The following is a 70212-nucleotide window of genomic DNA, read 5'->3' on the forward strand; positions in this document are numbered from 1 at the left end:
GGAGGATCCATCTTATCAAATGAGGCTTGGTATCCTTCTTAGAAAGAAAGTACTTTAACATTGTACTTTAACATCGCATGATCAATGTAAATGATGATCTTGGATTTGATCAAGTAGGACATAAATTTGTCTAAAGCGAACGCTATGGCTAAGAGTTCCTTCTCCGTAGTAGGGTAGTTCACTTGGGCAGAATTTAGAGTTCTACTCGCATAGTGAATCACGTAGGGCTTCTTCTCTTTTCTATGGCCTAACACCACTCCAATAACATAATAAGATACATCACTCATAATCTCAAAAGGAATAATCCAATCGCGTGGTTGCATGATAGGAGCGGTAGTCAACAAGACTTTGATCTCATTTGAACCATTTGTACAACTTGGAGCTTGAGGAGTGTCTGTACTCGTCTTCGAGGTGACTAAATTCCTTTATGAATCATCTGTAAAATCCGGTATATCCTAGGAAGGATTACACATCTCGTATGCTTTTGGGAGGTGGTAGGTTAGAGATAAGATTGATTTTGGCCTTGTCCACCTCAATTCCTTTGGATGAAATTATATGTCCAAGAACAATTCCCTTGGGAACCATAAAATGACATTCCTCCCAATTCAAAATTAAATTCTTTTCTTTGCATCGCTTCAGCACATTTTTTAGATTTTCCAGACACTCGCTGAAGGATGGACCAAAAACAGAGAAGTTGTTCATGAAAACCTCTAAATATTACCCTACTATGTCAGAAAATATACTCAACATGCATCGCTGAAAGGTGACAGAGCATTACACAGCCCAAATGGTATTCTTCAGTAAGCAAAGGTGCTAAAGGGACCTGTGAATGTTTTCTTTTCTTTATCTTCAAGGGAGATCTCTATCTGATTGTAGCCCAAATATCCATTAAGGAAACAGTAGTAAGAGCGACCAGCTAGCCTTTCCAAAATTTGATCAATGAAGGACAAAGGAAAGTGGTCCTTTCTTTTGACGATATTCAATTTTTTGTAGTCAATGCACATTCACCAACCGGTAGTGACTTTAGTTGGCACGAGTTCATTATCAGCATTAGCAACGATGGTAATTCCAGACTTCTTAGGAACCACCTGAGTTGGACCCATCCATTGACTGTCGGATATAGGGTATATGATACCCACATCCAACAACTTAAGAACCTCAGCCTTAACCACTTCTTTCATGTTTGGATTTAATCTACGTTGTGGTTACCAAGAGATCTTCGCATTATCCTCTAGATGAATGTGGTAAGTACAAATCAAAGGGTCAATTCCCTTGAGGTCCACAATCGACCATCCAAGGGCTCCTTTGTGCTCAATGAGGGTAGAGATGAGCATACTCTCTTGTTCTTACTCAAGGTAGGAAGAAATCACCACTGGGTATATCTCATCTTGACTTAAATAGACATATTCAAGATTAGAGGGCAAAGGTTTTAGGTCAAGCTTTGGGGCTTTGAGGCTAGACGGTAGAGGCACTACATCGGTTTGGAGTAATTTTTCAAATTACGGCCTCCACCGGTTAACTTCAAGTACGGCATAGCATCAAGCAAAGCATCCATCTCTCTAATTATGTCATCATCTAAATCGGGGAGTGGGCTAAGCATGTCTCTAAAGTATCGAGTATAGAGTCAAAACTGCTCTATCTTCTATGAAAGAACCGATCATGTTAATATTGTCATCATCCTCTAACTTTTCGCCCATATTAAAAAAGATGTCAAGCTCCAATGTCATATTTCTGAAAGATAGATTCATAATTCCATTCCTATAATTAATGATGGCATTTGATGTAGCAAGGAATGGGCGACCAAGAATGACGGATATCTGAGTGCTGACATCCACGATGGGTTGAGTATCCAAGATAATAAAATCTACTGGATAGTAGAATTTATCAATCTGGACCAACACATCCTCAATCATCCCTCTCGGTACACGGACTGAGCGATCGGCTAGTTAAAAGGTGGTTTGGGTGAGTTTTAATTTACCTAAACCCAATTGTTCGCAAACTGAGAAAGGGATCAAGTTAACACTCGCCCCCAAGTCAAGAAGTGCATGCTCAATCTGGTAATTCCCAATTAAACAAGTGATGGTTGGGCTACTGGGATCTTATTATTTTTATGGCACATCTTGCTTGATGATGGCACTCACTTTTTCTATCAAAAATATTTTCTTTGTATGTTTTAACATCTTTTGGTAGTGCATAGATCTTTCAGAAATTTGGCATATGAAGGGATTTGTTTAACGTCATCCAGTAGAGTGATGTTGACCTTCACTTGTTTAAGCACCTCTACAATATCCTAACAGTTAATTAAAGGTTTTGGTACAATCAACTGTTGGGAAAATGGCCTAATCGGCTTACTTTGAGGTTCTAGTTCTAACCCATGTGGGCCAATGCTAGGTCTATCATTCGAATCTTCTTCCGGATCCTTAAACTTTTTGGCCCTTACTGGAATAGATTTGTCAATTGTCTTTCCACTCCTAAGAGTGGTGATTGACTTGGCTTGCTTCGTTTGATTTAAAGAGCTTGGTTCACTAATTTTAAATTGTGGTTTTGATTGGGGAGGGGTTGGGCTGAAAGCATCCCTTTCTCCCCACTCGCTAAGTGTGACTCAATCCTATGAATGGACGATGAAAACATTCCCATTGTTATTTTAAGATCCTGGAATGCTTGCACCATATTCTGGTTGAATAACTCTTGATTTTGCATAAATTTTTGAACCGTATCTTCTTAAGGCCTCTTTTGATTTAAGAATTGCGTAAAGGCCTCTTGAGGATTAGCCATTTGTCCATTCCTCCAACTGAAATTTGGATGGTTCCTCCAGCTGGAGTTTTGTGTGTTTGAGGTGGGTCCTTTGAAAGGTCGTTGGTAGTTGTTTACAGCATTTGATCACTCATTCAATATCTCTTAAAAAGCAGAAATTGTTGGGCAATTTTCAGTGGTATGTATGTTGCAAGCACAAATACCACAAACAACTTCCATAGCCTTGTCGGATTTGATAGGTATAGCCTTCTTAAGTTTCATGGCATCAATTTTCTTAGTGAGATTGGCTACTTTAGAATTTATATCATCTTCCTCTTTAAAAATATATATTCCTCCCCTTTCCTTCGATTGAGTATGCTTAGAAGTGGTGGGTATTGGAGAGGTGTCCCATTATTGTGCATTTTCTGCCAATTGATCAAGGTAATCCCACACATCATCGGCCTCCTTATTCATGAATTCACCATTACACATCATCTCTACAAACTGGCACATTAGTGAAGTTAATCCATTATAGAAAAAGCTTATTGATCACCATATCTCGTAGCCATGATGTGGACATGAATTCATGAGCTCCTTAAACCTTTCCCAGCATTGGAAGAAGGTATCTTCCTCTTTCTCGGCAAAGTTCATGATTGCCTTCCTTAAAGTGTTACTTTTATGAATCGGAAAAAACTTTTTTAGAAATTCCTGAGCCATCTCGACCCATGTGCCAATGGATCTTGGCTTTAAGGAGTGAATCCATGTCTTAGCCTTCTCCTTCAATGAGAAGGGAAACAATTTTACTCGCATTGTGTCCTCAGACACGTTTAGAAAGTGTAATGTGGCGACTATCTCATCTAACTCTTTGATGTGCAAGTATGGACTTTCATAATCTAGTCCATGGAATTTAGGAAGGAGTTGTATCACTCCAGGTTTTAAATCCACGTTTCCTACATTAAGTGGAAAGATCATGCAGGAAGGTGTATTAACCTCCACTGGTTGTAAATAATCTCGTAGAGTATGAGGCGGGGGTGCATTATGCACCTCATTTAAATCTTGGATTTCCTTAACTGGAGGTTGAGGTTAATTTGCAGCCATCACTTCAATTGACTCTGAGGATCTCAAGTGGTGTCTAACCCTGTGATGGATAGGCAACCCTTCAACTAATCCTCCTTTACTCAAAAGACGTAGAGTGTTGTCATAGACCCACTTGGGCATGAAATACTCTCAGCCCTCAAATAACTAAAAATTAAACCTACGAAAAAGAAAACTAGAAAAAATAAAATAAATAAGAAATCTAGAAAAAAGAAGAAGAGAGAATTGGAAAGAGGTTACCGGATTGGAGTTGCTATGTTAGGATCCTACAAAACAGAAAACAATGTTAGTTTCTAAAAATAATTTCAAAAAATCCTAACCTAAAAGCATAGAAAAAAAAATTAATCCTAATCTTAACCTATTTCTAATATTAATTAATTCCAGAAAGATGTAGCTGTAGTCCCCGACAACGCACAACCCCAAGTGTAGGGTCACGATGTAGTAATAACTCGGTGAGACCGAGGTCGAATCCATAAGGACTAAACTTGTACGTATTCTGAAAATAACTAAAACTAGAAAAAGATCTAAATTGAAATCTAAATAATTGAGAGTAATGGTGAATAATGTTAATTAAAGCTTATAAATTTAAAGGTGGGAACCGGGGTGCCAAGGATCCACTTATAGCTATTAAGATGCCACCTTACTTGATTCAATAAACACAATTGGAATTGGAGTCCTATCCTATCCAATTGGAAGATAAAGTAATTTAATCAAATCTAAACTTTTCATTGACCTAATTCTCAATGGAGAAGAATTGTAATAATTGGAAGAGATTCCATCACCCTACTATGCCTAGGAGACAATGGTGAATAACAGGATTTACCAATCTCACAATTTCAAAACAGGAAAAGAATATATTCAAAGCTATCACAACATCTATTGTAATTTAAGTCACAATAAATCATAGAAAACTGAAAATATTCCTTTAATATCACACTAGAAATCAATGACGTTCAATAAGAGAAAGAATCAAAGCAAGAAAATCATCCCAACATGCTACAAGCTTCACCTCTTAGCCATAGCTAAGAAGTTTAGCCAACCATAGACATGATTGGATCTAAAACCCTAAAAGAAAGCATTACAAATAAATTAAGAAAGAAGAAAAACTCTTTGGTGGCTCCTCCACCCTTGTGTTATGCTCCTTGAGACCTTTCCAAACCCTAAAAGATGCTTTGGAGCATCTATGAAGTCCTATTTATAGTTGTGGAACTCCAACTTTCGCATCGAGTTAGAAAAATCTAGAAACCGCCTCAAATTTACACACTCTATGCAGTTTACCAAAACAGACTTCACTCTGCGTAGTTTTTCAAAATAGACTTCACTTTACGCAGTTTCTCACTTACTTCGATGTCATCAAAGTGTGTTCGATGTCATCGAACAATTAAGTTTAGCATCTCCTGAATTCTACACTTTGCAAACTCGATTTTCTTCATTCTTCAGTTGATTTTCTTAGATCTTGGACTCTTGAAATTTTCATTCTTGGTCACCAAAGATCCTTTATTCCCTTAGTAATTCTTGAGCATTAAATTATATGCTTTTAACATCCTTTTCACCTTATGTTCTTGAAATCACCTCGTAAGAAACCATACATAAATAAATCGATTAAACACTATCATGTTCATAAAACCAAGGCATAAATAGGAGAAAATATGCAATATTTCACACTCAATAATACCAGCCCAGATCATTGGGGTTGCCATTATCCATGTACAAGTACATGAGCTCATCTACGGTCAGCCTGCCAGTTGAGGTGAAAATTCCCTCACTGCGTATAATGTTAGAAAGTGAAGTTGAATAGGGAGAATGGGTACAAGCTTGTTGTGATCAATTACATCTAGCAGATGAAAAGCATATGCAAGCTCTATGCCATTCCCAGACTTACCATGTAACTAGAGTTGTACACGAGTCGAGCTTTGCACAGCTCGGTTCGGCCAGTAGCTAACCCCAGCTTGAACTCGACTTGGCTCGGTCCTTGAGCCTATCTTGCTAGCTCGGTTTGGTCAGCAACTTAGGTCGGTTCGAGCCGAGTTCGATCATGTTTGGCATTTTCTCAAACATGTAAAATGCATCTTCAATTTCTCACAAAAATGTAAAACACTAACAATATTTGAAGGTATTTCATCAAACACCTAGAGAGTAGCATCAAAATCAAACACCCGGGTGAGCAACATCACAATCAAATAGCCGACATATCCATTCCTTCCTCACCAACACTTCGTTGAGTCATTTTATCAAACACTTGGCGAGCATCATTCATATCAAAATAACTGAGTCACCGAGCTAATTCGATCCAAGTCGATTTGAGTTGAGGTTCAATCTAAGTCGAGCCAAGATTGTGTAAGCTCGAACTCGGCTCAAAAATTTTTCGAACTCCAAAAACCAGCTTGACTCAGTTTGAATCCAATTTCGAGCCAAGGCAAGTAGAGCTTTTTCGAGTCGAATCGAGCGAGTTGATTGAGCTAACTCGACTCATGTACAACTTTACATGTAACACCCTATAACTTTTCAATACTCCACTATTGAAAGTTCTCGAGTGTTACCATGAATTTTAATTTAGTACATATATGTGTATGTCATCAATTTAGCTTATCCTAATATTAAATCTATTCTCTAACTTGAATCTGACTAATTGTAACATTCAAATGTTACCATTTTAGCTTAAGTTAACCATGTTGTTTGATATATGTATTTTCCCTTAATTAATAAGAATTTTAGCTTTTTGGAGCATGTCTGTTGAGTGTCAAATATTGCATATTTCCCCCTGTTTATATCTTAGTTTTATGAACATGATAATGCTTAATGGGTATATTTTATACATGTTTGTATTGTGAGGTGAATCTGAGAGCTTGTATTGAAAAGAAAGTTAAAAGCATGAATTTTAATGCTTAAGAATCACCAAGGCATGAGATGGATCTCAGGAGACCAAGATTGAAGAATTCACATGCCAAAGATCCAACGAAACCAAGTGATGAATGAAGAGAATCAAATATTTGAAGTGAAGAAAAGGAATCTTGAAAATTGTCCTGAAAACAGATTCCGGGACCAGAAAAACATAGTTCTGAAAAACTGCCAAAATAGACTTCGATTCTATCAAAGACACTTAGATGCATCGAAGGTTCAATCGAAGGAACTTAGATGCATCGAAAGTGCATGCAATCGAGAATTTCAGGATTTTCAAGCCAAACTCGTTGGACAATTCTAGACAAGTTTCGATTCCATCGAAGGTACTTTTAGATGCATCGAAGCTTCCATTGAAGGCCCTTTGATGACATCGAAAGATTACGCAGATTTTACATGGACTGTGTAAGTTTGAGGCGATTTCTAGATTTTTCCAACAGGGTGCGAAAGTTGGAGTTGAAAAACTATAAATAGGGGTCCCTAGGATGTTCCTAGGCATCTTCTAGGGTTTGAGGAGTGGATCAAAAGGGTGGAGCCACCGTCTAGGAGTTTTTCTCCTTCTTCCTTATTTGTTTTCGTGTTTTATTTAAGAGATTTTGATTTAATCATGTCTATGGTTAACTAAACCTCTTAGCTGGGGCTAAAAGGTGAAGCTTGTAGCATGATTAAGATGTTTATCTTTCTTTGATTATTATTTATATTGAACCTCATTAATTTCTAGTTGATTTTAGGGAATATTTTCAGTTTTCTATGGTTTGTTGTGACTCAAATTACAATAGATGCTGTGATAGCTTTGAATATCTTCTTTTCCTATTTGGGTTGTGGGATTGGTAAATCCTGTTGTTTGTCATCGTCTCCTAGGCATGATTAAGTGACGGAGCCCTTCTACATCTTCCCAATTCTCCTCCATTGAGAATTAGGTCAATGAAAGTTTAGATTTGATTTAAATTGTAATATCTTCCAATTGGATAGGATATGACTCCAATTCCAATTGCGTTCCTTAAATCAAGTAAGGAAACATCCTGATAACTATAAGTGGATCCTTGGCACCTTAGTTCGCACTTTCAAATTCACAAGTTTTAATAGACAATAGTCACAATTACTCTTCCAATTATTCATATTTAGTTTTAGAACTTCTTCTAGTTTTGATTCTAGTTACTTTCAGAAATGTACGAGATTAATCCCTATGGATTCGACCTCGGTCCTACCGACATTATTACTACATCGCGACCCTACACTTGGGGTTGTGACCAATAACTCTTTATTTGTAATGCTTTAGATATCAGTTCTTTTGTAAGAATTTCTTAGAAACATGCCTATTACCATGTAGAGTTATTGGATTTCCCAAAACTCAGAGTAGCAATAATTATGAAAATGTCATTAACCTAGACCCTTGAATTGTAGATCACATGGTTCTCATGATCCATTTTATGTGACATTTTTCCACATAACTATCTATAATAAAATAACCATACATATCAAATTTCAGTTCTTAGATTTGTAAAAGTGGGCCAATTGACAAATCAACCCTTTAACCATTGATTTTGGTGTCCATCAAGTGAGAAAAGCTCGTGGGTAGTTGTAGTAAGATATTTCCCTTCATATGAAAGACTTGAATTGTCCATCATATGGACTTAGTGTGAAATGTGAGAACCCCACCTTGGTAGGATTTTCTTAGGGGTGAAATTAGTCATTTTAAGCTTATTAACTCTTTCTAAATTTGGACCTTATGATTGACCAACTTTACACCTTCAATCACAACTCAAATTTGGATCACACTTTGGCCTCATACAAATACGAGATCATATAAAATTTAAATCCTGATCTATAATCTTACACCACTGAATGATGATCACCTTGAAGCCAATTCCTTCATTTTGGTGTGACAAGTGAAATGTTAGATTTAAGCCTTTTCCACCATTGATCAACTATCAAAATTTACCTAATCATTTGGCTATATTGACTACACATTTTTCTCAAAATTGGGCCTTGATCATTAAGCATAGACCGTTCATTGAGATCAAGTCTGTTTTGGCACCTACTAAGAGAATTTTCAAGATAAGTCAATTTAAATTTCGAATCACCAAGAAAATCATGTATCTTGGCTCTATTTGATGACCTCGATATCATGAATGAAATAGATTTGGTGCAAGTGATATGATGAAGGACTCATAACTAGTGACTTGTATATATTTATCATAGACGTATCTCATGCCTACTCCATCACAAAAAAGCGGGGCGTGCGCCCCTCCACTAAAAAACCCATGCATACCACCTTCTCACATCCAAGGAAGAGAGAGAGAGAGAGAGAGAGAGAGAGAGAGAGAGAGAGAGAACTTATGTTGCACGCAAATCTAGCAAGAAAGAGGGAGGGGAGAGAGAGAGAGAGAGAGAGAGAGAGAGAGAGAGATCCAAGCCTACACGTTCATCCATCTCTTCCTTCTCCACACGTGTGGTGTCCACCTCTTGCTCAGGCGATGTCGTGGTTCGTGTAGAATCTCTCGTACATCAAGATCTACCTAGGGTTGACATCTAAGACTAACGTAAGGGATTCTTTTAAAATTACACCAATTTAAGTTGAATTTATACGTATTTCTCTTATTTTTGAGTTAATATTGTATAATTTGATTTTTAATGTGGTTTCTATGTTGATAAGTTACTGAATTATTATGAATTATTTATCCATGTTGGAATTATATTTGAGATATGATTTTAATCATGTTGGACATATTTTATGAGTTAGATCACAAAACTATGCCTTAAATTGTGAAATTATACGTGTTCGGGTCTTAAACAGTGCATAGTTTGCGCAACTAACAGACTGGATGGTTATATCAGCAAACTTTATGATTTTATTGATATTAATTTAACCTAAAATTCATATTTTAAACCTTAGGACAACGAGATTCACTTTTAGAGTAATTTGGACTTATCGGGTGACCTGTCTGACCCAAAATCGCAATGTTTTGCCTACGAATTCATTTTCAAGTGTGTATATTATATTATACCGTATTAGGGTTTATTTTATTGTAATTTCAAATTAATTAGTCTATAAAAACAATGTGCCTCTTTATATTGAGTTGGCTTGTGCTCCCCTCTCTTATTTTGTTGAGTTAGCTTATTGCTACTCTTCTCTTCTCTTTTGTTGAATTAGCTTATCGCTACTCTTCTCTTTTATTGAGTTTATCTATTGCTGCTATTTCTCATTTATTAGGTTAACCTTGTTCTACCTCCCTTATTTTATAGCTTGGGCTCGTGTCTTAGAATTCTAAAACTTTCATACTTCAACTTATTTCTCTATTAATGCAAGTAATGTGTTGCATGTCTCACAACTAGTGACTTGTACGTATTTATCATGGACATAATGCACTCTGGGTACTTATCCTCTTGGTCGATGTATAAATGCATGGATTTGGGTAGTGGTACACAAATCGATGTATGTAATTCACAATAGGTATTACATCACCTTTCAGAATTGGATGTCGCAATTAGTTGTTATATGAACAAATCGTGTTACATAATTCATTCGATCCATGTGTTGTACCATCTCAAGGTGTTTATTTAAATCCATGTTAGTGTTAGACATGCCAACGTATCTCCGTAGTTATGAGATGCAAAGCGAGCCGGATCTTTATGAATTATATTCCACAATGTGATGGTCACTATGTATGATGAGTCACACACACTTTGCTAGGCATGTATCAATGTAGATTGATGGCGCATATCGATACCATTCGTAGTGGTAGAGTACGAGATGTATCGGAACCCTTACATTGTTATTTTAAGAAATTACTTGAATTGTGTTAATTTTCAAGGATAACCATCACTATGAGTAGGGCATTGACTATCTCCAACCATATAGATGTTACAGGTGATGCACAGGTTGAAGATATGGGTGATGCATGATCTCCCTGTGAACGAGTACGAATGACGTGAGATTATGTTGTTAATGATTTCATTTTAGTTTAGCTTTATTTAAGTTTCATTATGCGAATTTAGATATTTGTATAAGCTCCCACCTGAGTGAGCATTAAATGATTAGTTGAACTTTTGTATTTAAAATGGAATAAGATTTATAATATGTTTGGTTTATTCTTGTGATTGGGTACCTTCGTGAATGCAAGTGAATATGATCTACATGAGAAAGTACAATTTTGAAGTATTCAATTATTATATTATTAATACCCGAAATTCTGGGGCACGAGTGTAAACTCGTGCTGTGAAAATTCGAGGTGTTACCAGAAGTGGATTGCACAAGCATACAACAAGTAGGTCCGTACAAGAACCAAGTATAGGGTTGTGATGTAATAATAAACTCGGTGAGACCGAGGTCAAATCCCAAGGGACTGATACTTGTACATTACCTGAAACTAGATAGAAATAGAACTAGCTTAAGATGAAATCTAAATCAAATATAAATTGATGAATAATGGTGAGAGATTAATGTAGAACTTAAGGAATTCAGAGGAAGGAAACTAGGGATTCAGAGGATCCACTTATAGAGATCAAGGAGATCTTATGCCTGCATCAAGAATCATGGAAATTAAACTGAACTTCCTTTGATATAGTCGTCAAAAAGTGATAGGTACATGAATTAGAATGGATTCCATCACCAAACCATGCCCAGGAAACAAAGTTAACAACAGAATTAAACTAATCACCAACCAATCAATAGTGCATGAAGGTTAGGAAGGGTACCATCGTCCTACCATGCCCAGGAGACGATGGTGAACAACAGGGCTTCCTGACGTCATAACATCAAAAGGGAAAAAGGAAATATTCAAAGCCATTGCAGACCCATTGTAATTTCAGTCACAGTAGACCATTAAAGACTAAAAACATTCCTTTCATAATCAACTAAAAAACAAATTCAGTTCATGCATTCACATTAAAAGCATAAAGTAGTCTCCCATCTCGCTACAGGCTTCACCTCTTAACCCTAGCTAAGCGGTTTAGCCACACATGAATGGGCTAAAATAAACAAATAAACAAGAGAAAGAGAAAAAAACACAGCAAAGAAAGTAAAGTAAAGAAAAAAACTACTCTCTTCTTGCTCACGGCCGCTCATGTTCCAACCCAAAACCTCCTCCTAGAATTGAATGCCTCTCTCCCTCACTCTCTCTTCCTTTTGTAGTTGTGAGGGTCGGCTGAAAAAAACTTCATGCGTAAGTTTTCTTACGCAGGCGTAATTGATAAGGGTCGAATATTGCATATCAGACCCTAATTAGTGCATGATTTTACGTATATGATAATGCTTAACGGAGTATTTTAATTATATTTTTGTTGTAGGATGAAATCAAGAGCGTTGATGGAAAAAGAGTACTACAAGCATGGATTTGATGTTCCAAAGTCACCAGAGCAAGGGACGCACTCCAGAGAACTAAGATTGAAGAATTCACATGCCAGGGATCCGAGGAAATCAAGCCGTTCACATTAAAAAGGCCCGAAAAAGGTCCAGAATGCAAGATCACATGGTTTTCGCAATCCGATTGACTCAAAACTCCATATATGGGATGGGGATCATAAATAAACCGTACATATTAAATTTCAACCATTGGATATCTCGAGAAGTGGGCCAACGGACAGATCAGCCTATTAATCTCCAATTTTAGGCCCGCCTACAATCTGGATATACTTCAAAGTTGACTTAGACGGTTTAAATAAGATGAGCAATAGGATAGACGGATTGGATTTCTCGAAAGCATCACAGTGGACCCCATATGTATAGCGTGTGTACATAGTGCACATGTGCACTGCTTGAGCACCGAACAGACCTAAGTCGGTCAGCGCTGCTGACCCGACTTCTTTTTCAAAAACGGAAATCTCCGTTTCTGGCGCGTGTAACGGACGGAAAGTCCGTTTTTACGGACCGCTGTGGGCCCCACCGGTGGCACGTACGTCTGATCCAAGCCGTTCATCGTGTAGAAGGGTTCATGAGCTACAAAACCATGTTTACAGTTTGTGCCCATACGTGCACACGTGTGAGCTACAGAGGTCACAAGCGGGCTGCCCTGTAACGTTCAAAAAGATCTCAGCATGATTCCTTCTCTGAGCCGTGTCAATGGACGTTCAAAACCATCCATCTTTAAACAAAATCTCGTCCTCTATCCAATGTACGGGGTAGATTTTCCTGAAAATGCTTATGTGGGGCCCACCGAGCATCGCAGCGGAAGGAAGCCGCATACCCTATTTTCACGCGCCGGACGCTGTCCGACTTTTGCAGCAGTTGTGGCCCACCTCTACGGCTCGTATGATCAATCCAAGCCGTCCATCATGTAGACAACTTGGAAACGTCCTAAGGGACGATATTTATTTGGTAATTGAGCAAGAAAAGATGTGTGGGTTTTGCATATGAACTCGGCAGCGAAAGGGAGTCCGCACGCGGCGGCTGCTGCGACAGCGTTTCCACCGCCTACACTGCTATAAGAAAGAGGAAAGAAAGCTCGTTTTAGGGAGGACAGATTCAGGAAGAAAGCAAGAGAGAGAGAGCTCGTTTTGGGGAGAGAAGAAAGTAAAAGAGAGAAGATAGGGGAATCGGCGGCTGGACGTGGAGCTGAGAAAAGAGATAGAGAGGAAGAAAGAAGGGAGAGATTGGAAGGATGTTTTTCTTTTATCATCTATATTTTTCCTTCTTTCCAGTTGATTCCATGAGTAGCTAAATTTCTTAGCTAGGGCTGAGATGAAGCCCCTAACTTGAATAACCCTTGTTATGTGTTGATTTCGTTTTGATTTAATTGATGTGTTTCTTTCTCTAGTGTGCTTAATTGGAAGTTCTGTACTTCTCCATTCTAAGAGCTCAACCAAAGTCTAGTTATGGACGTTGTTTGGATTACTATTCTAGGTCTTGTGTCTGACCATGAACAGGTTCCTATAGAGGAAGAAACAAGAATCTACATCTCTTCATGCCTGATGGAAAGATGTGATCCATATGCTTTAAGGAATTATACATTCTGTGTGCCCGACCAAGGACATAGAATGCGCTTTATTTATTTTGATATCAATCTGGATTAGGGTGAATCAACAGGTAAAACAAGGTTTATAATAATTAGGGGTGGATTCGAAAGTCCTAGTCCTCTCCTTGATTGAACTTTCCTTATTATTCTCGGTTATTTTTCCATTGATTTTTATTTAGTTTACTTAATTAATATCGCAAATATTTGTTGGATTAGTTAAGAAGAGTCTTTAATTTTGAATTGTGACAACCAGTCCTCGTAGGAACGATCTCGTAATACGTACCATATTTACATCTGATTCGTATACTTGCGAGTTTAAAATCATTTAAATCAAGTTGGTTTAAATAAAACATCAGTTATAGGCTAGGGACTGTTTTGGTCCAATTGGATTTAGGATTCTCTCTTATCATAATTCATAGTCTTAGGTTTTTACTACCTTTAGGTTAATTTTTTTTTTTTTTTTAGAAACTAACCTATTTCCTGTTTTGTAGGGTCTTGACATAAACTTCTAATTTGGTAATCTCTTTCTAAATTCTCTACTTTTTCTAATTTCTATTTTTAGAATTAGGGTTTTATTTTTTTAGAAAATTTTTATTTCTAGGTTTTCTTTTCTAGAAATTTTCTATTTTCTAATTTTAGATTTTGATTCTTTTTTCAAGTAACTTTCTATTTTCTAGTTTTAGAAATTTTTTCCCTTTTTAGAAACTAACTTAGTTTTTTATTTCTAAGATTAGAAACTTTCTTTTTTAGAAATTAACCGTTGCTTAGGATTTTTTTTCTAGCATTATTTTAGGAAATTTAATTTATTTTTATTTTTTTTTATGTTTACAGGAATTGAGGAAGGAAGCTGTTAAATAAGATTGTCTTCAAAAGGAGGAGCTCTCAAATCTTCAGACATTCATCATTGCCTTTTCCGAGTTCTTCCTTCCAGTTCTCATTTACATAGCTTTCTCTTGTTTTTAGGAATTCATAATTTTTATTTTTATTTCTCTTAGCTTGCATCTTAGTTTAGTTTTCTTTCTTATATTGATAACATAGTTTATGCTAGGACGTAGATCTCTGAACATAGAACTAGCACCTTTTGATCCTGAAATAGAAAGAACCTTTCGTAGAAAATTTAGAAACATCTTATTTGAAATGGCGGAAGAGAATGGAACTAAAGCTCTTAGAGATTATTCAGCTCCTGTCCAATTCAATGCGCCTTCATGTATAGTGTTACCTGCCACCACGGCAGCACACTTTGAACTTAAACCTGGAGTCATACAATTGTTGCCCTCCTTTTATGGTTCAGATAAGGAGGATCCATATCATCATGTGAAAGAATTCTTAGACATTTGCTCCACCTTTAAGTTCCAAAACTTTTCAGACGATTCGATCCGTTTGCGCCTCTTTCCTTTTTCTTTGAAGGATAAGGCGAAAGCATGGTTGAATTCTCTAGGAGTTGGGTCTATCACTACATGGGACCAACTGTCTAAGAAGTTCTTAAACAAATTCTTCCCGGTTCACAAAACTAATGCTCTCCGTAGAGAAATTACGAATTTCACACAAAAAGAGGGTGAGCACTTTCATGAATGTTGGGAAAGATGGAAGGATTTACTTCTTAAATGTCCACACCATGGTTTTGAAAAGTGGCAACAGGTTCAATACTTCTATGACGGTCTGACACCCCAAAACTGTCGCATGGTTGGCGCCACCGGTGGAGGGTCATTCATGACCAAAAGTGATGTCGAAGCTTGGAATTTCTTTGAAACCTTGTGTGAAAACTCCCAGCAATGGGACTATTCAAATAGAGGTGAAAGAGGTCCTCAACCACTGAAGAAAGGGGGTATATATGAGGTAGGAGTCACGCCAGATCTTTATGCCAAAATTGATAACCTGACAAAGAAAGTGGATGCTTTAATGTTAAATAATGGACCTCCACAAACAACTCAGGTCGAGTCATGTGTCATATGTTCTAGTCTCGCCCATCCTACGCAGTCTTGTCCATCTAGTTCAGCATTTCCAAAATTTCTCTCTGAACAAGTGAACGCTATGAACACCTTTAGGAGAACTGAGAATGATCCTTACTCAAACACCTACAATCCAGGATGGGCTAGACATCCAAATTTCTCTTGGGCAAAAGGACCACAACAAGGAGGACCATCTGGAAATCCTCCTATGTAATCTCAGCAGTTCTCACAATATCAACAAGTACCTCCACAATCTAGGAAACCATCTCTTGAGGATACACTCAATCTTTTTATGCAGAGTTCACTTCAATTTCAAAAAGACACCCAACATACTTTACTAGCTAACCAGCAGAGTTTACATGCAAATGCGCAATCCATTGCTAAGCTAGAATTACAGTTGGGTCAACTTGCTGCCACATTGAGTGAGAGAGAGAAGGGCAAGTTTCCTAGTCAACCCGTGGTAAATCCAAAAGGACAATATGAGATTGGCTCTAATTCAAACCAAGAACAATATCATGAGCAAGACAAATCAATCATTACCCTTAGGTCCGGTAAACAGATCGAGAATAAAGTAGAGATGTCTAGGGAAGAATCAAAGTCCAATGCAGAAGATCAAAATGAAATGGAGAGACATACTAGTGCATCCAAAGTCCAACAACACTCTGACTCTCCAGGAACCACTCATGTGCCATCTTATGTGCCTAAAGCACCTTTTCCTCAACGTCTGGCACCGGTTAAGAAAGGAAATAACTTTAATGAGATATTGGACATGTTTAAGCAAGTGCAAATCAACATTCCGTTGCTTGATGCTATCAAGCAAGTTCCTGCTTACGCTAAGTTTCTTAAAGATTTATGCACTCAAAAGCGTAAGATGAATGTTCATAAGAAGGTCTTCCTTGCGGAGCAACTCAGCTCCATGATTCAACACAACACCCCTCCTAAATTTAGGGATCCAGGAGCTCCTACCATTTCTTGTGTCATAGGAGAGCATAAGGTTCAGAAAGCGTTGCTTGATTTAGGGGCCAGTGTTAATTTGTTACCATATTCGGTCTATGAGCAGCTAGGACTTGGTGAGCTGAAATCAACCAAAATAACACTCCAACTAGCTGATAGATCTGTCAAGGTATCCCGTAGTGTTATTGAGGATGTGCTAATCCAGGTTGACAAGTTTTATTTTCCAGTGGATTTCATTGTTCTAGATACTCAGCCTGTCCAGAATCCTACAAGTCAAATTCCGGTTATCTTAGGACGTCCATTCTTGGCCACATCCAATGCAATCATAAATTGCAGGAATGGAGTTATGAAGTTGTCCTTTGGTAACATGAAGATCAAGCTCAACGTTTTCAATGCTGGACAACAAATGTCAGACTCGGATGATATATTTGAAGTGAACATGATTGAGAGTCTAGTGCATGACTCTTTCCTTGAATCTTCCGATGACGCTCTTGAGACTTGTTTAGCACATTTTGGCAGAGATTTTGACATAGAAAGTTCCATCCAAGAAGTCAATGCATTGCTTGACTCTAATCCAGAAATGAATACAACAAAATGGAAAGCGAGAGTGGAACCTCTTCCACCATCTGAGTCTAAACTGGTCCCGTCTATTGAGAAACCACCCAAAGTCGACCTTAAACAATTACCTGAAACTCTCAAGTATGCATTTTTAGGACCTTCTGAAACCCTGCCTGTCATCATAGCTGCTAACCTTGATAAAGAACAGGAGGGTAAGTTGCTTAATGTTCTTAGAGAACATAAGGCAGCTATTGGGTGGACAATAGCGGACATAAAGGGAATAAGCCCCGCGGTGTGTATGCATCGTATTCATCTTGAAGAAAATGCAAAAACATCACGAGAAATGCAAAGGAGGCTTAACCCTAACATGAAAGAGGTCGTTCGAGCTGAGGTGCTAAAATTATTAGATGTTGGTATCATTTACCCCATTTCTGATAGCACATGGGTCAGTCCAGTTCAAGTTGTTCCTAAAAAGTCTGGGATTACGGTGAAAAAGAATGAGGATAATGAGTTAGTACCAACGCGCATGACTACGGGTTGGCGAGTTTGTATTGATTACCGTAAACTGAACCTGGTCACAAGGAAGGATCACTTTCCTCTTCCTTTCATAGACCAGATGCTTGAGAGATTGGCAGGGCATAGCTATTATTGTTTCCTGGATGGTTATTCCGGGTATAATCAGATTCCCATTGCTCCCGAGGATCAAGAGAAAACCACATTTACATGTCCTTTTGGCACATATGCCTATCGGCGTATGCCATTTGGATTGTGTAATGCGCCTGCGACCTTCCAACGATGCATGATGAGTATTTTTTCAGACATGGTTGAGCGTTTTCTTGAGATTTTCATGGATGATTTTTTCATTTTCGGTTCTTCATTTGATGAATGTTTATACCATCTATCTCTTGTCTTGGAAAGATGTGAAAAAATGAACCTGGTATTGAATTGGGAAAAGTGTCATTTTATGGTTCAAAAAGGGATTGTACTCGGGCATGTTATTTCAAGTAAAGGCATTGAAGTTGATAAAGCCAAGATTGATTTAATTTCTAGTCTTCCTCCACCCAGAACGGTTAAGGAAATTAGATCATTCTTAGGGCATGCGGGATTCTACAGGAGATTCATTAAGGATTTTAGCAAAATTTCTCGACCCTTATGCAATTTACTAGCTAAAGATGTTGCTTTTGTCCTTAATGATGAGTGTCGGCAAGCTTTTGATAAGTTGAAGCATTTACTGACTTCTACTCCAATCATCCAACCACCTGATTGGAGTTTACCTTTTGAGCATATGTGTAATGCTTCTGATTATGCTGTTGGAGCCGTCCTAGGACAAAGATTGAACAAAATGCCTCATGTCATTTATTATGCCAGTAGGACTCTAAATGATGCACAGCTCAACTACTCTACCACTGAAAAAGAATTGTTGGCGGTGGTATTTGCTCTAGACAAATTCAGGTCGTATCTCATAGGATCAAAGGTTATAGTGTTCTCAGATCATGCAGCATTGAAATATCTTCTTTCTAAAAAGACGCTAAACCTCGATTGATTCGGTGGATTCTCTTGCTACAAGAATTCGATATTGAAATTCGGGATAAAAAGGGTTCCGAAAATGTGGTAGCCGACCATTTGTCTAGACTTGTCTTAGAGTCCACAGTGGATCCTTTGCCAATGAATGAGTCTTTCCCTAATGAACAACTTCTAACTATTTCTCAATTACCTTGGTACGCGGACATTGTAAACTATCTTGTTACAGGTCAACTTCCTTCTCATTGGACTAAACAAGATAAATCCAAATTTCTTGCTGAGGTTAAACTTGTCTTAGAGTCCACAGTGGATCCTTTGCCAATGAATGAGTCTTTCCCTGATGAACAACTTCTAACTATTTCTCAATTACCTTGGTATGCGGACATTGTAAACTATCTTGTTACAGGTCAACTTCCTTCTCATTGGACTAAACAAGATAAATCCAAATTTCTTGCTGAGGTTAAACATTTCTTTTGGGATGACCCATACTTATTCAAAATTTGTCCTGATCAGATTATTAGGAGATGTGTGCCTGAGAGTGAGTTTCATAGTATAATCTCCTTTTGTCATGATCATGCCTGTGGCGGTCATTTTGGTTCAAAGAAAACAGCTGCGAAAGTCTTACAAAGTGGATTTTATTGGCCTACACTGTTTCGAGACACCCATGCCTTTTGTTCAACATGTGATAAATGCCAACGTACGGGTAATATTTCCCACAGGAACATGATGCCACTTACCAATATTCTCATTGTTGAAATATTTGATGTTTGGGGTATTGACTTCATGGGCCCATTTCCCCCGTCATTTGGTTATGTGTATATCCTTGTGGCCGTCGACTATGTCTCTAAGTGGATTGAAGCAGTGCCATGTAAAACGAATGATCACAGAGTTGTGGTCCGTTTCTTAAAAGAAAATATCTTTTCTCGTTTTGGCACTCCTCAAGCAATTATAAGTGATGGGGGTACTCATTTTTGCAACAAACCGTTTGAATCTTTAATGAAGAAATATTCCATCACTCATAAAGTTGCAACGCCATATCATCCACAAACAAGTGGTCAAGTTGAGGTGTCAAATCGGGAGATTAAACAAATTTTAGAGAAAACGGTTCGCCCCGATCGTAAGGATTGGTCGCAACATTTGAATGATGCTCTTTGGGCATATCGTACGGCTTTCAAAACCCCGATTGGAATGTCTCCGTACAGGCTTGTCTTTGGGAAAGCCTGTCACTTACCTGTGGAATTAGAACATCATGCTTATTGGGCCATCAAAACTTTTAATTTTGATTTGCACAAGGTCGGATCACACCGTAAACTTCAACTCAATGAGTTAGAGGAAATTCGAAATGAGGCATATGAGAATGCAAAAATTTATAAAGAGCAGACAAAAATCTTCCATGACAAATCGATTCTTCGCAAGACATTTGAACCGAACCAGAAAGTATTATTGTACAATTCCAGCCTACGCCTTTCAAGGTACAGAATGTCGGTAATTTATAACTCTTGGATTCAGCCATCCGTTAGATTTCACAGTTAAGTTTGAATTGTTAACCCATAATTAGACCTTTTAAACATTGATTGAGTCATGATCTCACATATCACATCTCGGTTGCACATTAAAGTTTCGTTTCAACATTGAATGATTAACTTGGTAATCACTAAGCATGAAAGGAACCAGCCTGACATTTTTAGCTTCGGTCTATAACTAAGAATTGTGAGAAAGCATAAGTCATATAATCTTCACCATAGGTTTGCTCCCTATAGGTGTAGATTCGATTCCCTATGATTGTCATTTGAAAAAGTTAGGCGACAAGTTTTCGCCATAGGTTTGCTCCCTATAGGTGAGGATTTGATTCCCTTCCTTGGCGTTACTGTTCATAAAAAAATCAAAGGCTGATAGAATGAAAAGTTAATCTGTAAGGCAAGTGTTGGTTTCAGTTGTCATGCATTCTGTGTTAATTACTAATGATATCATGAAATTGACAATTGGATCTCTTAATGATAGTAAGCCGAGATTACACTATATACTCATGGAACTCAATGTTTAGAATATTCTAATTAATGGATTAATATTTTGAAATTGATTATGAAGTTTATCGTGAGCTTGATTCCAGAAAGAAAAAAATTTTGTACACCATTCATGAATCTTAGAATTCTCGCGCCTCGACGATCTGTTCACAAGTCACTCGGGTTCACAGGAATTGTCAAGTATTTCACCAATTCATCATCTGATCTTCAACAATACTGATGAGGGTCGAATATCACATATCAGACCCCAATTAGTACCTGATTTTACGTATATAATAATGTTTAATGGAGTATTTTAATTATATTTTTGTTGCAAGATGAATTCGGGAGCGTTGATGGAAAAAGAGTACTGGAAGCATGGATTTGACACTCCGAAGTTACCAGAGCAAGGGACGCACTCCAGAGAACTACGATTGAAGAATTCACAGGCCCGGGATCCGAGGAAATCCTGCCGTTCACATTAAAAAGGCCCGAAACAGGGCCAGAATGCAAGAGCACCTGGTGTTCGCAATCCGATTGACTCAAAACTCCATATATGGGATGGGGATCATAAATAAACCGTACAGATTACAGTTCAACCATTGAATATCTCGAGAAGTGGGCCATCGGGACGGATCAGCCCATTAATCTCTAATTTTAGGCCCGCCTACAATCCGGATATACTTCAAAGTTGACTTAGAAGGTTTAAATAAGATGAGCGATAGGATAGATGGATTGGATTTCTCGAAAGCATCACGGTGGACCCCATATGTATAGCGTGTGTACATAGTGCACATGTGCATGAGCACCGAGCAGACCTAAGTCGATCAGCTGCGCCGACTTTCTTTTTCAAACACGGCGATTCTGCGTTTTGCGCACGTAATGGACTGAAAGTCGGTTTTACGGACGGCCCCACCGGTAACACGATCGTCTGATCCAACCGTTCATCGTGTAGAAGGGTTCATGAGCTACAAAACCATGTTTACGATTTGTGCCCATACGTGCACACGTGTGAGCTACAGAGGTCACAAGCGGGCTGCCTTGTAATGTTCAAAAAGATCTCAGCATGATTCCTTCTCTGGGCCGCGTCAATGGACGTTCAAAACCATCCATCTTTGAACGAAATCTCATCCTCTATCCAATGTACGGGGTGGATTTTCCCGAAAATGCTTATGTGGGGCCCACCGAGCATCACAGCGGAAGAATTCCGCGTACCCTATTTTAGCGTGCCGGACGCTGTCCGACTTTTGCAGTGGTTGTGGCCCACCTCTACAGCTCGTATGATCAATCCAAGCCGTCCATCATGTAGACAACTTGGAAACGTCCTAAGGGACGATATTTATTTAGTATCGAGTAAGGAAAGACTCGTTCCAGTCTTACAGTTGCCCGACTTGAGAGAGTCCCATTTTTGGGTTTTTGGACTGTCGTATTTATCATATACACCCTATGCAAGAAAGAGGAAAGAAAGCTCGTTTTGAGAAGAACAGATCCAGAGAAGAAAGCAAGAGAGAGAGAGCTCGTTTTGGGGAGAGAAGAAAGCAAAAGAGAGAAGATAGGGGAATCGGTGGCTGGACGTGGAGCTGAGAAAAGAGATAGTGAGGAAGAAAGAAGGGAGAGATTGGAAGGATGTTTTTCTTTTATCATCTATATTTTTCTTTCTTTCCAGTTGATTCCATGAGTAGCTAAATTTCTTAGCTTGGGCTGAGATGAAGCCCCTAACTTGAATAACCATTGTTATGTGTTGATTTCGTTTTGATTTAATTGATGTGTTTTCTTCTCTAGTATGCTTAATTGGAAGTTCTGTACTTCTCCATTCTAAGAGCTCAACCAAAGTCTAGTTATGGACGTTGCTTGGATTACTATTCTAGGTGCTTGTGTCTGACCATGAACAGGTTCCTATAGAGGAAGAAACAGGAATCTACATCTCTTCATGCCTGACCATGTGATCCATATGCTTTAAGGAATTATACATTCTGTGTGCCCGACCAAGGACCTAGAGTGCGCTTTATTTATTTTGATATCAATCTGGATTAGGGTGAATCAACAGGTAAAACAAGGTTTATGATAATTAGGGGTGGATTCGAAAGTCCTAGTCTTCTCCTTGATTGAATTTTCCTCATTATTCTCGGTTATTTTTCCATTGATTTTTATTTAGTTTACTAAATTAATATCGTAAATATTTGTTGGATTAGTTAAGAAGAGTCTTTAATTTTGAATTGTGACGACCAGTCCTCGTGGGAACGATCTCGTAATACGTACCATATCTACATCTGATTCGTATACTTGCGAGTTTAAAATCATTTAAATCAGTATCAGACGAGAAATCCACCACGTCCATTGCGTTCTCCTCGAAAAACCGATCGGGACAGGCTTATTTGTCTCGAGTTTGATGCGGCCCATGGTACCAGATCTTCTAGTCGTCCGTCTTGTATTTGATCATGAGTTACATGTGTGTGCGCGCATGGGAACAGAAGAAGACATTGGACAGGGTCTTGGCCACCCTATGGAGAAAATAAATGGTTCAGATCGTCCGTTTGGGCGATGGATGTAGCCCACTGTGATTAGCTGGTGAGAGCACGTTCGTCACTGGACTTGCGAAATTCTCTGCTTGGACATTTTGCGCAAAAAACTGGTGGGGTCCACTGTGATGCTTGTCTTAGAAATTCACTCCCTCCATCAGCTCCTGTACGTATTGTTGGCCCATGGCCTCTAGTTTAAAGCAGATCTGACTTCAGGGTGGACCACACGCTTAACCGATGTATAGACAACATTCACCGTTGAAAATACAATTTGCTTCACGTATGCCATGCATTGCACATCTATTTACAGATTTGCCCTTTTCTTTTGTTATATCTTCTGCCGTCAGTATGCAAATGACACAAAATTTCACTAGGATTTGGTATTTTTCATGCTCTTTCAAACGCCTAAGTTTGATCCTTAATCGCTTATGGATTGCCAAAATGCTCTTTAATGGCTAGCACCCTCTGATCTCTCTGTTGGGCCACTTCCACGAGGATCTAATGCTGAAATTTGACGTGTACGATTAATTTATGGTCCTCAAGCCATGTATGAAGTTTCGAGCTGAGTGGATGGTGGAAACCCTGTGATCTTGCATTCTGACTAACTTTCAGGCCACTTGAGCTTCAGTTTTTCAATTTTCTCGGATCTCTGGCGTGTATATCCATCGATCTCGGTCCCCTGGAGTCCATTCTTTGCTTTGGTGACTTCGGAGCGTTAAATCCATGCTTTTAATACTCTTTTTCAATCAAAGCTCCTTATTACATCTTACAACAAAAACACGATTAAATTATAATATTAGGCATTATCGTGCACGTAAAATTGGGCAGTAATCGGGGTCTACTATGCAATATTCGACCCTCAACACAACCCCCAACCAGCATTTTGCTAGTCCCGAGCAAATTATGCGGAAAATAAGTTGAGAATTACAGGACAATTTCTATAAAATCGAATGATTTTTGAAAAACAATCCAGATCCTAGAATTCTATAATTCATGAATGTTGGGCATTACTATCTCCTGGACTCGAGCGCATGATAACTTCATAGTCGAGTTCAAAGTATTAATCCATTTATCAGAACAATTTTAAATATTGAGTTCCATGGGTGTATCGTGTAATCTCGGCTTATCATTAAGGTTCACTTCTTAATTTCATGATATTATCGGTAAATACTAAGATAATTCATAATAACTCAAACTTTCTTCACGGATCATCTTTTCATTAATCGACCTTTGATATATATATATATATATATATATATATATATATATTTCATTAAAATACCGCCAAGGGAAGGAATCAAATCTTCACTTATAGGGAGCAAACCTATGAAGAAGACCATTGCCCACCCCTTTCCGTCGGCTACTTTGGGAAATAAAATCTTCACCTATAGGGAGCAAACCTATGGTGAAGATTATTCACCCAATCCTTTCAATTTTCTCAGGCCGGTTCCTTTCATGCTTAGTGAGTACCAAGTAAATCCTTCAATATCGAACTGAAACCTTAATGTGCAAGCGAGATGTGACATGTGAGATCATAACTCAATCAAAGTGTACAACTTCTAATTCTGGATTAACAATTCAACTTAATTATGCAATCCAATAGATACTGAATCCAAGCGTCTTAAATTTCCAACATCATGTATCTTGAAATTCCAAGTGCCCTAGATGGGTGTCAAAATCCCTTCAAATTCACAAGAAAGTCCAGAAAAATTAAAAATTTTCACAATTTTCGCTCAAGACCAAGAAAATACTGATTAGGAAACCTAATCTCCCACCCCCAACCTAAAATCTATATTGTCCTCAATGTAAAAGAAATAGGCATGCAATGCACATGGGACAACGAAAATATAAGAGGAGTGATGGAAAGATAGTACCTGGACGAAATAATCAAGAGGCTGTCCCAAGATATCTACATAAGAGCAGGTCAGCACAAGAGAGAAACCAACAGCAGTAAAATAAAAATAACAAAATCTTACCTATACCACTTTCGCAGGTGCTCTCGATTGCATTTAGCGTATGCAATAAGCCTTTAAACCCCTAGGTTGCCCCTAGTGGACGAGTTGTAGTCTCGTGAGGGTTTGCAGTAATGTTACCTACAAACATTGAACTAACTAATGATAAAAATAAAATGAAATGAAGAGCTGGGTTGCCTCCCAGGAGCACTAGTTTACCGTCTTCAGCCAGACAAATAAAGCAACTACCATAGTCCTATGAAAGCGATAAATCTACCTATACCTCCATCAGACTAGGAGATCAATCCTAGTAAACAGAAGCAGTCAAGGGCATGGACATGTCCTCTGAATCAAATTTCTCGACAAATGGTTTCAATCGATGTCCATTGACTTTAAACTCCTTGCCATTGTCAGGATCTTTTATTTCAACGGCCTCATGAGGAAAAACAGTAACAACAATGTAAGGGCCGGTCCAACGAGATCGAAGCTTACCCGGAAAGAGATGTAATCGAGAATTGTACAAAAGGACCTTCTGACTAGGTGTGAATGATTTTCGCAAAATGTTTTGGTCATGAAATGCTTTCATCTTGTCCTTGTAAATTCTCGAATTATCGTACGCATCATTCCGGATTTCCTCAAGTTCATTCAATTGAAGTTTGCGTAGCGAGCCAGCGTTGTCCAGATTGAAATTAAGATTTTTGATCGCCCAGTACGCTTTATGTTCCAGCTCCACAGGCAAGTGACAAGCTTTCCCATAGACAAGTCTAAAGGGAGACATTCCAATAGGGGTTTTAAAGGCAGTGCGGTATGCCCATAAGGCATCGGTCAATCGGATTGACCAATCCTTACGATCAGGGTTAACCGTTTTCTCCAAAATATGTTTGATTTTCCTATTAGAAATCTCAGCTTGCCCACTTGTCTGTGGGTGGTACGGGGTGCTCACCTTATGAGAGATACCGTATTTCTTCATTAAGCTCTCAAATGGTTTATTACAAAAGTGTGAGCCCCCATCACTAATGATGGCTCGAGGCGTTCCGAATCGAGAAATGATGTTTTCTTTTAGGAATTTAATGACCGTGCGATGGTCATTAGTTCGACACGGAATCGCTTCGACCCATTTAGTGACATAATCCACGGCGAGCAAAATATACAGATTTTCAAACGATTGGGGGAATGGTCCCATGAAATCGATGCCCCAGCAATCAAATGCTTCAATGATAAGGATGGGATTCAAAGGCATCATATTTCGACGGGACAATGCTCTCAATTTCTGACAACGCTCACAAGCTTTGCAAAACTCATGAGTGTCCCTAAACATAGTGGGCCAGTAAAAGCCACACTGCAGAATCTTGGCCGTGGTCTTTTTAGCAGAAAAGTGACCACCACAGGCCTGTGAGTGACAGAAGGAGATGACGCTCTGATGCTCATCGTCTGGTACACATCTCCTTAGGATTTGGTCTGGGCAATATTTAAATAAATAAGGATCATCCCAGAAAAAGTTGCGCACCTCGGTGAAGAATTTCTTCTTATCTTGCGCAGTCCATTGTGTTGGTATGGCACCTGTAGCAAGATAATTAGCAATATCAGCAAACCAAGGTGAATTGGAGACTCTAAACAGTTGTTCATCAGGGAACATGTCGTTGATATGGGTCGTCTCAGGAGAATCAGAGGTATTAAGGCGAGAAAGGTGATCGGCCACTACGTTCTCTACTCCCTTTTTATCTTTAATTTCCAAATCAAATTCTTGGAGTAGAAGGATCCATCGTATCAAACGGGGCTTAGAATCATTCTTAGAAAGAAGATACTTAAGTGCTGCATGATCTGTGTAGATAATGATCTTGGATCCGATCAAGTAGGACCTAAATTTGTCCAAGGCGAACACTACAGTTAAGAGTTCCTTTTCCGTAGTCGAGTAGTTCACTTGGCGGAATTTAAAGTTCTACTTACGTAATGAATGACGTAGGGCCTCTTATCTTTTCTCGACCTAGGATCGCCCCAAGAGCATAATCGGACCGTCGCACATAAGCTCAAAAGGAAGGTTCCATTCGGTGCATGATAGGTGCGTGGTTAACGTGCCCTTAAGCTTGGTGAAAGCTTTTGGCATTGCTCGATCCACTCGTACGGAGCATCCTTTTGAAAAAGATTACATAAAGGACAAGAGAGGAGACTAAAGTCCTTTATGAATCGCGTAAAATCCTGCGTGTCCTAAGAAGGATCGCACATCTCTGATGTTCTTGGGTGGAGGTAGGTTAGAGATAAGATCGATTTTTGCCTTATCTACCTCGATTCCCTTGGACGAGATGATATGCCCAAGGACAATTCCCTTCTGAACCATGAAATGACACTTCTCCCAATTAAGTACCAAGTTCTTTTCTTCACATCTTTTCAGCACACATTTAAGACTTTCCAAGCACTTGCTGAAAGATGGACCGTAAACAGAGAAATCGTCCATGAAGACCTCTAGATATTGCCCCACCATATCAGAAAAGATACTAAGCATACATCGCTGAAAGGTGGCAGGGGCATTACATAGTCCAAATGGCATCCTTCGGTAGGCAAAGGTGCCGTAGGGACATGTAAATGTGGTCTTTTCCTGGTCTTCAGGGGCTATCTCTATCTGGTTGTAGCCCGAATACCCGTCAAGGAAACTGTAATAGGAATGACCAGCTAACCTTTTCAGGATCTGATCAATGAATGGTAAAGGAAAGTGGTCTTTCCTCGTGACGGTATTCAACTTCCTGTAGTCAATGCACATTCTCCAACTAGTAGTGACTCTAGTTGGCACGAGTTCATTATTAGCATTGGCTACGATGGTGATTCCGGACTTCTTAGGGACCACTTGAGTTGGGCTCACCCATTGACTATCAGATATAGGGTATATGATACCCACGTCCAATAGTTTAAGAACCTCGGCCTTAACCACTTCCTTCATGTTTGGATTTAGTCTACGTTGTGGTTGCCGAGCAGTTTTTGCATTATCCTCAAGATATATGCGGTGAGTACAAATCGAGGGATCGATTCCCTTGAGGTCCGCTATCGTCCATCCCAGGGGTCTTTTATGCTCAATGAGAGTAGATATAAGCATACTCTCCTGTTCTTTCTCCAGGTGGGCAGAGATCACCACCGGGTATGTCTCATCTTGACCTAAATAGGCATATTTCAAATCAGAGGGCAAAGGTTTTAGGTCAAGCTTCGGCGGCTTGAGGTTAGACGGTAGAGGCATTACATCGGTTTGTGGCAATTCTTCAAATTGTGGCCTCCACCGGTTAACTTCAAGTACCGGTGCAGTATCAAGCAAGGCACACGTCTCCCTAATCATGTCATCATCAAAATCATGGGAGTGGGCCAGGCACATCTCTAGATGGTCGGAGGATAAGGTTAGAGGTGTCGTATCTTCCACGAAAGAGTCAATCATGTTAATGTCGTGGAAATCGTCATCCTCCTCTAAGTTTCTGCCGTTATTGAAAAAGATGTTTGACTCCAATGTCATATTCCCAAAAGACATAGTCATGACACCATTCCTGCAATTGATAATTGCATTTGAAGTGGCAAGGAATGGGCGGCCAAGAATGACGGGGATCTGAGTGCTTATGTTATTGATGGGTTCGGTGTCCAGGATGATAAAATCTACAGGGTAGTAAAATCTATCAACTTGGACCAACACATCCTCGATTATCCCTCTTGGTACACGAACAGAGCGATCAGCAAGTTGTAGTGTAGTTAGGGTGGGTTTTAATTCACCCAAACCTAACTGTTTGTATACCGAGTAGGGAATCAGATTGACGCTCGCTCCTAAGTCAAGAAGTGCGTGATCAATTCGATGGTTCCCGATTACACATGATATGGTTGGGCTACCAGGATCTTTGAATTTCTGTGGCACGTCTTGCTTTAGGATGACACTCACTTTCTCAGTCAAGAAAATTTTCTTTTGAATACTTTGCCGTCTTTTGGTCGTGCATAAGTCTTTCAGAAATTTGGCATATGAAGGTATCTGTTTCACGACATCAAGTAGAGTAATGTTGACTTTTACTTGTTTCAACACCTCTAGAATATCCTAAGAGTTAGAGAGAGGTTTTGGTGAAACCAACCGTTGGGGGAACGGAGCAACTGGCTTCTCTAGAAGTTCCGGTTCTAATTTTTGTGGGGCATTAATAGCTCCATCATTGTTGTCCTCTTCTGGTTCTTGAGGCTTTTCGGGCCTAACCGGAAGAGTTTTATCAATGATCTTTCCACTCCTAAGAGTGGTGATGGATTTAGCGTGCCCCATCTGATTTGAAGAGCTGGGATCATTAATCTCGTACTGCGGTTTAGGATTGGGGAGAGGTTGTGCAGGAAGCATCCCCTTTTCTATAACCGTCATACGAGAATCTATCTTTTGCATAAAATCTGTAATTCCCCGCATTGCCTGAGCTAGCTCTTGTATGAAATTTTGAACCGGTTCCTCTTGAGGTTTCACTTGATTTGGATTTTGATTGAAGAAACCTTGAGTAGTACGTATTGGAGTTAGGTCCAGTAAAAGGTCTTTAATAGTTGTTTACAACATTGGCTTGTTCATTCAACACTGCTCGAAAGGCGGGTATTGTAGGACAATTTTCAGTTGTATGAATGTTGCAATCACAGATGCCGCAAACAATTTCATTAACCTTATCCTTCTTTCCTTCCATGGCCTCAACTTTCCTTATGAGCGTAGTCACTTTACACTTGAGATCATCCTCTTCTTTCAAGAGATATAATCCACCTTTCTCCTTTAATTGAGTCGGCCTAGACGTGGTGTTCGACTTTGGGTAATAGTCCCATGATTGTGTTTTTTCAGCAAGACTATCGAGGTAATCCCATACCTCGTCAACATCTTTATTAATGAACTCTCCATTACACATTGTCTCGATCATTTAACACATGGAATGTTTCAAATCCGCCACGTTTCAAATCCGTGTTGTGGGCATGAACTGACCAAATCTTTGAACCTTTCCCAACATTGGAAGAATGTTTCATCTTCCTTTTGGGCAAAGTTCATGATTGCTTTTCTGAGGGTAATCGTTTTATGATGTGGGAAGAATTTTTTTATGAATTCCCTCTGCATGTCGTTCCATGTGCCAATGGATCTAGGACGCAGTGAATGTAACCACGTCTTAGCTTTCTCTTTTAAAGAAAAATGAAAGAGTTTCAGCCTGATTGTATCCTCAGATACATTAGGAAAACATAATATAGCTATAATCTCATCGAACTCTTTCACATGTAAATATGGACTTTCTGATTCAAGTCCATGGAATTTGGGAAGGAGTTGGATAACTCCTGACTTGATATCCATTTGTCCCGTGTTTTCAGAGAAAATCATGCACGAGGCCGTACTCACTCCCGCCGGTTGTAGATAATCTCATAAAGTACGAGGCAGGGGTGCCTGATGCACCTCATTCTCATCTTGGGTACCCTCCACCCTGGGTGGAAGTAGAGGAGGTTGGTCTTCAGCCATAACTTCAGTTAACTCAGGAGATTTCGAGTGGTGTCTAGTCCTGCGATGGATAGTCAACCCCTCAACCAATCCTCCTTCGGTCAAGAGACGTCGAGTGTTGTCACGGGCCCACTTGGGCATGAAACACTCACAGCCCTCAATTAAATTCAAAACCTAATCCTAAGAAAGGAAAAGAAAATCTAGAAAGAAGGAGAGAGAGAGAGTTGGAAAGAAATTACCAAATTGAAGCCCCTAAGTTAAGGACCTGCAAAAGAAAACAAGCAAGTCAGTTCTAAAGAGAATGTCTAGAATTAGAAAATCCTTAAAAGGGAAGATAGAAGTAAACTAGTTTCTAAAAGAAGAAAGTCTTGAACTAAAAAGTAAATTAAAAAGAAATATGAAAAATAGAAAGTAGAGAGAAAGAACTTACCGAATTAGAAATTTCTATCTTAAAGGCCTACACAATAGGAAAGTTAGTTTCTAAACAGAAATTCCACAAGTAGAAAATTTCTAAAAGTAAATTAGGAAACAAAGTTAGATTCTAAAAGAGTTAAAATTAAAAAGTTTCTAGAATAGAAGAAAGATGAACTAGTTTCTAAAAATAAAAGAGAGAAGTTTCTAAAAATAAACTACTTCCTAAAAATAGAAAAATACTAGAATTAAAAATTTTTAAAATTTAAACCTTAATTCTAAAAAGTAGAAAAAGTAGAGAGATTAGGAAGGAATTACCAATTTAGAAACTTATGTCAGGATCCTATAAAACAGGAAAACAAGTTAGTTCTAGAAATCAAATAAAAGTCTACAACTAAAGTTAGTCAAATTCTAATCTTAAATTAATTCTAAACCTAATTAATTTCAGAAAATCGCAACCGTCAGTCCCCGGCAACGGCGCCAAAAACTTGTTCACTCCCCAAGATCCACTCCCTCCATCAGCTCCTGTACATAGTGTTGGCCCATGGCTTCTAGTTTAAAGTAGATCCGACTTTAGGGTGGGTCACACGCTTAACCGATGTATAGACAACATTCACCGTTAAAAATATAATTTGCTTCACGTATGCCATGCATGGCACATCTATTTACAGATTTGCCCTTCTCTTTTGTTATATCTTCTGCCGTCAGTATCTCCTGATTGCACCATGCAAATGACACAAAATTTCACTAGGATTTGTTATTTTTCATGCTCTTTCTAACGCCTAAGTTTGAGCCTTAATCGCTCATGGATTGCCAAGATGCTCTTTAATGGCTAGCGTCCTCTGATCTCTCTGTTGGGCCACTTCCACGAGGATCTAATGGCTGAAATTTGACGTGTACGGTTAATTTATGGTCCTCAGGCCATGTATGAAGTTTCGAGCCGAGTGGATGGTGGAAACCCTGTGATCTTGCATTCTGACTAACTTTCAGGCCACTTGAGCTTCAGTTTCTCAATTTTCTCGGATCTCTGGCGTGTATATCCATCGATCTTGGTCTCCTAGGGCCCATTCCTTGCTCTTGTGACTTCGGAGCGTTAAATCCATGCTTTTAATACTCTTTTTTCAATCAAAGCTCCTTATTATATCCTGCAACAAAAACACGATTAAATTATAATATTAGGCATTACGTAAAATCAGGCGGTAATCGGGGTCTAATTGCACAAGCATACAACAAGTAGGTCCGTACAAGAACATTCAGAGTGGGAGACATGGTAATGAAGAAAATTATATCTCCCCACTTGCCCGATCCAAGGGGCAAGTTTAAGCCCACTTGGGAAGGCCCGCTCATTATTCGAGAAGTACTCCCTGTAGGCACACTCCGCCTTACCAACATAGAGGGTGAAGATCTTCATGAGTCAATCACTGCCAACTACATCAAAATTCACCATGGGTAGTAAGATGGTTATAAAAAGCCACCTGAGGTCGAGTTCCATCTCGCTTTACCAAGATGCCCTAGAGAGAGAGAGAGAGAGAGAGAGAGAGAGAGAGAGAGAGAGAATTAAAAATTCTGAAAACCAATAAAGGAAAAAAAAAAGACAAAAAAAAAAAGAAGGAAAAATACAAAAAAGTCTGTGGGGGTAAAAATCCACCAACCTCCTCTACCCTTGAAAAGATATTGACCTTGGGCAGTGATCGAACCCAAGAATTGACAACCCCAATTGCAAGGCTGCAATGCAATAATAACTCAGTGAGACCAAGGTCAATCCACATGGACTTTGGTGAGAACACACTTATAACTAATCGGGTTTTCTGGATTTTTAATCCAACGAAGTAGAAGGGTTTAAAACTACTACGGATCTAGGCATCTCCAATCAATGGAATTTAGATTTAATTCATCTTCTCGAGTTGATAACTCAACTAGAACTGGCTCCAATCTATTCTAATTGGAAGATAATAGAATAATATCAATCATAAACATCCAACATAGATTACAATCATGATAGACTTGATCTCTCATGAAGATTTAGGTAATCACATCACAATGAATTGAAATCATCCAATGTACTCAGAAGCGATAACATATCAATCAACTTTACAGATAGATTCTTTTCCCAATCCAAGAATTCAATCACATCCAATCACAATTCAACATAAGTAACATAATACTTTCATTAAAAACGAATTAAAAATTAAATATATATCAAAAGGTTCATCCCTTATCCTCAGTTAAAAGATTAGCTAAACATGACTAACATCTTAAACAAAAACCAAAGAAAATTTAGAAAAATAAACTAGAATCGAAGGATTGAGGAGGAAAGATGATTCCGAAGAAGCTCCGCTACCCCTTATTCTCCTCCCAAGCCCAAATTTGTACTTAGAAGAGCTTAGAACACCTCTTTAAATAGACTAAATTTGCATCGAATTTGAACCGACTTCAAAAGTTCGCACTTTGTTACGCTTCGGTCGCACCGAACATCACTTTTGTTGCTATTATATGAATTGACTAGATCTAATACATGTGTCTTAGGTTAGCACATGATCGGATGGGAATAAAATTTCCTTTGCCCTTCTAAGCATGAAATTTTGTCTTGAAAATATGGTGAACGATACCAATCGTGAATGTAACTCGTCTCATAAATTAGGCATGTACACTCGTCACCCCACCCACAATTTTAAATCTTTATTACTAAGAATGTGATTTTCTTCCACATATGTATAATTTTTTAGTGTATATGTATTAATAGTCATACATTACCTAATATTTCATGTTATAATGGGAAGACTATATTTTATACATGTAACACATGAATACAAGATTCAAACAGATCAACCATCAACTCATGTAGGATGGATCAAAGGCCACAAGATACATGTAATGATACAAAAGGAATAATGTGAGTTGTCTATAGATAGATAGTGATAAGTGGGCCCATGGTTCGATAGACTTGGCCATTGATCTATTCAAGTTCAATATAGCATGCCCCTATATTCCTTATGTGCAATCATTATCATAAAGGTCAGCCATACCCATGACTGGTCCACCTTATAACCTTTTTTTTTACACACGATGAATACAAACAACCTATTAATGAACTACTCATGTTACATACACGTGTGGAGTGACACCTTAGTGTGTAACCGTGCATTCTACTGCATTTATAAAGATCAACATCAATATAGTTATTATTCTCTGCACATTAACTACACAAAACTCAACTCATTGATATGCACCTAAACAAAACGACATGTTATATTTTGTTCTCCCACTAACATATAGTAGACCCTATGTTTTCATGATCCAGACCATGCACTCTTATGCCACCCACCATCAGTGGCCGTCAAATATTTTCCCAAAATCTCCCATCTGACTTTCTTAGACATAAAGTGGACAGTAAACCATCCACTTGTAGTTCATAAGTTAGACACGTAAAATTGTCCAATGAGAGAATATTTTAGTGACACACATTATACATGATCCGGCACATTAGCTGAATGGTCTTGATCATCAAAATTGGACCCGAATTAGATTGCCCAAAGACATATAGTATATAGAATTATAGAGTGTATATGTATGAACCACGATACTCTGTTAAAGTAGTAAAAGGTTGCCTAAGACAACACACTCATGAGAGAATAAACCCACGAGAAGCTAGGATAGATGATTCTAACAATTCACTTCATTCCCACTAAGTAAGTGGTTAGATTATTGGTTCACTATTACTTCTTTTCATTTACACCCCATGGACAGTGAGAGCTATAATTTCAACGGTTGAATTCATTTACACCCTTTTGGATTTGAGCCATATCCACCTTTGTTTTTGTATTGATTGGAGTAGCATCTATAATCTCTGCCAATGAGTCTCTTTGAGATGGTATAATATAGATCATTGATCCAAGTGCGAATGATAAAGATGGACATTCACAGCATCGTGATTAAACGGTTAGGACAGAAGTTATCAAATGGTTATCCATTGTTTTTTTCCTCTCTCTCTCTCTCTCTCTCTCTCTCTCTCTCTTTAAAAATGAGATGGCCCAAGAAATCTCATTATTGGGACATTCAAGTCCTTTTAGATTTGGTATTTTTCTTCCCATGAATGTGGAGCATGCTGTATATTTCTCTATTAGAGGTCAACATTTGTCCATAATTAGAATGGATAGGAACATGTATTCTCGGAAAAGATCATGGATTTAAGGCATAATGCGGTGGTAGAGATGTTTCCATGACATGGTTCACTAGATGGACAATTCCAATCAAAACACCCATTGGAGGAGAGGGCAACAGAGATGTTTGTATAATAAAAAATAAGATCACATTTTGACTTGCAAAAAGACTTTTACACCATGGAAAGAGGACTATGATTGTATTAGTATGAATCAATGGTCTGGCTTTATGGTTACAAACTGATTAATTAATTAGATTGATCTATCAATGTGAATTTTTTTAATGCATGTACTGTTTATACACATGTTAACTTCCACGGATATAGACCCACTTTTTCTTTATTTTTTAAAGTTTTTTTACGCAAGTAAAGACAATTTTATTTTTATTTTTAATTTATGGGTAGGATGAATTGCCCTATCTATGAGATGCATGCCACGTTTTAAGGCAGATGACTTGCCATAATTTGGTGTTTTACTTGATACTGATCAATGCATTAGGAAAGGCACAACATTACCATATTATTGAAAATCTATTGTATAGATGAGCATGTGTATGATGATCTCGGCCAATCATTTTTATTCAAATAATGGGCCACTACAAAACTTGCAAGAGTCAATAGATGACCCTATCCATATAACATGTGAACCGTTTCACACTAAACCTAAGCATGTGTAGCCATGGTACACTTAGCTACACTATCATATCTTCAAATAATTTTCCAAACTAAAAATTCAATTTCAAGATTGTTGGAAAATAGAGTTTGGAAAACTATTTAGACAAAATAAATTTAAAATGAGAAAAAGAGAAAACTTATCAGTTTGTAGAAGTTGAGGCATGATGTGAGTCACTCGGCTTAAAATCAATTTTGTCCTCCTTGGACCCCGTCCCAAGTGCAACAGGATTCAACGGGTAATCAACCTCCAGATTATAACAACTATTACCTAGTTTCAGTGGTGCACTTACTGTATGCGAGCTTGAACCACTTGCAGTCTTAACCCGAACGAGAAAATACTTAAATCATACTTTGAATGTAAAACTGGCCAACGTCCATTTTGAGGATTCTGAGTTGGAAAACTTAAATCTGTCAAGGAAAGGGAGGGGGACAATTAAGTCTCTACTCGACTTTTCTAGCTTACAAAAAACAAATAAGAGAGTCTGTCGTCTATTTATAGACTTTGTGAAGACACCCTTAAGGGTGTAGAGACATCCTTTCAAAAAGGATTGTGGCTATTGGATTTAAACCGAATTGGTGTGACCATTAGGCTTAAGAAGACACAACTTTTCAAAACAAAATATGAAAGGGTACAACCCTTCAGACTTGCGTGAAAATACACATCCGTAGGGCATGCATGCACTTACAGCCCTGGCTCGTCCTGATGGAAATTTTGAAACATTAATTTGTTTTAAAACAATTTAAAATACAACATCATATACCTCTTCTCTCAGTCAAGATTATCAAATTATAATCACCATTTCTATGTATTCTACTGGTTCGTCACATTCCAATCATCTTCTCTCACTCAATTGAGATCTTTCTATCAGGAGATGGGCCAAGGCAAAGTCCCCACTAAAACTGATCCAATGTCGCAAGCGTCCGAAAGAAACCTTCTTGAAGTGGACTAAGGAACTAAAAAAGAAAGCATCAGAGCTTGCAACATCGTGCAGCATTGACATGTGCAAGGTCTATTGCGGTGTCCATGGTGGCCAGCCTGAGACATGGCCTGCGAGCAAGTCTGAGGTCATCCCCATCACTGAGCAGTACAAGGAGATGATGGAAACTGGAAAGAATGGGAGCAACGTTGATGTTTACAGCATCCTGGGGGATGAAATAAAGAAGGTGCAGCAGGCGCTTGACTGGAAGCGCCCATCATGAGATGATCGATTGGATGGCATGTCAGAGGGATCTCTGAGGGGGTTGGTGGGCCAGCTCGATATGAAATTGGATGAGGTAAGCCAGGGAGTTGAGATGGTGAAATCTAATAGTGAGGAGATGGGGTTGAACATGGTGAGAAGAGACCAAGAGGGGGTTGGTGGACCAGCTTGACATGTAATTGGAGGAGGTAAGCCAGGTAGATGAGATGGTGAAATCTATTAGTGAGGAGATGAGGTTGAACATGGTAAGAAAGAGACCGAAAGCTTGTTGTAGAATGAAAAGCACCTTTCCCTCTCCCCAATCTTACACTTGTCTTTTTTCAATTCCATTGTATACCACAAAAATTATTAATTAAGCATTGAATGCCTTCTAACTGGCAACATCTCTCATCTTAACCACTTGCTCTAAAAGCTCTTACCGATATAACATGACAAATTAATCTCATTATCTCATAACATAGGCCCTAAATCTATAGGTCAGGTCGTCGCCCGAACCCTCCTCATGGGTCCCAAATCCATGGGTTCTGCCCCCTTGTGGGCATCCATGGATTCCGCGGGCCACCCACCCTGAGTGTGCCCATGCATCCCATGGGCCACCCCACTCGAGCACGGTGTAAAAATGCCCCTACATTAAAAGTACTTGAAAACTTGATAAACAAGGCCATTGCAACCAGTGTTTTACTCAAATAACTCAACCAAGTGAGCCAAGTCAGCATGATTGAGATCGAGTGGGCCATTCTTCTCAGTGGGCCTGCCTCACAGAAGACAAAACCATCCTCTAATAGTCTCTAACCTTTGAATCGTAGTTCAACCGAGTTTTTTTTACTCAAATAACTAAACCAAGTTTCTAGTTAACTCAAGTTGATCAAGATCAGGTTGATTTAAGAACTGATGAAGAGGTGGGTATAGTGCAGAATGCCACTATATGTATTAGCACCAAAGCCAGTGACCATCTGTTGTCTAAAAGACTGAAAATCATTAGTCATCTCTTAGAGTTTATCAGCCCATTGTTGACACAAACTCATCCTATCGGATCAATGCTGGTGACACACCTGCGGTTGCTGGTATATGATTGGTTGAACACTTAGAATCTTTCCTTTGATGACTCGAGCCTTGCAAAGGACGGTGACCATGTTGGCGAGGCCCAGGCGTTCATTCAGTTCGAGAAGGATTTCTACACTATGAGCAGACTTTCTTTCCACCTTGATTGTGCCAACCTATTCAAAGAATTTAGAGAGGTTTCATTCATCTGTGCCATCAGATCCTTACCTGCCTGTTTCACAAGTTCAACATAACTGATGACTTTGTCAAGTGCATTCATCATTTCAATATTTGCTAGAAACCCACCAACTAGATAATCAAAAGTGGGGAAAAACTAATAAGAAAATGGATGCCAATCAAAATGCAACTGCAAAATAATAAGACAGCATTGATCCAAACAGTCCATCCGGCAAGTCATGCCATTGATGGGTAATTCCCTATGAATTGTACAGATTTGGATGATCATACACATCTGATAGGTGAACATCTTCCTCTTCATTGCAGCTTGTCCAGCCAAACTTTTGCCAAATGATTATTGTATTTGTAATCACTAATTCATATTGGCTAAACATGATCCATAAAGCTGGCCCAAGTAGCTGATAACAATCAGTGATGAATGCTGACTGTTCTAATATTTATTTTCTATCATTTATTTATAGGTTCTGATAGGCCAATCAAGCCCCATATGGAGATGAGATTTCCCTAGAGTAAATGGGACAAGACACTTGACGAATGGTATGGATCATGGACCATATTGCCACATATTCAACTCAAATGTTTAGAGAAAATGAGTACATTGGTGTGCAGCTTTCAAGTTTGATTACCCAAATGGAAAAATGCCCAAATAAATTCCAAGGAATTATATGATCAGGATATGCATAGTATACATGGGGCCCATGGTTCAGTTACTTGGACAATTTGTGGCCCACCATTCCATCTGACAAATTCTCTTCCATAGGACAATTAATCTTTCAATTTATGGCCCGCAAATAGACCATCGAGAGGAGAATGCACCAATGGTCCACATTCAACTAAAAACAGGCCCAAGATTGCTAGATAGGGTCTTCCAATCAGGGAGATTTTGCAGCTTAAGCTGCCACGGCAGGGCCACAATAGACTGATGCTCTGTATAAATGAATCATGGACTTCACTAGTATAAACTGAAAACACAAGTATATCATGTGTATTCTTGGTCCATGTAATTCCTGGGAAAGGAAAAACTATAAAGCTAATGTAGCATACTTGGAATTCTTTTGGAGCTAATAACCTGATCAGAGTCTCAAAAAACCTTGAAATGAATTCAACAAACAGAAGACTAGATTAAATCGAGCTGATTTCAAGAAACAGGAAAGAAATTCAAGCAAACTAACAAATACCTGATTAAAAACAGGTTAGATTCTTGGAAGTGGGGAGTGAATTCAATTCACTTGGTTAGTGTGTAGAGAATATCTGAAAATGATTAGTAGGGAACTGAATTTAGAAAACAAACAAAGACCCAAAAAACAAAAGAGTGGATTCAATTAAGATCGATTGGATTTTTGAAAATTCTCAGAAATTTCATGCTCTTGAGAATTTAAAAAATTCCAAAATCATAAAACTGAGAAAAGAAAGAATGTGAGATAATTGAGCCTGATATGTTTAATGCTTTATAGGAAATGCTGCCAAAAATTTCCCAAAGGTTGCATTTGGTTGCACCAAATATCATGAACTTCATGATATTTGGTGCAACCAAATGAACCTTAAATAATTTTATATATATATAAAAAAAGAGAATTTCTATCACTAGGATTTCATATTTTTTGGATTGGGAAGTTGTAATGTACATGCAAGGGACCACAACTAGTGGTGCCGTACAATCTTGCCCCACAATCATTTGACTTGTGTGGGACATCAGCATCACGAAAACATTAGGCCCAGCTATCATGCTCTGTTTTTCTTTTTTGAAAGATAAGAATTTATTAAGAGGGGCAGCCCCAAGAGAAACTACCAACAAACAAACAAACCAAAAAAAACAAAAAAACAAACAAACAAACAAAGCCCAACCCACTCCATTTTTCTAACTCATGCTAGGACATATGCCCAAAAATGGGGCAGATCCAAAACTCAAGTGGACCACATGATAGGAAAATGTGGGGAGGGAAATGCCTACCGTTGAGACCTTCACCTTCTGGGATCCACCGTGATGTTTACATGCCATCCAAATCATTCATAAAGTCATTCCCACTGGGATGAACTGGAAACAAATATATATATATATATATATATATAGATATATAGCCTGATCCAAAACTCGTGTCCCCATGAATGTTTCAACCATGGGCATTCAATCCCCACTGTTTCCTGTTGTACGGCCCACTGTAGTCTTGGGTGTCTCATTTTTTGGTTCATGTAGTAACAAGAGCTGTAAAATGGATGGAAGGGGTAGATTTCTCACAAACATCATGGTGGGGCCCATGGTGGGGCCCACCTAGGTTCCAACTGCAGGAACTTCCTGTGGTTAATAAGGGCAAACAATTATTCACTAACTTGTGCATATCCACTTCCTGAAATTTCTCTCCTAGTGAGCAGCTAGGATCATCCGTAATGTATGTCTAAAGTGGGCCCATCATTTGGAGGGTTACATTGGTTGTGTCCACGTGTATAAATCTCTAATCTGCCAGCCTATCAGGTAAGGGCAGCGTGGATTTGGAAACCGTGTGGGGGCCGAAACGGCCGATTCGATTTTTTGTACCCGTATCGGCCGATACGGGACCGATACGGGCGTAACGGGCCGTTACGGGCCCGAAACGGTAACTTTTTTTTTAGCTCTGTTTTTGCTGTTTTTTTGAAACCTCTTGCTTCCAAACTGTTTCTAACTCCTTCTACTACTAATTTCGACCAACCTTAGCTAGGTATTTGATAGAAAAACACATTATATTATAGATTTTTTTGAATCAAAGCTCGGTGGGTCATTTTTCAGAAATTCGTCAAAAATAGGTATTTATACTTTTTTTAATATATTTTGCTGTTTTAATCATGTCATATGATGTGTTAATCATAGTAGAACATGTTAATGTGCATTTTACAGATTTGGGGTGCCATTTAATAATTTTTTAATATTTTTTTCTATTTACGCATGAATTTTGGCCCCTTTTTTTAAAATTCGAAAAATCAGTTTTTAATGGTTGTTTTGCTGTTTTAATCATGCCATTTGATGTATTAATCATAGTAGAACATGTTAATGTGCATTTTACAGATTTGGGGTGCCATTTTATATTTTTTTAATATTTTTTTCTATTTACGCATTTATTTTGGCCCTTTTTTTGAAAATTCGAAAAACCATTTTTAAATGATTCTTTTGCTGTTTTAATGATGTCATATGATGTGTTAATCATAGTAGAACATGTTAATGTGCATTTTACAGATTTGGGGTGCCATTTTATATATTTTTAATATTTTTTTCTATTTACGCATTTATTTTGGCCCTTTTTTTGAAAATTCGAAAAATCATTTTTTAATGATTCTTTTGCTGTTTTAATGATGCCATATGATGTGTTAATCATAGTAGAACATGTTAATATGCATTTTACAGATTTGGGGTGCCATTTTATATATATTTTTTAATTTTTTTTCTATTACGCATTTATTTCGGCCCTTTTTTTGAAAATTCGAAAAATCATTTTTTAATGATTCTTTTGCTGTTTTAATGATGCCATATGATGTGTTAATCATAGTAGAACATGTTAATGTGCATTTTACATATTTGGGGTGCCATTTTATATATTTTTTTTATTTTTTTCTATTTACGCATTTATTTCGCCCGTTTTTTGAAAATTCAAAAAATCATTTTTAATGATTCTTTTGCTGTTTTAATGATGTCATATGATGTGTTAATCATAGTAGAACATGTTAATGTGCATTTTACATATTTGGGGTGCCATTTTATATTTTTTTCTATTTACGCATGAATTTTGGCCCTCAAAAATAATTGCAAACACCTAAATGTAAGATATTTTCATATTACATTCATTCTAATATATCTATCATTGATAGTAGATAGTTAGAAAATTAAATATATGAATTTTGTAGTCAAATTCAGGTTATCTGGTTCATAAATTCATCAGACAGTCCGATACAACTTTTCACCAAAGAGTGGACCGTTACACCACCATAAACATGTTCCAATTTATAAATGAATGCATATTTCGAATGCTTAGAATATTCCGGATTTAATCCATATTTTTCATATTTTTGGGCCGTTACGCCCCCGTATCACCGTTACGCCCTCGTATCCGTATCGGTTTTGGAGGTCACCGTTACGCCAACCGATACCGATACGGGACACCTTGTGTCCACGTGTATAAATCTCTAATCTGCCAGCCTATCAGGTAAGGGCAGCGTGGATTTGGAAACCCTGGATTCAGAACCCCTGTATTTGAAACCTTCATATTGTGTTTGGCACCCTGGATTGGGAATCAACTCTAAGTCCAAAAGTAGCTATGAATGATATATTTACATGGGTTTGAATTTAATTACTTAATCAACTTTCATATTTCTAATTAGTGACGTATGTAATGTTTGACACAATGGTTATAATAAGCCCGCTGAAATATATGTTTTGCCTGAAAATGATGAAATTTCAAGTCTTAGATGGGCCACAAGCACAAGATCATGTTAGAGTGACTAACCAACGATTTTTAGTCGTTGATTTACATGCATAATGTTTGGACGGTGCTGATAATCATATTAAAGTAATTATAGTGATGCAATTGATAATCTAATTGTTTTTTGATATCATTAGTGGGTCATGTGCCCAATAGAATAATAGTATGGTGACACATATGTTACAAATGCAACTATGAAAGGATTTTAGGTGTAACCCAAGCTCTCACGTTGGATTTCAAACCCCCACTTTGGGGGGATTTGAAACCCGCAGTTACTTAATGCTGCCAACAACCAGGGGATTTGAAATCCCCCCAAATCCATGGTGCCAACCGACCCCTAATTCTTCTTAAATTAACAGACATAACCACATTTATACCTCAATTAGCTTATCTTGGTTTCTACTTATTCAGCAGATAAGTATATTTGGTTAACAACATACTTATCAGCCAAAAAGTAAAAAGTATGTTTGGTTAATCTTAATTAAAGAGGTGACTTCTACAATGCATCATCCTGATATTTAAATCAACAAAGATAAAAGGACGTACTTTTTTCCCAATCTGGGTTGAAAAAATTGTAGGATGAGTGGGCGCTTGTTCATTGCACGTGGAAGTAAGAATGTAAGAGTAAAAGAGAGTATAATGTTGCAAATGGAGGAAGTTTGGATGCCTTTTTATAGGTAAAAGTTGGATTTTTTGTAAAAAATAATAATGATGATGATGATGATGATCTGCCGATGGTCAGATTTCTGACGATTGGGAGATGCACGATCGAGTACATCGCATATGCAATCGCATATCCTCACACATTTTGCATATGCGATCGCATATGCCATCATGGCATATCGATATGCATATGGGATTTCGCATATGCAAATATGTGGTCGCATTCAGCAACACTGGCCTTCACTAATTTATAAACAGAGTAACATTCACCTACAACCCAGAACATGCTAAACTAGCATGCAACCCTGTATTTTCATCCCGACATTTCACTTGTGTATGACATTGGTGCATCCTGACAGTAGACCTCACTAAGAAAAACTGACCTCTCCTGTGAAGAATCAAGATATGAATGAGCTTGTAAGGTACCAGTTCAAACACGGCAAAATCAGGTAAAGAACTTTATAATGGAGCTGAAACCAAGCAGAGCAGCTCAGAACCTGTTCGACACGAAAGTCCCAATCACCAATGGTAATCTCCGTCATCATTATCGTCACCATCATCACTGTCAGTGCCCATTGTCTCCCTCGCTCTCTTCACATGGACGAGGAAGGACAGCACACATAGTTTGGTAAGTCAGATGACTTTGATTCCAAACAGGATGGGATCAAGAAGAAGAACCCGGATGAGATTTTGAAAGGCAGACATATGAGACTGAGGAGGATTGAAATGATTTTACCCCGGAGATAGAGATATCTTGATGCAGGAACTAAAGTTCAGGAGAGGGAAGGAGTTCAGTCTCCAGTCAGAGATCCATTAACCCCAGACAACTCAAATTCAGGCAAGGAAGGGTGATGGGTGAGACCCTAAATGGCAACATTCAATCCTGACCATTCATTTTACCAGCCTAACAATTACTAATCTCAAACAAAGTATAATTAACTGTGATTAATTTTCCTAATTCTCGCCATCATCCCATACCTTGTACAAAATTTGTTCATAACTTGCTCAATAATGTGTGTAATTGCACCATGTTAGACTCATTTTCAGTGTAATTTAATACCTTTCTTCTTATAACAATATTGTGAAACTTTGATGTTGTCTGCCAACAGAAACAGGGTCAGAATCAAGAGTGATGAAATCCACATGATTTAATTTCATAAATGTATTCCATGTGACTTCATAGCTTCGACTCCTATCTTGAGAACCCAAGTTTGAGGAAATTTTGGCCTATATTTTCAGGGATATTTTCAAAACTTATCCCATTAATTCCAGTAATTGATAAGATTCTCAGTTCGACATCCAAGCTCCTAATTGAATAGATGGTCTTGCCCACAAATAAATCCGGTCCATACACTAGGTGGGTTATGTTATTAAAAGCTGTGGGACTGGTAAGGAAACTTCAGTCAAGTTTTTTTTCAGCCATACATTTATTTTGTAAACTGTAGCCCACTTGATGAGTAGACCATCCTGATTTTAGGGCAAGGGCATTTACATAGTGGTACATCTCTGATGAATGGATTGGATCTCATACCCATGCGCCACTCTGGCACATCTATGGTGAGTACATGAGCTTCCTTGTAAACATGTGTAGACTAGTCAATGCATTTCAATTGTAAAGTGCATCAAATTGTATCCTTGAAATAATGTAGGATTCACAATTAGTATAATGATATGAATAGAATTGTTCAGACAGTGAGCAAGAACTTCACCTTGTTATCTGAGAGCTTCTACAAGTTCATGTCACTATTTCTGTAAATATGGAAGGAAACATGCTTTTGAAGGAAAGCAAAAATTTTATTACTCGTACAGTAGTGTAAAATATGGAAACCTCTCTTGAAGGCTGAAATCAGATAAAAAATGAAAATTTGTTGAGAATAAAAAAATAAGCCGGCGATCAAACTCAAGGTTACATCCGAGCCAAAGAGCAAAATATTTGATAAACCCAAAGACACCAAGATTAAAAAAAAAAACGTTTATTGCCTGCGAAGAAAATTGAGACGTTTGCCAAACCCGCCTTTTTTTTTTTTTTTTTTTTTTATATATAGAGCTGAAGCCTAAGAATGTGGCAGCTATGTCACCATCTCCATCATCAACAGGTGGTCTCAGTGCCAAAAGCAGAAGTTTTCGTGTAACACCTCAAATACTCTAGGTGGTCTAATTGGTAGGAGCAGCAAGAACCCATCGCCTCATTCAGGAGGTCGACTGGTAGAAGAAACAGTGATAGCAAGATGATCATGAACACGGGATTGCCAAACATCTTACAGAACAAAGAATCGTGACCACCAATCTCTTTTTTAACCTCCAAACCTTCTTTTAATGCTCTTGCAAGCTTAAAACCATTAAAATGAGGGAACCAAAAGATGGCCTCTCCTGTGAATAATAAAGACGCACTTAGAATACACAAAAAATAAAAGACAAAATCAAGAAAAAGACTTCACATGTCATTTGAGGTGAAACAAAAGAATGGAAGCTTGGAACCTGTCTGACATGAAAGTTGCGGTCAACAATTGTCATCTCCTCTTGCTCACCCTCATCACATGAAGAAGAAGAAGAAGAAGAAGAAGAAGAAGGCGAATGAGAAGCACAAGGAGAGCATGCAGAGTCTGACTCTGCACTTGACGAAGCAGATGACTCTGATTCTGAACTGGACGGGACTGACAGCAGGAACCATGTTGAGAATGCTGTCTGTGGAAACTATAGTTCAGGAGACATAAGGTGATTAGTCTTCAGTCAGAGAACAATGGCCCCAGAACACGCTGATTCATGCGAGGAAGAGTGGTGGGAGACAGACACCCCAATGGAAAGGAAGAATTTGGAAGGAGAAGCTTTAGAAGGAAGAGAAAGTTAGGTGGTTGTGACTTGATTAGTAGGAATGGTGAAGCTCAAACTGTTGTGTTAAGGCCCGTTTTAAAGAGGTGCTTGAAGTAACTGCAAATAAGCTCGTTGAGACTAGGAAGAGCAAGGTGAAGGAATTTGTCAGTGCATTCAAGACCATGATCTCTCTCCAGGAAAGCAAATAAGACAACTCTGGTTGATTACCAGACACGTTGCTATCATTTTCTAAAAATGAATATTGTGACTTGCGGATGCCTTCTTTTCATGATGATTGAAATGTTTAGATCAAATTTATGGGCTTAGTTGTGACTCATATGATCATAACCACCATTCCCATGGAGTTCTATTTAACTAAAGGGCAACAATTTCAGATTTATTAATTAGCTGTCAATCTGAAACAGTCAACAGATGTAGATCTGAAATCACCAATAGAGCTGGCTACTCCATGTATAGATCTTTAACCAAATATTTAATACTATAGCATATAGCAGAACTGTACCCTTGATATTCAATCTCAGGTCCAAACCAACAAATCAGTCACTAAATAAATGAATAAAAGCAGATCAAATACCAAAGACGATATATAATGAATATTGCACCAAAGAACAAAAAGCCTACTAAGTGAAAAATGGTACTTTCATGAAACTCAAAATATCCCAAAGTATCCATATCCCGTAAAAAAAAAAAAAAAAAAAAAGGATCTGAAATCAAAACCTTCAATTCATCGACTGGGCCCCACAGATCAGGCGGTGAGCATGACAGCCCCGCCAGCCTCCTTGATCTTCTTCTCCGCGGTCTTCGACACTAGCTTCGCTTTCACGACGACAGGCCGCCCCTCCGGTAGCATCCCCTTACCGAGGAGCTTGAAATACCCAAACTGCGTGAGATCGATCACAGGGACTTGATCCGATGGTGCAGATTTCGCCTTCTCCTTGACGTCTTCAGGTATTAGGGACCATAGGCGGTCGATATTCAATATCGGACGGTAGAATTTGTTCCGGAGCTTGTGGAAGTACCGCATCCCAACTTTCCCAAAATACCCCGGATGGTACTTGTCAAAGAGGATCCGATGGTGGTGCATGCCACCAGCGTTTCCACGGCCGCCTGGATGCTTGCGGTGCTTTCCGATACGACCATGGCCGGCGCTGACGTGGCCGCGCTTCTTCCGGTTCTTCTTGAAGCGAGTCGTCATGGAGGGAATTAGGATTAGGGTTTTGGGAGGGTTTTGGGAGGAATGGAGAGGAAGGGCGGGGGCAGAAACCCTAAAGAGAACGTGAGGACTTTTGGGGTTGGGTACTTGCCCCACCAAGAATCCAAGACTGGGAGCGGATTAGGTGTTACCCTTACCGTGGGGCCCACCTTGATTATATGTTGTATATCCTCGCCGTCCATCCGTTTTTCCAGCTTATTTTAGAAAATGACAAAAAATAAGCAGATCCAACTCTCTCGTGGACCACACCACATAAAACAGTGTTGATTGAACACCTACGGTTAAAAACTTCTCAGGGTCCAGTGCAAGCATATCTTATAAAAGTTTAATTTTGCCATCGACGGTTGATAATGTCTAACATACCGGGTAAAGGGGAAATATAAATATAAGCTTGATCCAGAACTTTTGTGGCATACAAAAGGCTTTAAATTGCTATTCACTACTTTTTCCAGCGATAAGGTCCACCTGAGATTTGAATCCGGATCATTTTTGGCATAACCTCCTAAAATAATTTGGAAAAAAGGATGGACGGCGTGGATGTACAACAAATTCATCAAGTGGGCCCCACATGGTAAGGGTAATACCCACGAAGCTATTCCCCGGTAACGGCTAATCCGCTCCCCACCACGACCCAGCTATGGACGACCGTCCCGTCATCGGATCTGTGGGGCCACCATGATATGTGTTTTTATCCAAGCCACGCATCCATTTTGAAAGATCATGTTAGGCGTGAGTTCCCAATGGAGGTAGATTAAAGGCTTGACTGAACCACACCACACCAATCAACACATCGTTCAAACCTTCGAGGGCCCACAGTGATGTTTATTCGCTATACATCCGGTTCTTAAGGTAACATAGGCCCAGTGAAAGGAAAACTTAAATACCAGCTTTATTTAAAACTTTCGTGGCCTCCGTGGATTTTTATACGTAGGCATTCAATCCTCACTATTTCCAGTGGTGTGGTCCACTTCAGCTTTTGATATCCCGACACAATGGCTGATGATGGTTAGTGGTCGGTGCTCTATGGGCCCTACTATGATGTATGTGTTTTATCTATACTATTCATCCATTTTCCATATCATTTTAGGGCCTGATAACATACACCAATGTGTTTAGGGAGTGATACATTAAGTTCTTTGTCAAATTGATATGCTATTGTTGTCACAATGCACCAGCATAACTTCCTGCTGAAGTCCTAACTCATTCATCATTCCTTTCAACTAAATCACTTCCTTGAATGCCTTTGTCATCACTATATACTCAGCTTTAAGTTGTAAAAAGAGCAACCACGAACTGAAGCTTCAACATCCAACTGATTGCTCCACCCATTAACACAAATGAGTAAGTGAAAGTCCACCTTATATTATTCATGTTTCCAACATAATCGACATTCACATAGCCTATCAATTTCTCATTGTATGTAATGAAATAGCCATTTCACAGCCTCTCAATATTGTTTGCTGGGGTTTGTCATGTATTTGCCCACAACACCCACTACATGTGAAATATCGGTCTAATACAAACGATGTCATACATCAGACTGTCAATTGGGCACGTGAGACATACTATATATTTTTATCAGACGTAGGACATTGTTCTGAAGAAAGCCAAATGTGAGCAGCGTGAGGTCTACTAACCGGCTTAGCCTTATTAAGTCCAAACTTGACCAAGACCTTCTCAAGATACTCTTCTTGAGACAACCATAGCCTATTCATTTCCCTGTCCTTATCTATATCAATGTCAAGAATTATTTTTGCAGCCTTCGGATCTTTCATCTCGAATGTCCTGAATAACTGAGGCTTCAATATGTTGATTTTAAACATATTATGATTGTCGATAAACATATCATCAACATACAATACCAGAATAATAAATTTCCTGTCATTTTGTGATTTGAAATAGACATAATAATTGAATTCACTTTTGGTAAACCGTTGATTCATCATGAAAAACTCAAACTTTTTATACTATTGCCTAGGAGACTGTTTCAAGCCATACAATGATCTCTTCAAACGACAAACTTTATTCTCTATTCCCTACACCTCAAACCATTCAGGTTGCTTCATGTAAATCTACTCTTCTAGATCCCCATGTAGAAAAGTTGTCTTCACATCTAACTATTTCAATTCCAAGTTATATTGGGAAACAAACACCAATACGAATATGATAGATACATGTTTCACAACTGGTGTGAATATCTCACCGAAGTTGACGCATTCTTTCTGAGTATAATCCTTCGCAACCAGTATCACCTTGTACCTATCCGGTTTCTTACAGAATATCCACTTGCACCCAATCGCTTTTCACCCAATAGAAAGCACCACTAACTCCCACGTTTCATTCTTGTATAGAGAATACATCTCATTATGCATCGCCGCCATTCACTTCTCAACACTGTGTCATCTAATGCTTCCTAAAAGGTGGACGGATCCCCAACATCCGTAATGAGGGCAAACACAACATTTGAGTCATCCCTCTATCTCATCGGTAATCTACGATTTCTCGGTGGATTCCTCCTGACAAGTGGTGTCATTGCATCTTCATGTACCTCTTCCTACAACTCATCTTCTTCAGGTGTTTCACCTCTATCTATTTCAACATCAACAATCAAATTTCTGATTTCCTTGTGCTCATCCTTCCGATACAAGGAACCTTCATCGATTTTGATGTTATTTATGATTATCCATAAATCCCAATCGTACAGTCTGTACCCTTTCATTATATCACTATAGCCGACAAAGGTACACTTTTAGGCCATTGGGTCTAGTTTATCTCTCTCAATCACGGTACATGAAAGTAAGCATCGCAATCAAATATTCGTAGCCCGAGAAATCAACTTCCTGATCACTCTATACTTCTTCTAAAATTTTGCAATCAATCGGTGTAGATGGGGAATGATTTACTAAATAGCAAACCGTGTTAATAGCCTCAGCCCATAGCTCCTTGCCTAACCTAAGATTACTTGTATACTTCGAGCTAGTCTGATTCATATGTTCTACCGCACTATTCTACTATTGTGTATGCCTTTTGTTTTATACCTCGTTATCTTCTCGTTCTTACAAAATTGATTAAATTCTTTTGAAGTAAACTCTTTGCCGTTATTGGTCCTTAGTACTTTCAATTTCCGTCATGATTGTTTTTCAAAATAATCTTTCATAACTTGAAAGTGGCAAATACATCCGATTTATGTTTTTAAAAAAATAAATTCACACCTTTCTAGATTAGTCATTAATGGATGTTATGAAGAATGACGACTCTCATATAAAAACGACGAGCAGCGACCCCCACACATCAGAATGCACATTGTCAAGTTGTCATTTACTTATATGCTTTCAAGTTTTAAATATCAATCTTGATTGTTTACTATATATGTAATACTTATATACATCTAAATAAGATATTTAAAAAGTAAGAATTAAACCATGATCGAGTAGTACCTTCATACTACGCTCGCTCATGTGGCCTAGGCGTATATGCCACACAAGTGCAAGTGTAGATTCTGTTACAGATGCTGCAGTTCCACCTGATACAGTGCTCTTGATTAACTTGTAAAGGTTTCCACTCCTTTGTGCCTTTATAAAAGTGAGAGCCCCCTTAAAAACTTTGCGGACACCTTTGTATGAGACCAATTTACATCCGAGTGCCTTAAGAGCTCCCAAAGATATCATATTCTTCTTTAGGTCCAGAACATACCTCACATCCATCGGAGTATGCTCCACCCCATCGAATATTCCTATACAAATTGATCTAATTCCAATCATCTTACTGGCATGATTGTTTGCCACAAGAACTAGGCTACCATCATACTCGTTGTACATGGCAAACCAACTCCGATGAGGACACATTTAGTGCAATGTCTGTCATGCCCCAAACTCAGAAACTGGGCTCACAAAATTCCCGATCACTGAATCCGGCGCCGACAGCCTCCGTAGAACCCCATTCTCAGCTCCCGGCACCCATTTACCAGGTTCCGATCCTGGGATCCTACAAGGAGGATTTCTAATATCAACTTAATTCATAATGAGCATAACCATAAGCATAACCCACGAATAATAACCACAAGAACACCATCACAAAATCCACTATGATAAAAAACTTTTAAGTACAATGCGTATGAAAGGAAAATACAATATAGTGAAAGTAACAAAACTCCAAAAGCTTGGCTGCACGCTCCAACTGCGGCGAGACTATGGCTACGACTATGCCCCTGTATCCAAAATCCACTCATTATATAAGTGTCTGATCTTGGACACAGACAATACGTCACAGCCACTTGTCTCCTTGCTAGATTCCGTTGAATTGGCCTCATTTGGTGAATTATCTAAATTCTCATCTTTTCGAGTTTTGAGATTTGTGTATTCCTTCATATGTCATGTCTTACCACAATTTCAGCACTTCAACTTCCCTTTGCCCTTTGATATAGACCTTAATTGCGACTTACCCGTTTCTCATTCAAATAGTCTCCTCCTTGTAACTGGTGCCCCTGCAAAAGTATCTTCCCCACTATTATTTCTTCTTTGTTGCTTCAACTAAAGGGCAGAGATAGCATTATCAAGGTCTAAGGTATCCCTACCATGCACAAAGCATCCATCGGATTCTCGTAGGAATTCGGAAGGGAAGTCAATAACATAAGGGCTATGTCTTCTTTATCGATCTTCAGTTCCATGCTTGGCAGCCTTTAGAGTGTACAACTATCTCTTCAGATATACGCGATTGGAGAGCAACTTTGTCATGTATATGCTCTCTAACCTTGTCCATAGGCCTGCGGTAGTTGTTTTACTAATAACATCATAAAGGACATCATCGGCCAAGCACAATTGAATTACGCTAATCACCCTCTGATTTAAGTCGTCTCAATCCTCTTCCTTCATAGTTTCAAGATGTCTCGCTTTGCAAGAAGAGCTTGCAATAACCCTTGCTGAATTAGGAGGGCTTTCATCTTCAACCTCCAAAATTTAAAGTTATTTTTTACTGTAAAATTCTCCGTCTTGAACTTTGCATTCGATCCCCTCGAACCCATTTCTCATATTCAATCTAAACTTTAAACGGCAAGGCTACGCTCTAATACCATTTGTTGTGCGCAGCCACCACATGTTAACGAGCAGAAGCAACCTTAGAATGAATCAAACACACAACAAAGAGACAAAAATTCGAGCAAACGAAACAATTAATTTTACGTGAAAATACCCTTCTGGGGAAAAAACCATGGTACCAAGTGACAAATGATCCACTATAAATAGAGAATTACAAGATATGGACAACTTACAATTTTGAAACTCTCGTCTCTATAGACGGATTCCCCTTATCAAAACCCTAGTTCTCTCTAGGACAACATTAGAATACCGTAATCCCACAAACACGAATATATATAACCTAGTTATAGAATTAGAAACAAAACCGCGCACTTATATAGAAGTTGTGCGCACCATTGATCGAACCTTTGATCAATTAAGTCCAATCAATGGACCCTCGATCTAATCAACTTAATTTTGTCGATCAATCAATAATGCTCAAACGTGTCCAGAGACTAAACTTGTTTTTTTTTTTAAGATCGATCGAGCCTTAATGTTCGATCAATCGAAACTGTCCAAAATTGTCCATGGACTAAACTGATTAATTCGAGATTTTCTCGATCGGAATAGACTATCGATCAATTGAAGACCCTGAATTTCACCAGATTGAAGGCACCCAAATCAACAGTTTTGCCCCCCCCCCCCCCCCCAAAATAATAGTTATGTCAGTATGGGTACTTTGGTTGGTCATATGACTGACCATCTCAATCGTTCCTCGCCACAACTGACAGTAGTGAAGGTTAACCTTAGGGTTCAATATGGTTGGCTTTTGTCTGGAGCTCAATCGGTCGTTCTACCTCCCATTTAACTGGGTGAGTGCTGGCTAACTAGGTATTATTATTATTATAGAGTCTCGATACGAAACTGTAAAACCCGAGTTTTCACAGCTCGAGTACATACTCGTGCTCGAGAATTTCAGGTGTTAATAAAATAATAATTAGATGCTTTAAAATCACACATTATTTTTTTTTTTTCATTTAGATTACATCCAATTACCTTTGCGAAGGTACACATTCACAAGAACAAAATCATATGTGCTTATCATTTCATCAAGACATAAAATTCAGCTAACTGTCTAATGTCCTATCAAATGGGAGCTTATTATATTATTCAAAATATGAAACGGAAAATAAATAAAACTAAACATAAAATTATCTCCTCTTTTATTCAGAATAATCTTCCATAGGGAGATCATCATCCGTATCTTCAATCTGTACATCACATACATCATCTGTATTGTTGGAGAGGGTCAATGCCCTACTCATAGTGATAGTTATCCTTTAAGATTAACAATAATTTAAGAGGTTCATAAGAATAATGTAAGGGTTCTGATACGTTTTGTACTCCACCACTACGAGTGGTATCAGTATGCACAACCAATATATATATAAATGCATGCCTAGCAAAGTGTGTACGGTCTATCATACGTAGTGATCATCACAATGTGGAATATAATTCATAGAAAATTCGACTCGCCCCGCATTCTCATATAACAGAGATTTGTCGGTGTGTTTAACGCTACCGTAGATTTATGTGAACACCTCAAGATGGCACAACACATGGATCAGATGATTTACATGATACGATTTGTTCATGGAGCAACTATTTGTGACTTCCAATCCCAAAAGTATTGCGTGTTCATGTGAATGCCATGAATGCTTACCAATCCTCTTTAGTGTACCTAATTCTAAAATGTATACTCCTATTTGGCAGAACCCTAGGATATGAGTGATTTGGTTAGGAGCAACCCTAGGGTAGAGTCGGCACGTCATTGCAAATGAACAAGTTGCTCGGTATGAGTGAATGGTCAACAACAATCCTAGGGTAGAGTCAGTGCCTTATTGCAAATGAACAAGTTGCTCGGTATGAGTGAATGGTTAGCAGTAACCCTAGGGTAGAGTTGGCACATCAATGCAAATGAACAAGTTACTCGGTATGAGTGAATGATCAATAGCAACCCTGAGGTTGTAACGCCCCGTGTTTTCGAAACCTGAGTATATGACTCATTTTCCAAAAATCCAAGTGTTAACCTTTAAAGATAACCAAATTCCACATATATATATATATATATTTATTTTTTCTTATTTTCTTTTTCAGAGTGAGCATTTAGACGGAATATGAGCAAATCAAACATAAAGGAAATTGCATATGCATTCAAATTATACGAGTGGTTGCCCAAATGACTTATATAAACCAATGTCCCAATATTTACAATTACAAAACGAAATAATATAGCATGTGAAACAAAGTAAATTGTAACTAATCTTGAGCTGTAAAATCACGCAGCATCTCTTGGCAAATACAGTCATGTATCCTTGACAATTGTACCTTGCTTGTCATCAATACGAACATGAATATCATTTAAGCCACCTACGCTACTTGTACGATTATATATTTGATGAATGAGTGACTAGCTCAGTGTGAATTTTCCTCAAGATTACACACCACTGCATTAGTTAAACATAATTGTAAACAAAAAGATATTCAAAACAATACACGATGCGGTCTTATTAAATGCATGGATGCGTGAGTGCACATCAACTGGGGATACTCATCCAGTTAGCTTTTGGGCAAAACCCATGCATGTGGCCAGTCACCAGCGAAAGTACATCCCGTACATGCGTAGTGCCAAACTCACTGAAAGTGGGTTGATAGTCGATGGTCTGTGAGCTAGTGAAATGATACCATGACTAAGGGCACGTGCTACAACATCCAGAATTGGTCACCCGTCATCATCCGTATACTATGAATGCATGATTATCCCAACGATTATTATTCCATTTACAACCAGCTAGTTTCAGAAAGCTCAAAGGTCACTACGGGGTACTCATCACCCAGTGTAGGCCGATAGCTCAGGTATAGGTCCAATACCACCATCCTCGGCTCATGAGACTCCAACATCGGGATGTTTAATGGTAACATCATCGACTAGTGGCCAAACATAGTTCAACATGTGAAACTTACTATCACATGGTTGGACAAAAATAATATATCGAACTCACATAAGACAAATACCAAAACTAAACCACATAGGGCAAATATCAAATCAAATGCCACATAGGGCAAATATCAAATTAAAGTCACATAAGGTGAATACCAAAACTAATACGATAAAAAGATCATCCTCAAAAGCCACGTAAACACAACGATCCATGGATGGTAAGCCTAAGTCAATATTTACATCATTCAAGTAACCACTAGGTCAAGGGTCCATTATAATCGCAATCAATCAAGTTACATCCCAAGTCTGGATCTACAAAAAATAGTGAAGTTTTCTACTAATAAATGTACCAATTCAAGTTTCACAAGCAATTCATAAATATGAAGGGATATACAAGTACAACATATAGATGTTCATGCAAACTAAATATTGAGCACATGATTGATAATCAAATTCAATAACTGACAAAAGTAATCATAAATTAGAGATAATTATCAGTTGAATTAAAATTGAACTACTACTTAAGCTAACAGGAAAGTAGAAAGCTCAAGGGGAAGGAATCATCACCTTATGTATTGAACCACCAACCAACTAGTGTCGTTAGGAGGTGCATGCGCCCTTAGAGTTGAGTCCTACCACAAATTATGAACTTGTACGGTTAGATCAAGGTTCTACAAAGTATTTATGGTTGAGATTATCGCCTATGGTTTGGATTACTTAGGTTTAACGTTCCATCTTAGAGCTTAGTTTTAGACTTAGATTCTATGATTGAATGCTAATTGATGTGTGATTAACCACAATATTAATAATATTAATAATTGTAAAACCACCATTAATACTAGCGATGTAATTAATAGTAGCTACCTGATAATAATAAACATTATGAAGGTAATAGATATTATGATCTACCATTAATGATAATATTTAAGAGTGATAAATAAAATATTACTATTTAAAAATAACTAGTTTTACCATAGATAACCTACTAATGGCTAATCGTTGCTAATATTAATAACAATGGTAACAATGATAATAGTACATCAAAACAAGTCTTACTTGGGAAGAAAATGTTGACTCACACATGTAAACTTGCCTCAACTTGATGCGATTTAATGTGACTTGGAGACAATTCTCGCCTCTTAACTCGATCATCTTCTTCCCTTCTTTCTTTATCTTTTCTTTCCCCCGCTCACTCTCTTCTTTCTCATGATCTAACAAGGTTTGGGCTTGTTCCAGACTTAGATACCACTTAGCCGAGTTGACTCAGCGAGTCAAAGCCCCATTGCTTCTTCTTGTTACTTTCTTCCTTTTCTTTTTCTTCTTCTCTTGCTAAAGTGACCTGCAACTTGCTAGTCATGATTGCTACAAGAACAAGTCAGATTCGACAGCCAACTCGACTTGACTCGGTTCAACGAGTGGAATTCACTCGACTTGGCAATGAGTCGTGGTGCAGTGTGGCACCAACTCGATTCTACTCTCCCGTTCTCTCTTCTTTCTTCTTCCATTTTCTCTCTCTTTCTCTACCTTCTTCCTCCTCCCTTTTTTGGATCGTCCAGGGCTGCACCAACTAGATCAGGGGTTGGGTGGTGACTCAGGGACGGGATTGAGTCACACCCATGAGTTGACTCGGCAGCATCATGGGCTTGAGTCAAGCCACCTGGACGGTGCTTCTCTCCCTCTCTTCTTTCTCTCCTCCTGCTGGACTAGGCCAGGCCCACACTCAACTAAGCCTGGACTCGGTCCGACTTAAAGTAAACTTGGCACTGATCAGGGCATGGTTCAGCAACTTGGTCGGGCCGAGTTGGTGCAATGAGCTGCACCCTCTTTTTCTTCTCTTCTTCACTCCCTACACAACCAAGTGAGTCTGGACTCAACTCAGACGCAGCCCAATCAATAGACTCGGCCCAACTTAGCTTGACCTTGCGGCAGTGCGACAATGACCCGCTCTATCTCTCTCTCTCTCTCTCTCTTCCTCTCTCTCTCTTCTTCTCTTCCTCTTCTTCATCTTTCCTTTCTGCTTCCTTTCTTCCTTTCTCCTGCATCAACTTGTTGGGCCTGCAGTCCAACCCAAACTGAACTCAATCCGAGTCGAGGTGGTGTGGCAGCGAGAGAAAGGTGAGGAAGGTGAGCCGCCATTAATGGTGGGTTGCCATCGATTGAGTTTTTCTCCAAATCGAAGCTTCTAGGTAGTGCGGATAGGCCTATGGGAGCTTGGGGAACTATCGGAGTGAAGCTCTCAGGAGCTTTTTTCGGTGGGTTTGATGGAGGAAGGAAACGACCATTTTTCTAGGGTTGGTTTGTGTAAGACCCGTGTCCTAGTCCGTACCATTTCGTTGGCTTTCGCGGTCCTTTCGGTCGAATTTTGGCAATCCTCGACCTGTATCCGATGTTTGCACGCGATCCTAAGTCGAGTCCTGCATACCAAGGTCGGCTCGATTTGAAACTTGCACCTTAGCGACCGCACCGTCGTCGCAGTTCTAACGCCGTGACTTGCGCACCGAACCGATACCCAGGTCAGAAGATGTGGGCCTGCGTTCAATTCGAAGAAAATGCCACGCGTTGTGAATATCGAGGGAATCTCTACTATATGTCACATCAATCAATGTCAAGTACAAGCCATACTTCAAGTATAACAACCCATCCCTACCTTTTCAAAAGTCCACTCTCTCTCTCCACCCACCATTCCCTTTTATAATTTTCAAACTCACCCATACCTCTTTTACAAATATTTCAAACTAAACCATACCCTCCCATCCCCTTCCTTACACCATCCCATCCATATCACTCCCATCACCTCACCTCTCTCTCATTTCTCAAATCTCCTAAGCAACTCTAAAAATTCCATACATCCAAACATTCTCTCCTAAGCCAAGTGTGGTCCACCCTCTCATCTCTCATCCCCACCATCAAAACCCCATCAACCTCCATTAAAGTTGAAGGCAAGGTGCTTAGAAGCTTAAGGGAGCAAGGAGAAGGCCTAGAGGTGGGTGATCTTTGAGTTTCTACCGTTGATTTCATGATTTGAAGGCTCACTTGTTGATGGGATCCATTTTGATATATGTGTTGTATCAATAGAGGGCCCATGGTGGCGGGGTCCCTCCTCTCCATCACTGTCTCCCTTGTTCTCTCTCTCTCTCTCTCTCTCTACCCTTATCCTTCCCTTAGAATGTTGTGGGCCCCACCGAATTGTGTTAAATGTACTCCATCCATCAGACGGTGTGGGTCACCACATTTTAGGAGAGATCCACCATCTATATAGTATATATAACACATTATATTTATATTATAACAGTATTGTATTAATATTATATTAATATGTATATGCATGGTGAGCCATGTGCATGTGGGACCCACCATGGTACCTGTGGTATTCCACACCGTCCAGCGTCTCTGGACGCTGGACGTGTAGCCGTGGGTGTGGTGTGGCTAATAGTAAAGTGTGAACTGACATTGGGGTGTACTAAGCTTGGGGTGGGCCGCTCATGTAGGCCCCACCTTGATGTACAAATCAAATCCACGCTGTCTATTCCACTCCCTAGCTCATTTTAGGCGTTGAGCCAAAATTTGAGCGCAATACGATTCTCGGGTGGGCCATACCTTAGCAAACAATATTGTTACCGTCGAAAAACCCGCATTGATGTTTACTCGCTAAATCATAATGGATATTGGACTCTATTTGACAGTATCGAGCCGGGGAATACAATAGGTGGGGCAGATTTCCTTAATGTGGGCCCCACCTGTGAAAAACCACAGGAAAACTGATTTTAAAAAAAAGAGAAGAAGGCAGCGCTGACGCTGCTGCTGCAGAACGCGCGCGGGCAGCGCCTGCGCCTGATGGACGGGCGGCTAGGCAGGGACCCAAGGTCCCAGCCGTGGGCCCCACCATGATGTGGTTTGAACATCCACACCGTGCATTTTTTCGGGTCCCCTCTGACAGTGGGCCACCCCAAAAATCGGCTGTTCATGGGTCCAAGGTGGCCCACACGGTAGGAAACAGTAGGGATTGGACGTCTGCCATTGAAACCCTTTTTGGGTTTCCACGGAAGTTTTGTATCAATATGAAATTTATTTTTCTACTTCACCTGGTCCACGTGACTTCATCAACCAGTTGGATGGCAGATAAACAGCACGGTGGGCCCCTGGTCCACGTCACCTTATGAACAGGTTGGATGAAAAATAAACAGTACGGTGGGCACAGGTCAACTGACCTTATCGGCAGGATGGGTGGAAAATAAACATTTCAGTGGGCCCCATGTCTGTGTGACCTTGTCAACAGGTTGGGTGAAAAAAATAAACATTATAGTGGGCCCCACGTGGGACCCACTGAGGTATGTATTATAATCCACACCTTCCATAGTGTGGGCCCCACCATGAGGTATGTACCTCATCTATGTCGTCCATCCTTCCCATATGGAATCTGCCATGATGCATGTGTTGCATCCAAAATGTCCAATCATTTTTAAAGGACCATTTTTAAGGCTTGAGATGAAAATAAGACAGATCTATTTATCATGTGGACCATGAAGCACGGTGAGGATTGAACGGCTACCATTAAAATCCCTTGGGACCTTATGATCAGATTGAATGGGAAATAAATGTTATGGCGAGCCTAGGGAATTTTAATGGTGGGAATCATTATCACCACTTAGATTTGGGTGTGGCCCACTTACCATGTTTATGGCTAGGTTATGAGGCCCATTGTGATGCATGCAAGGCCCATGGGTTATGGCCATTGTAGTGTATGTAAGGCCAAATTGGCGCGGCTTATTTGATATCATATATGAGGCTCATTGAGGCCCACCTTGATATAGATATGGGGCTCATGCTATGTGGCCCATTTGATGTAATTGGGTCCTTGGTTCGAGGCCCAATAGGATGTACATAGGGCCCATCGCAATGTGTGATTCATAGCAGGTCGTGCCTTGGGAGTAATGATGGTTTGATGTTCACATTGTAAGGATAATGTTGGTTAAATGTCCGCATTGTCACTCTCCATAGGGCCCATTAATAGGCCCATTATAGCACGTAGGCCGTCTAGGCCCATCTTCATCATGATAGAGCCCATCACCACATAACTTGTTTAATAGAGATCCATGATTCATGATCATACATATCATATGTATGTCTGATATGAGAAGTGACTGATTATAGTATATGCCTCCGGGCAGATTGCTCATGGGCTCCCTGATAGGTGGAGTTGCCCTACATGAGCGCTCGGTACGTGCAGGATTGTTGCATGTCTGATAGTATGATTCATGCACTTGCATTTGTGTGATTGTGATTATTGTATGCCCTAGCGACATCAAGGTCATAGCCTCCATAGACACATCGTGGGTGGCTGGATTGGATACCGAAAATATTGTTACTAAGCATCGGGGCGCCATAGATGTCCCTGGGTGAAAATTTCTAAACCCGATGGTACCAGAGGATGACTTCAATGTCGAGACCGAGTGGATATATGAGCGCACGAGGGCCGAATACTAGAAGGCCGCATCTCCCACTGTGTCGTGGTCGGTTGGAAAGGGGTGTGGCCTTACTCGCCCTAGAGTAGGGGGCAATACTAGGCTGAGTTTGACCAGCTCGTGAATGGGTCCGCTATCGACATGCCGGATAGGTATTGGCAGACTATTGGCCAGGTGGATAGTGAGATTTTTTACGCTCACTTGGACTGTGCGGCTAGGAGAGCGGCAGTGCCATTTGGAGTGTACTGAACCCCGGTGATTATCCAGAATAAGAATTGTACCGATATATGATGAGGATTGGCATGCTTGAACTGCATCTCACATCGCATGGTCTTGACAGGGTCGATAACATTAATATCTTGCACCGCATAGCCTTGGTACGGCTGATTGTATTCATGTACTCATCACCATGATTTCGCATTACTCTGACCTTGCATTCTGAACACGCTTATATTGCACACACACTTACACCACCCTCTAAGCTTTCTATAAGCTTATGCACGATTGATGTGTGCAGGTGACGCTAGGACGCAGCCGTAGCCTCGTCATAGTTGGAGCATGCAATCGAGCTTTTGGAGTTTTTGTTATTGTCATTATCTTGTATTTCCCTTTCATCCGCATTGTACTCAAAAGTTTTTTATCATAGTGAATTTTGTGATGGTGTTCTTTTGGTTATTGTCCGTGGGTTATGTTTATGGTTATGCTTATACTGAATCAAATCATGCTTGAAATCCTTCTTGTAGGATCCCAGGATCGGAACCTGCTGTATAGACGCTGGGAGCCGAGAATGGGGTACTACGGAGGCTGTCGGTGCCGAATTTGGCGATCGGGAATTTTGTGAGCCCAATTTCTGAGTTTGAGGCGTGACAGTTTGTACCCAATCCCAGCTTATCTTATAAGGTTGCCCTAACATTTCTAAACTGTCGGATTAAGAGTAGATGGTGTGGATTGATACAGGTGTCAAGTTTCTAGAGCAGATAGCAACAGGAAGATTTTTGTGTCCGTCTCTAGTAGGAAACCCTAATCCACGTGAAGGGTTGTTGGATGGCTGAGATAACACCAGATGGATGACTGAGATTTAGAGAGAGGAGCTCACGCAGATTGCCAGCAAGGCGACAGGAGCTGTTTCCATTTTAAGAAATGCATCACATGCAGTCCGATTGTGCCGCATTCCGTGTGCATGCACACATATTCCATTGAGCAATAAGGGCCATGTCTTGGTCATAAGCCTCGTCTGAGCAAGATGGACGGTCCAGATCATGTGCTTGGGCCGTGATGGTGGGCCACAGATCAAATCAAACGGAAGCAGTCCGTTTGAAACGGACGTTGGCAGAAAGCGGGAGGAGACCCCTCCTTCTTTGGGAAATTATCGAGTCAAACCCGATTTGACCAACCTTTTGGTTCAGTGCACAGCGAGTGCAACTCCTCTGGTGCACACAGGAAATGACTATGGGGCCCACAAAGATATTTTTGAGAAATCCACTCTGTCTATTCTCCTTGGAGGCCCTAATCAAGTCCTCTGGCCATGAACCAGGTAGATCTAAAGCTCAGGTGGGCCCCATAACTTGATTCAGATCCTATTTATCAGTTTACCTCAATCCGATGACCATATTACATGCAAACTTATCATTAATGGCAAAAAGAGGGGTCCACGAGATCACTTAACTAGAAATTTTTTGCTGGATTGTGGATCAGATGGCCTAAAACACATTATAATATTAATTACAATGTTTTTAATATCATTATTATTATTAACATTACTATTATTTTTCTCTAAATTGTTTACATGAGTCTCATCCCGATCAACACCATTTATATATTCACTCAGCCCCTATAGGGCTTTGATAAGAAAGATTAAATTATTTTAATTTGTAAGTGGGCCATACTTGGTGATCTTACAGCCAACTAATTATTCCCGCTAATCTGATGATCGGATTTGATCATCACCGATCAAAAGGGTTTTAAAGGCACAAGGGTTATCCACACTGTTATTATTAGTGGGATTTAAGGCTTGTAAATCTCAGTTGCCTTTACTCCCAACTTAATTTTAAAGTTGGTGAACAATGGACTCGGCAATTTGAGCCACACAGATGACATTTTCTAAGATCCATACCCATGGGTTTAAATAGTAGACTGTTCACAACCCAAAGTGTAGGGTAGCGATGTAGTAATAATCTCAATAAGACCGACGTCGAATCCATAAGGACTGAAACTTGTATGTTTCTAAAATTAACTAGAAGAAGATATGAAACTAATTTTGAAGTATTTGAGAGAGTAATTGTGAATAGAGTAATTAAAACTAAGAATTTAAAGGTGAGAACTAAGGTGCCAAGGATCCGCTTGTAGTGATTAAGGAACCCTCTTACTTGATTCAAGTAACACAATTGGAATTGGAGTCATATCCTATCTAATTGGAAGATATATCAATAAAACCAAATCTAAACTTCCATTGACCTAATTCTCAATGAAGGAGAACTATGATAATTGGCAAGGATTCCATCACCAAACCATGCCCAGGAGACAATGGCAAACAACAGAATTTACCAATCTCATAATCTCAAAGCATAAGAATTATGAAGATTAGGAAGGATTTCATCACCCTACCATGCCCAAGGGACGATAGTGAACAACAGGACTTATTAATTTCACAATCTCAAATCAAGAAAAGAAGATACTCAAAGCTATTACAGATCCACTGTAATTTAAGTCACAATAAACCATTAAAAACTGAAAGTATTCCTTAAATATCAAATTAGAATACTTAGAGTTCAACATAAACATGAATCAAAGTAATAGAAGCATCCCATCATGCTATAAGCTTCACCTCTTAGCCTTAACTAAGAGGTTTAGCTAGGGGTGTACACGAACCCAGTTAGCTCGATTAACTCACTCGACTCGACTCGAAAAAGCCCGATTCGACTCAGCTCAAGGCTGAGTTCGAGCCGAGTCGAGCTGATTTTTTGAGCTTGAAAATGAGTTTGAGCCGAGTTCGAGCAGGCCCCAGCTTAACTCGACTCGGATCGAATCCAGCTCGAATAGAACTCAGATCGAACCAGTTCGGTGACTCGGTTACTTTGTCATTGATGTTGCTCACCAACTATTTGATAAAATGACTCAACCAAAGGTGGCTGGTGGCAAGGAAGGTATGTACATGAAACAAATACCCTTTTTCTCTTTATTTTTCTCGGTTTTATGTTGCTTAGAAGGTGTTTGATAAAATACCTGTAAAACCATTGCCCCTGTTTGTAAAATAGTGGGATTTTGAAGTTGCAGTTCAGGTGTTTGTGGAAATGCCTCAATGGGAAACTCGGCTCGATCTTAGCTCAAACTCGGCCCAAGCTGGCCTGAGCTACTAACCGAACCGAGCCGAGCTGGCCAGTCAGGCCTGAGGACTGAGCCGAGCTGAGTTCGAGCTGAGGTCAGCCAGGGGTCGAGTCGAGTTGAGCTGAGGCTAGCTTGACTCGGTTTGACTCGATGTACACCCTTAAGTTTAGCCAACCATAGACATGATTAGACCAAAGTCTCTTAAGAAAAACATGAAAACAACTAAAGAAGAAAAAAAACTCTTGGCGACGGCTTCTCCACCCTTTTGCTCCACTCCTTAAACCCTAGAAGATGCCTAGGAACATCCTAGGGAGTCCTATTTATAGTTGTGGAACTCCAACTTTCGTACTTAGTTGAAAAACTCTAGAAACTGTATCAAATTTACACAGTTTGCTAAAATAGACTTCACTCTATGCAGTTTTCCAAAATAGACTTCACTCTACGCAATTTCACAGAATGACCCAGAGTTTCAGAATATGCTTTTTCATGACGATTTCAGGATTCCTTTTTTGTACTTCAAATCTTTGATTCTCTTCATTCCTCACTTGGTTTTCTTGGATCTTTGGCATGTGAATCTTCAATCTTGGTCTCCTAAGATCCATCCCTTGCCTTGGTGATTCTTGAGCATCAAATCCATGCTTTTAGCACACTTTTCAATCCAAGCTCTTAAATTTACCTTGCAACACAACACATGAGAAAAATAGAATATTAAGCATTATCATGTTCATAAAACCAAGATATAAATGGGGATAATATGCAGTATTTAACCCTCAACATAGACCTAGCTACAGATCGTAGCTATTGGACGGTTTGGTTTGTCTACTGAGGTGATTGAAACCTTAAAGGTATATCTCTCTGGTGGTATAATGATCCATTTTGAAAATCGATGGATGGACAACTTAATATATGGATTGGGATTACTTTCGACAGTCGAATTTAAACTATGATGCACATGAATGTTTGCTTAAGCGAGATTTGTATTATACCAAATTAGGTTATAAGGTAACTGTAAGGCCTGTATCCTAGTCCGTATTGTTCCGTCAACTTCCGCGATCCTTCTCGACGAATTCCGGCAACCCACAACCTATGATTGACATTTACGTGTGACCCTAAGTCGTATCCTGTAGATTTGAGTTGGCTCAATCTGAGACTTGTACCATTGCGACCACACCGTCGTCGCGGTTCCAACGCCACATCTTGCACACCAATCTAATACCTGGCCAGGAGATGTAGGCTCACGTTCAGTTCGAGGAAAATGCCGCATGTGCGAAACTCAAGAGAATCTCTACAACATGTCACCTCAATCAATCCATCAATCACATTAAATATTAAGTACTCCATCCCATCTCATGTCAAGTACACATTACCTTTCACCCCATCCTCAAGCAACCCTAAAGTTTAAGCAACCCATCCCTCACATGTCAAAGTACACATCACCCATCACTCCATCACCCATCCCTCTCACTCCTTACAACCTCTCTCACTTTCATTTCTCTCTATTTTCCTCCCAAGCACCCAACATCCATGGCTTCCAAGAGGAGAAGCTAGTGTGGCCCACCTTCCTATCATCCAATCACACCCTCCAAAGACCATCTCAACCATTAAAATTGTTCCTTTGGAGCTCTAGCATGCATTGGTGGAAGAAGGAAGAAGAGATCTACGGTGGGTGTTTTATAGGCTAGATTTTCATGTTTTGATGATGGGCCAAGTGAGGCCTGCCGATTGATGGTATGGATCTCACTTTGGACCCTAGGTGTAGCCGATGGCCCACCTTGATCCTCATGATCATTCCATGATGGGGCCATTCTCCATGGACCCCATCATGATGTTTATTTTCCTTGCATGAATAGGGTCATCTAGACCTTACATTTTGGTGGAGAAAGGATCTCCATCGTTGATTTTTTATTTGATGGGCCCACGTGTAATAGGACCCACTTGATGTATGATTGAATGCAAGGGAGGGCTCATAGTGGCGGAGCCCTCCATCACACGTGTCCCTCTTTCTTTCTCTCTTTCTCTCTCTCTCTCTCTCTTTCATTTTTTTTCTATTGTGTGTGATGATGTGGTCGTGTGGCCCACCCGAATGGACCCCACCATGAAGCATGTATTTTATTCAAGCCATCGAGTAGGTGGGGCCAACCTTGAAATTGTGTTGTATGAAAACCGTCCAGCGTCCAGGGACGCTGGACGTTGCTACGTTAATGAAGTGTGAACTAACTGTGCAATGTGACGAAAACAAAAATATCAGTTTGAGTTGAAACTTAGGGTGGATTACTAATGTAGGCCCTACCTTGATGTACGAGTGTAATCCACGCCGTCCATTCCATTCTCCAACTCATTTTAGGCGTTAAGCTGAAAAATGAAGCTAATCCGATGTTCTTGCGGGCCATAGCATAGAAAATGGTGATTTTTACAGTTAAAATTCGTTAAGGGCCACTTTAATTTCTATACATGCCAAAATATACCACATATTGGGCTTGCTTGGTTTGTATTGAGCCATGGAACCTAATGGCTGGATTGGACCCACCTAATGCGGGCCCCACATGGGAAAAACCACAGAAAATCCATTTTTTTTAAAAAAAGAGGCAGCAGGTGCTGCTGTTGGCGCCAGAGGACGCTACGCAACGTCTTGCTGCACTCTAGCATTTGACGGATGGACAAGCAGGGACCCACGGTCCCAGCCGTGGGCCCCACCATGATGGGTGTTAATCATCAACACCATGCATTTGTTGGGTCTCCTCTGACCAGTGGGCCACCCCAAAAATTAGCTATATGTGGGACTCAGGTGGCCCACACAGTAGGAAACAGTGTGATTGAATGTCTGCCATTGAAACCCTTTTGGCTGTCACAAAAGTTTTGGATTATTATGAAATTTGTTTTTCCTTTTCAGCCAGGTCCGTATGACCTTATCAACAGTTGGATGGCAGGTAAACGTTATGATGGGCCCTACAAGGGACCCAATGATGTATGTGTTCTATCCACACCGTCCACAGCACTGGACGGTGGGACCCACCCCCCACGTGTGGGGCTGCACCTGGTATATACATATATATGTATATTATATTATATTATATATATATGTATATTATATTATATTATATTATATTATATAACATATACATGAGGGTGGGCCCTTCGTGGGACCCACCTCTGCCTTTCTAATGCAGCAAGCTGCATGTACATCAACTATGTTGCTGCTCCTTTTGATGGTAGTAAGCTCGTAGGCCCCACATTGACGTATGTATTTCTACGTCGACTACTGTTTGGACGGAGGGGCCCACCATGATGCATGTGTTGCATCCAAACCGTCCAACCATTTTGGCAGATAATTTTAAGGCTTGAGATCAAAATAAGACAGATCTAGGATCAGGTGGACCACATTATAGAAAACAGTGGGTTTGAACGTCCACCATTAAACCCTTGAGAATTTTTATGGTGGAAATCCTTATCACCACCTATATTTGGGTGTGGCCCATTTGATATACATATGGCCCATGTGATGTGGCCCACTTGCAATATTTATGGCCCATTGCAATGTATGTAAGGCCCAATTGGTGCGGCCTATTCGATATATATATGAGGCCCATGTGATTAGGCCCATCTTGATGTATTTGTGGCCCGTCCATTGAGGCCCACCTGTTGTATGTATTTGAGGCCCATGTGTAGGGCCCACATGTTGTATGTATTTGAGGCCCATGTGTAGGGCCCACCTATTGTGTATTTAAAGCCAATGTGATGTAGCCCATAGTGATGTGTATTAGGCCCAGGTATGTGGCCCACCTATGAAGTATATTTGAGGCCCACTTGTGATGTATTCGAGGCCCATGGGCGAGGCCCAATTTGATGTATTCGAGGCCGAAGGGCAAGGCCTGATGTGATGTATATATGGCTTATTGAGATTGTATGAGGCCCATGGACGTGGCCCATTGTGATGTATGCAAAGCCCGTGGGCACGGCCCATCGAGATGTATCTGAGGCCCATGGGCGTGGCCCATTGTGATACGTTTGAGGCCCTTGTAGGAAGCCCAACATGATATATGAGAGGCCCATGAATGAGGCCCAATGTGATATAGGTGTGGCCGTTACGTTGTGTATGAATCCCTTATGTAGGCCACTCCTTGGGAGTAATTTTGGTTAGATATCCACATTGATGTACAATGATGGTTAGATGTCCTCATTGTGACCTTCCCGTAGGCTTTATTAGGCCCATTCACACCATTCTCTAAGTGGGTTAACCTAAATAAGTGGGCCCTAGACGGATGGCTCCGTGCCATCAGATTTGATATAACCACGGTCGTGGGCCGATCTTTATATTATGGTTGATCAATTGTCTATTTATAGACCCCGCCTTATTTATATGCTGATTGTCGGTGCCAATAGTCGAGGCCGATTGTTGAGGCCGATTCCGATTGTCAAGGCCCATTGTGATGTATTCAAGGCCCATGGGATGTAGCCCATTGTGATATATTTTCGGCCCATATGATGAGGCCCGACTTGATGTATTTTAGGCTCGTGTGAGCGGCCCATTGCGATGTATATTAGACCTGTGAGATGTGACCCACTTGATGTATATGTGGCCCATGAGTGAGGCCCATCGTGATGTGTATTAAACTCTTGAGTGAGGCCCATGATGTTGTATATTTGGCCCTTGTGTGAGGTCATGAGTCCACTGTATGTTAGGCTCTATATGGGCCATTCCTTGGGGGCAATGTTGGTTAAATGTCCACATTGTCGAGGTTGATTGTCGATGCCAGTTATTGATACCGATTATGAGTATGTGATCGCATAGCATCATAATACATGCCCATACGTATCATCTGCATGTTTGTTATGAGATGTGGTTGACCATTGTTATGAGACTCCCTGATAGGCGGAGGTTATGTCACATGAGCGCACGGTATGCGCAAGATTGATGCATGACCAGATTGTATGACTCATGCATCTTACATTGTGTGTTGTGATTACTGTACGCCCTTGTGAGATCAAGGCCGTAGCCTCCACAGGCATATTGTGGATGGCCAGATGGGACACCGAAAATGTTTGGTTCGAGCATCAGGCTGCCATAAATGGCCCTGGGTGAAAATCCCTAAACCCTCTTGGTACCAGTGGATGCCCCAACGTCGAGACCGAGTGGATATGCATGAGCGCCAGAGTGCCGGATTCTAGGAGGCCGCGTCTCCCATTGTGTCGTGGTCAGTTGGGAGGGTGTGGCCTTACCCGCCCGAGGGAGTAGGCATAACTAGGATGAGTTTGACCAGCTCAAGGAATGGGTCCGCTATTGACGAGCCGGGTAGGTATTGGCAGACTACTGGCCAGGCGGATAGTGAGGTCTCTTCCACTTACCCAGTTGTGTGCTTGATGAGGCGGCAGGTGGTGTTGAGTGTACTAGACCCCGGTGATGATCTCAGAGAGGAACCATACTGATATATGGACTTATTGAGTAGGAGTTGCATACTCATTCATTCATTTATTCACTATCTACTCGGGCTGGTGGTGCGCAACTATTTGTTACATGTACCTTCGTAATGGCCAGGATTTCGGTTGGAGGGCGCGACTAACCTGAGATCAGGAGTTTACCACATTAAGTCTGACTATCCAAATTTAGGTATGAGACTGGTTTAGATAGAAGTCCCTTGTGATAGACTTCATAGCCTGTGATACTGCGTACTATCATCCCGACTTCACATTCCAGCATGGTCATTCCATTCGCACTGAATCTCACATTACACACGCAGCATATGACATTCTGGGTTACTATGTTTATGCATTTATACGGCCTAGATACGACTGACGGTATTTGTAGACTCATCAAGATTTACATAAGCTTATGCACGATAGATGCGTGCAGGTGGCGTTAGTTGCAGCAACGTTGAGCTTGGAGCATGCAGCTTTTGGAGCTTTGATTTTGATATATGTATTTCCCTTTCAGCATTGTATTCAAATGATTATATTAGTGGATATGTGATGATGATGTTGCCTTTATGATTTGGGTA

The 70212-nt window shown here is 39.6% G+C and overlaps 1 protein-coding gene, 1 long non-coding RNA gene and 2 other non-coding genes across 4 annotated transcripts; 1 reads left to right on the forward strand and 3 right to left on the reverse strand.

Moving 5' to 3' along the window:
- Positions 1–15194: 15194 nt before the first annotated feature.
- LOC131219833 (small nucleolar RNA R71) lies at positions 15195–15301 on the reverse strand. The gene has a single exon (XR_009158475.1). It is a non-coding gene; the product is annotated as a small nucleolar RNA R71 (small nucleolar RNA).
- A 14759-nt stretch (positions 15302–30060) lies between these two features.
- On the forward strand, positions 30061–30167 carry LOC131219613 (small nucleolar RNA R71). The gene has a single exon (XR_009158263.1). It is a non-coding gene; the product is annotated as a small nucleolar RNA R71 (small nucleolar RNA).
- Positions 30168–37934: 7767 nt separating this feature from the next.
- On the reverse strand, positions 37935–39774 carry LOC131218408 (uncharacterized). Its single transcript, XR_009157714.1, has 2 exons — positions 39446–39774; positions 37935–38245 (listed from the first exon to the last, which is right to left on the reverse strand). It is a non-coding gene; the product is annotated as an uncharacterized LOC131218408 (long non-coding RNA).
- A 7054-nt stretch (positions 39775–46828) lies between these two features.
- On the reverse strand, positions 46829–47470 carry LOC131219251 (large ribosomal subunit protein uL15x-like). Its single transcript, XM_058214299.1, has one exon. It carries the CDS (start codon positions 47400–47402, stop codon positions 46953–46955), a length of 450 nt encoding a protein of 149 aa, XP_058070282.1. The 5' UTR covers positions 47403–47470; the 3' UTR covers positions 46829–46952.
- Positions 47471–70212: the final 22742 nt, after the last annotated feature.

The sequence above is a fragment of the Magnolia sinica genome, chromosome 11 (genome assembly GCF_029962835.1).
Source record: "Magnolia sinica isolate HGM2019 chromosome 11, MsV1, whole genome shotgun sequence".
NCBI lineage: Eukaryota > Viridiplantae > Streptophyta > Magnoliopsida > Magnoliales > Magnoliaceae > Magnolia > Magnolia sinica.

What these genes read in the sequence shown, in the direction of transcription:
- LOC131219251 (XM_058214299.1), bottom strand. Translation starts at nt 47,402, where the DNA reads ATGACGACTCGCTTCAAGAAGAACCGGAAGAAGCGCGGCCACGTCAGC.